The 69,761-nt window shown below is 46.6% G+C and overlaps 1 protein-coding gene and 2 long non-coding RNA genes across 3 annotated transcripts; 2 read left to right on the top strand and 1 right to left on the bottom strand.

Moving 5' to 3' along the window:
• Positions 1-10,335: 10,335 nt before the first annotated feature.
• On the bottom strand, positions 10,336-13,475 carry LOC129784702 (uncharacterized). The gene is made up of 2 exons (XR_008747719.1): positions 13,335-13,475; positions 10,336-12,533 (listed from the first exon to the last, which is right to left on the bottom strand). It is a non-coding gene; the product is annotated as an uncharacterized LOC129784702 (long non-coding RNA).
• Positions 13,476-18,765: 5,290 nt separating this feature from the next.
• Positions 18,766-46,771, top strand: XPNPEP1 (X-prolyl aminopeptidase 1). The gene is made up of 19 exons (XM_013300653.3): positions 18,766-18,896; positions 25,164-25,227; positions 26,960-27,064; positions 27,365-27,457; positions 28,377-28,520; positions 28,901-28,996; positions 31,224-31,305; positions 32,262-32,472; positions 35,240-35,329; positions 36,645-36,695; positions 37,832-37,890; positions 38,583-38,660; positions 39,161-39,232; positions 41,069-41,129; positions 41,969-42,038; positions 43,257-43,430; positions 44,307-44,383; positions 45,077-45,175; positions 46,223-46,771. The coding sequence occupies exons 1-19, from the start codon at positions 18,780-18,782 to the stop codon at positions 46,349-46,351; spliced, it is 1,872 nt and encodes a 623-aa protein (XP_013156107.1). The 5' UTR covers positions 18,766-18,779; the 3' UTR covers positions 46,352-46,771.
• A 431-nt stretch (positions 46,772-47,202) lies between these two features.
• LOC129785286 (uncharacterized) lies at positions 47,203-51,740 on the top strand. The gene is made up of 3 exons (XR_008749091.1): positions 47,203-48,311; positions 48,993-49,114; positions 51,544-51,740. It is a non-coding gene; the product is annotated as an uncharacterized LOC129785286 (long non-coding RNA).
• Positions 51,741-69,761: the final 18,021 nt, after the last annotated feature.

Here is a 69,761-nt window from a genome sequence, read left to right as displayed (position 1 = left end):
AACTAGTGTCCTGATTTGGATCCCAGTGTCAAAAATATAAATTGGGTGACAGCAAATGGCACTGAACAAGATGGCAATTTGTGCCACCACCCAGCAGAAGGCTGGGGGGACTTTTACAACCTCCAAGTATAGGTATAGGCTTGGATGGTGCTGGATGGGAAAATGGCATACAAATGTTCAGCTGGCATTAAAACAGATGAGAATGGCAGTGTTGGCGTTGGCCCTCTGTCAAGCCAAACTGCCACTATGAATCCAGCATCCTGCCTGGCTTTTGGGTAGGAAACCAGCTCCAGACCTTGGAGCTCTGCTCTGTTTTTCTACAACTGGGGGGCTTTTCAAAGCTGTTGAACCTACACATGAGAACCGGCTGTTTCACTTCCTTTCCCAACACCAGAGGTGTAAAGAGGCCAGCACACAGCCAAGAAAAGGGGCCGTGAATCAGCTGGGAGTTTCTGAGCATCTGACTGGTACCCTTATTTGAATTGAGTGCTCCAGTGCTGGTGCTGGGGGCAGCTACTGCTGCTGGGGACCAGCTCTCAGGTTCCTTTACAGTGTCCTCTGTGCTCAGCTCAGTGATATGAATGCTTTGGGAAGCTGGCATGGAGGGACCCATTTTGTGATCTACCCTCTGTCACTTGCACCACTGCTGTGCCCCCCCCTGCTCTGCAAAAGCTGCTCTTGATTTACAAAACGTGTAACTCAGACCTTGCCTCTCTGCCTTGTGAGTGGGTATTTGGGACGGTGACTTGCTGGGACTGTGGGAGTGGTTCTTCCCTGTCTCATGGATGAACAATACGGTCCCTTCACTTATGATGTTGTTATCAATGATTCAAGACGAGATAGCAAAAATACTTTCCACACTGTGTAACTAGCTTCCTCGCAGAGAGATCCAGCTGCAGATATGATACTCATGCTCTAGTGCTTTCAAGGATTATCAGTGTAATTTTGGATGCTAATGGAAAAATAACACTGAGTGTTAAAAAACTCCCTCAAACAACAGCTGTGATAAAATGGGATTGTAGTTCTGTCACTGCTGTGAACTTTGTGTATGAACATAGGCAGGTCTTCGGGAGAAAATATCAAGTTTTCATCCACACATATGAGAGTCCAAGTTTTCAGATGTCCTGATGGATGGTCTTTCAAATCCCGGTGCAGCAGGTGGTGTTGCCATAATTTATAACCTGTCCTCCACCTGGGTGTTCATTTTCGCAACCTTTGACTGAAGTGTCCTGAGCCACTGATTTCTCTAACTGGATCCCACACTTTGTGCTTCTGTTTTGAAGCCAGCTTTACTTCCAGAGTCCTTCTGGTTTGTGGGGAACTTTCATTCATCTCAAACAAAGTCAAACTGGTGATTCAAGACTAATGAACTGCTGTGAATACTCTGCTTTATCAGAGGAAATAGTTGGAGGCTGAAGTCTTGGTCCCTAACAAGTCTTTGCGAGGATATTAACATGTCTTGCCAAGACCTAGTAATTCCCTTGCAGCCAATGCAACATTCTTCAGAGGCCATAAGGCAAGACTGGAAAGGGGGATCATGTGCCTCAGCCCAAGCTGAATTAGCTACTTCAGAGAAACACCCCAAGCATATGACTTCTTTTCCAGACACAGATCTAAGGTAACAAAACACACCATATTTTGGTGAATCCATTCAAGATATCTACTGTGAAGAAGTCTCAAGTATGAAAGGGAGAAATAGATTTTCAAAAAGGAAATTAAAACTGCCCATACAATGCAATATTCTTAGGAAAACAAATAGCTCTGATGATCTGGGTTAAAAAAGGAATTGCAGAAGAGGATATTGCACAGCTATGACTAGATTTCGTTTGCCTGTTCTCCTCTGAGAAAGGTGTCAGGAGAAGAAAAACAGAAAAACGCTAAATGTATTCCCTGCAATGTAACTGATTATGCAAAATACTGTCATCCTGGGAGCTGCCTACAGTAGGTTAAACCTGGCTTTCAGGAGATGAACAGCGGGTTTTCAATTATGGCATTTGAGACCTCCGGAGGGGGGATTATGAGAAGCTAGTATAAGTCAGATGGCCCTTTTAAGACACACTTTTTATTCAGCAACAGGATGAGCCCTCAGACAGATACTCTTGCAAGCACTCAAGGCATGTACAGTAAAGGGCAGGACAAAGATCCCTTGAAAGAAGCTTCAGGAGCAGTGGTGCGTGGTTTGGACTCGGGGTGGGGGGAGCAGTGCCTTGGATCCCAGGGTGTTACCATCGTTGTGCCCCTGCTGAAATGCTGTGTGGGTAGTGTGGGAGTAGCCTTGGTGCCTGCTAGTCGGGTTACCTCTGTGCCACACATTGTTGCTGGGCTATTTCTCCAGCCTGAAGGGCAACGGGAATTTTACTGGCAGCTTCAGTGAAAACAGGCCAGCAGGCAGTGCTTTGCATCTCCTACACTAAGGATCTTTACTTGTTCACCATTCATTGTTCTGACAGTTGTCTCATTTATTCACTTTTTACATCAAAATTCATTCCTCTAAAGCTTATGTTCAGCCTTAAGCTTCAGCATGTGCTAATAGTATTAATCATTCTGGAAATAGCTCAGTCTGCTATCAGTAGCTATCTTGATGACACACTGTCCCAGCTCCACATTGCTTCCCTGCTCTCTGGGGGTGGCTCTTGAGCAACTAAATAGGCGCACAGCACGGGAGAGGGGTAGGAGGCAGAAGAAAGCAGAGAGGGATGCCCTTGGGTTGTGCCTTCATGCTTTGGAGTGTGTGCCAAGGTGCACTTAGTTGCAGCGTGACTCAGCCATGGTTTCTTCTAGGGGGGTCTGAGCTTCCCCTATGCATCCCATCTGTCCAAAAGGAGACATCACACAACATGTTTGGGGTGGTAAAGATGGTCTAGAAACCTTTCAAGAAGAGTCCTACTGTCACAGGTGTCAAGGGCAGATGGGACCAGCAGAGAGGAGAGCCAGGTCTTGGAAATAGTCTAGGATCCTGCAGATCAAGTTAAGTGTTGGTGCTGCTGTGTGACCTGCCCATATGGTTTGGCCTTTTTATTAGCCAGACTTCTGTGGATGTGTCTCTTCAGAAAAAGGAAGGATATGGTGGAGGACTTTGAAACCTCCTCCTGGATATATTAAGAAGTAACACCATGTGTGGAATCACCAGCAGAGAAATTCAACTGAAGTCTAAAAACAGAATTTCCTTTTGCTTTCTTATTCAAAAAAATGCTAATGCCCATTTCTAGGATTCTCACATTTCTTTATCTAATGGACAGTTTTCAAATAAAAGCATGCTCTAGGGTAATGTTATGTTCCCTTCACAATTGCCTCTGCAGGTTTTCTCTTCTTCGTGATCATATAAAATCTCACAGCTAGCTATGGCAACTGTGGAAAAATGCCAGTAACAGTAGCAAGGTTGCAAGTAACACATTGCTAGCTTCTTTGAACATAATTTAGCTGCTGAAAAACAAATGATGGTTACAAGCATATGACCAGTCACCTGCCTGCTTCCCGGCCCATGGCTTAAGAACTTCAAATTAGTACAAAAATATTTCACAGTTAATTAAAAGCCTTACTTTTATGAAGGTCAATAAGGATGGCTCTGCCCATGATTGCACACAAAAAATTTCCAGTACAATTGGAAAATCACTTTTGATGTCTTAGTTTCCCATTTTTAAATAGTACAAAGTACTCGCAGATGTGACTTTTCCACAATCCACAGCATGTGTCAGGAGAACATATAGGGCATTTGGTGGTCTCAGGCATACTACTGTACTCTGCTGCTGTAGTGCAAGATGCGCATGATGAAATAGTCCTTGAATAGAAAAACGTGAGGTCATTTTTATCTATGGATAGGCCATGAAAATGTAAAATGCATGGGATGTACATAGCAGTGGAACAGAATACTGCTATGGTAATTGTTTAAGAAATATTATACTTCACTCACAAATCAATAGACAAGTCAACAAGTTCATCTGAGATTGTTGTGTATCTATTTGAGGCACTTCAGTAGTACTTGAATTTCAGTATCCTAGTATCCCATAGCACATGTCAAAATATTGTATTGGTAGTTGAAATTAATTTAATTACCTCACTTCTTTGGCACTGATCATCTATTTTGACACTACCATCCTTCAGGTAATGCCCTTGCTTCAACTCGGAGCATACTGTCAACATTAACAGTGAATCATAGTTAGGAGAGAATAATCAACTTGCAACCTCATCTTTTTTCCAGCTAACATTTTGCCATGAAGTATGTTTAAAAAGGCTGGAAATGAACATAAAATTGAAAGTTAAATGAGCTACTTCATGGCTTTTACTATAGCAGCAACAATACCTGTGTCACTAAGCAAATCTACTGAGAAAACTATTTTGCTGTCAACAGTGTTGGAAAAAAGCCAGAGGTCCTGTTCAAGTTACAACAGAAATGCTGAAGTTAAACAAATGTAAAAAAATTATAATTTTGTGATTTTTTTTTTTACTCCCTCCAAAAATGTGGCATATGTCTTGCATTACAGGCTAAGGCATCCTATTCAGCCACATTGCTTTTTAATCAAATGCTTTCCTTGACTTGTTGCTTGACATTAACCCACTGCTCCCCCTCTGGATCCTTTCCTCTGTCTCCGTGCTCCCCTCTCCCTTCCGCTGCTGCTGTGCTGTTCAAGTTAACATCAGTTCCAAAAGTTCCCTTTTAATCAGACCGAGACTGCTGGCATGAGCTGTCAGCAGTATTCATTTCTCTAGGCTCTTGCCTTATGTTGCATTGCCTTGGCAACAAGATTTAGGAGCAAGGCAACAGCCTTGAACTTGTCAGAGTCTGTTGCAACGCGCTGAGCATGTATTACTCTCTGGCACCTCAGGTTGCTATAACAACTACTAACAATAAAACTCATCTCCCAGCTTTAAATACAGGAAATTTTACAGTCTGTTTCCTGGCAGGGCTGCAGCAATATTATGTGAATCCTGGCTATGTTTGTTTTGCCGCCTTCTTCCTTTTCGCACATGATAGCAGCCTCCAGGGGTGAGGTGATGATACATGAGAAGGAGTCTGGCAATGGGCAGCACAGCCCGTGGCAGCAAGCGTGGACGCTGCTGGTGCCGGGAGTGGGGCTGGGCGAACAAAAGGCCGAGTGACCGCAGGGACAATGCTGGGCACAGAGCCCCAGCAGCAAACCCCAAACACTCCAGACTGCAGGCTGTGCCCAGTGATGCTCAACACCTGCCCGCACCATGTTTTCAGCTGTGGCATTTTGATTTTTCCCCTGCTCCAGCAAAATACACCTTGCATGGGTGTCTGGGGTAGGAGCCTGCAGCCATCAGACAGGAAATTTGGGTCTCTGTCAGCACAAGTGTTTGCTCCCATTCTTGCAAATACGCAGTTGGCATTACTGATGGGAATAAAGGAGCAGTGCTAGTGTGGAGAGAGATGCAAGGGACCAATGACTCTTACAGAATCACAGAATATCTAAAGTTGGAAGGGACTCATAAGTCCAGCTCCCTGCTCCTCACAGAACTACCTAACACTAAATCATAGTCCTCCAGACATTCCTTGAACTCTGACGGGCTTGGTGCTGTGGGGATCCAGTGATCAACCACCCTTGGAGTGAAGAACCTTTTTCTAACCTCCAATCTGAACCCCCCCTGACGCAACTTCATTCCATTTCCTTGCATCCTATCGCTGGTCACCAGAGAGAGATCAGCACCTCTCCCTCCGCTGCCCACCTCCAGGAAGCTGTAGGATGCGATGAGGTCCCCTCTCAGCCCTCTCTTCTCCAAGCTGAACAAGACAAGTGACCTCAGCCACTCCTCCCAAGTCTTGCCCTTGAGGCCTTTCATAATCTTGGTTGCCTTCCTCTGCCCACACTCTAATAGTTGGATGTCCTTCTGTTGAGGCTCCCAAAATGGCACACATTGCTCGAGGAGGGGCCGCACCAGTGCAGTGCAGAGTGGGACAATCACGTCCCTCAACTGATTCTCTGTGTGCTTGATGCACCCAGGACACGGTTGGCCTTTTTGGCTGCCAGGGCAAATGTTGCCTTATGTTCAACTTGCCATCAACCCATGAGCCCAGATCTTTTTATGCAGGGATGCTCCCCAGCCTCTCCTTCCCCAGTCTGTATGTATAGCCAGGTTTACCCCACCCAGGTAGAGATGGGTGAACTCATGTACTCATCATATACATGTGCCCTGCTTGGCGCAGGTTGTCATGACACTAATGTCACAAATTAGGTCTGAGCCACTGGTGCTAGGTATTAAAAAACCCCAGCTCTTAGCAGAGACAAGGCTTTTAGTGCCAGAAGAGGCCTTTATGAGGAACATTTTCAGTCAATGGAAATGCAAGCTGAGGATGTAAATTGAGCCACTGCAGCATCAGGAATCATGGAAATTTCCCAGCAGCTCACCCACTGCCCTGTCACACCTTCTTCCTGTGGCTTCATTCATGAGGACAGTGCAAAGTACTCATCCTTTTCCTGTATGTCAACACCATGAGTATCTCGTGCAGACTTAACATCATTCTCACTTTTCCATAGCACCGGTCATATTTCTTCAAAGTGACAGAATTTATAACCCATGACTCAAACAATGGGAAGGCTTGTTTAAGAATAGCTCAGGATACAGCACATTGGAAGCATGGTGAGGAATGAAAACAGGAACAGAAAAGAAGCAGCATATTTTTCCTCCTTTATGACTGAAGCCCAGCTCCTGCAGCCAGGAAGCACTGGTGGTGATACAGCACTTGGTGAGATGCAGGAGGAGGCTGAACTCTGTCTGAGCAAAGGTCTGTTTGTTTAGACAGATTTTAAAATGTAGAAATGGTGCTTTTTTTTTTTTCCACAATTGCTGCCAGCTGAAGGACAGTGGTTGTGGGTGGCAGGAGTGGCTGGAAGTCTGGTCTTGTATGCTTTCCAGTGACTGCCACCCTGTAGGGTCAGAGGCTGCAATACCTCAGGGACCCCAAGCACAGAGCACCACCTGGACCCACAGGTCTTTTAGAAATGACCCTAAAGAAGACCCATGTGGGCAACGACTTACTGCTGATGATAACAGAACTAGTGCATGGCAGAAAAGTTGCAGGCAAGGACCGTCCCTGGGTATTCACCATCTTTCTACAGGGATCCTTTTAATTGCTTCATTTGCTTTTTCAGGCTCGTGCTTTCTCCTGCACAGAGTTTTGAGTAAACATTCCCCATACTGAGCTGCTAAGAGCCAAGCAGCTGACCTGACAGGGACACCCCAGCCCACAAACTTCTCTGGAGCTCCTCACATTCCATGTTTCATTTGGAGAAAAAAAAAAAAAAAAAAAAAAGCCCAGGTTTTTTGACTCCTAATCTAGAGTTTTGGTCTCACAGATAAGAACAAATAATGAAACATAACAAGCTTTTGTTTTAAGAAAAACAGCTCATCTGAAAAGCCCAGGGCTCAGTTCTGCAGTTAGATCTCAGGAGAGCTGTGTCCAAAGACCTGAAATAGCATGGACAGGGTCTCAGATGGTCCCAAACCTCTGACAGATACAGGCTCTTGTCTCTTGGGCGTGGGAGTTAAAAAATGTGGCCAGGCACCGAACTAAAGCACCCAAACAGTCTCAGAGTTCGGTGTAACGTGCAGGGCATATGCCAGTGCCCAGGTTTGTGCCTGAGTACTGATCACAGCCCGGGACTGCTGCACAGCAACTGCAGGGCTTGCTCTCACAAGGCCAGTTACAGAACCTGGGCTACATCGTTAAGGTTTATGGTTTCTATGTGGGACACGTAGAGTGTTTAATCCCAACTTTTCCACTTGTCCCGTTATCTGAGACAGACAGTAACCCAATACTTTGTGTCTGGACTCCTGAACCCACTGGAATAAACATCTGTTTCTTGTACTGTGATTCATTCAATATACTGCATGGCACGGGACACCAAATTATTTCAACACATTCAGGCTCAAGGGATTTTTCAGCAGGTGAGTGGGCCTCGCTCACAAAGGTGGCGACTTCGGGAGGGAGTTGGGCCTAGTAAAATGTGGCCCTTTACTATATATTTACAAATAAATTTCTACTATACTGAAAATGTTAATTAGAAACAAAATCCATGTCTGGTCCCTCACTGGCAACCCCAGATGCCAGGCACTTGAGTTAGCATTGCCCAGAGGAGATGTGCCACTAACCCAAGCGCTGCCAGGAGCTTGCAGGAGGACTCCTGTTTGCCCCCTGAGCAGAGAGCGAGAGAAGCGGGATCTAGCAGTGTTACAGAAGGCAAAGACACCTGGCCTCATTAGTTTTATTGCCAGAGCAAATAAGGAAACCTTCTGCAATAAAAATGCTTCCCAAGTGTCAGGCCAAAATACAGGCAGGTCACTGCACCCTGTTAACTGTGGTGCTGTTGAAGACTTTGAGGAAGAATGGCATCATATGAGCTAAGTAAAAGCCTCTGTTGTGCAATAGGCATGATTTTCATATTTAAATATGGAATATATCCATAATTATATCCAATTCATCAGGATATACCTCCTTAGCAGCATGGAGTTTTACGCAAGCTGAACAAATGATCTCCTAAAGTACTTAACAGGGCACCAGTGACCACTGTGGCCTCTTTTGCATGCAATTAGATCTAGCTTTTCCCATTGTTTTTTCCTGCTAGAACAGACAAGGGAAAACTAAGAAGTTCTGGAAATGGCTATGAGTCTCACATTTCACTTGCAAATAGGCGAGTTCAGGTGAGCAGGGATGTGTGCACACTGTTTGGTGTTGAAGCAGAGCCAGGCAGAAAATTCAGCAAACATTTCATTTTTATCCTTGTTGTTAAAGGTTTGCAAGTGAAGTCCTAACATCTGGTATTTAACTGAAAAGAGCAGACGTGGAAATACTCAGATATCTACCTGGCCTGCTGCTGCCTCCCTTTCCTTTCCAAATGCAGCTGCTGGGAACCACCCAATCATGATCAACTTCCAGTGCTGGCTGGATAAATTGTCCTCCCAAGAAAAACTAAGATAAAATCTCTAGATAGACTTGTTTCTTCTCTCCCTGCTATCTTTTCCTCCAAACACACCATTTGTTGTTGCAGTTTCTAGTTTCACTGTTTCCAAACATACAAAATTTATTTTAAACATGATCCAAAAGGACTCGTGCCACACGTTTGAAACCTCCATTTAACTCAGAGCTGAGAGCTTAAAATACAAGCAATTCTCTGCTGAACTGTTTTCAGGCCCTTCCTTGCCTTGGCACATTACAAAGCTTCTGTTATGTACTACCAAAACATTGCCATTAATTGTTAGGTAATTTTCTAGGGTGGGATTAGGAAGAAAACCGGGCTTAAAAGTACTTGCTGTCTCCTGTGTGGACCCAAGCATGCCTCTGGGCTGGGAGGATGTGACCTTGCTGAGCCGGCACAGAGGCATGAATGCAACCAAACTCACTGCGGGGCTTTTGTGAGTAAAACCACTTGCACGTGATGGTCTGCAGGACAGCCCCTGCGAAACACAAATACAACTGGGTTAGTTATTGTCCAGGCAATCCCAGTGCTGTCACACGGACAGGAGGGGCTGTTTGGCCATGTGTGCAACCTTGTAAAAAACACATTTTGACCCATGTTCATGGGGGTGGAAGTGACCTCCCCCCTCACCTCCAACCCTCTGTGGGTCTTGCTAAGATGTTTCCCAGCTTGGAAGTGGTGCTGAGGCTGCAGCACTGTGGGACGGTGGCAATGGGAGAGCCCAATGGTGTGGTGGCCCTGGCCCCTGCGCCAGGAAAGTGGGGCTTTCACCTGTCCAGTGTCCAGGAGATGTCCCAAGGCACTGGAAGGATGCCATGATCCAAAAGCCAGGCTTCGCATAAGCAGAGCTGTAGCATCCCCTGTCCTCAGTGAGAGCTGTGCAGATGCTCAGTCCCCTGCTACAAATCTCCATTTCCTATCGCTGCCTCCCACAGCATCCCGCACCTTGATTGCTGCTTTGAGGGAAAAGAGATATGTCCCAGTCACAGACTAGTCACTGGGTCGGCCTCCGGCATCACAGTCTCACTAATGTGCCAAACATCTTCTGCCATGAAAAAGCTGTGGGCTTACTCAAAGTGGGCAGGGGTCATTTTGGGAGATTAGGTTGCAAAGCAAGTCTAAATTTCACAGGTGCCCGACAAGAGAAGGTGAATAAAATTAAAGTTACAACCACAATAAAGGTATCATGAGTATAGAGGGGTTGATAAGATAAAGGGAGTTCTTTTATGTCTTATTTCCTGGTCTTGATCCCTTGATACAGATCAAGATTACAATGGAGTTAATGGCTCTGTCACTTGGTGAGGTTGGTCTCAGGCAATTTTCTTTGCAATGTGTCAGATCTTTCTCCCTCACCCCTCTCTTTTGTAATCCGATGCAAACACAGCATTATACGAACATAAAAGATAGCTCAATCAGGACAATTTAATTAAAAGCAAGTTACGTTGAAGCGTTTTCATAAACCACCTTTGCAACAGAATTTGCACCATTTTAGTCAGCATCAAACAGCCATTTAGAGAGGACAGTTTCATCTCTTCTAAACATTTCAGATTATATATCATAGACAGCACTGCCGGATAATCATTAAAATATTTTACATTATCTACATTGGCAAGTTCATTAGGGCCACTTCAAAGCTTCCCAGAGACCCAAAATGCCCAGGAAACAACCATCAGACATTTTTGGCTTAACCGGAAAGCTCATTCTGCTTTCTCTTATTTAACTTATTAGTCATGTATTATTCAAATGAAATAAATAGTGCTGCCTTGTGCACTCATCCGGCCAAAGCCTTTAGCAGCAATCAGCTGGCTCATTCAGCCCGGGCATCCATCAGCCTCCACATGGGCCACGTCTCAGCACCAGTCCCTCAAGGCACTCCAGAACTCCCAGGGCTCATCCATGGGCTTAACTCTGGTCCTGCTGGGTCAGGCCCCTGGTGGTACTGGGATGCTCGCAGTGTTTAGGCCTAGGTCTCTGCAGACAGGCAGGACACCAGCCCATATGACACGGTATGTCTCCACCTGTGCAATGGCTGTTTACTGCAGAGGGCTTGTCACAAGCATATCAGGAGATATCTGCAAAATGCTTTCTGGCCTGAACACATGTTTTCTTACAAGACCATTCCTCTTCTGGAATGAAGTTCCTATGCAGAATACCCATCAGTTTGTCATTATTATTTCTATGAGGAAGGGGAGGAAATTTGTCTAAATTTTAGTGCTCAGTGAGTCAGAATCAGTTGGAAGTCACCTGTGGGTGCAGAAGCCTTTACAACATGGCTCTGCAATACCAGGCACTCAATAGCAACTAAGAAACTCTTGCAGACATCAGTGTTTTCCCTTCTACTTTCTGCTTCCTTTAGCACATTTTTAGGAGATGGGAATGCAGATTTATTTTTTTTTTAACCTTTATTAAATCAAGATCTTGATCAGGAAGACAGAATGGGGACACATTTCGGTCACCAAACAACACAGTAAGGTGTTTCAAGTGGTAACTTAATTCCTTTTAAATTACACAGAGGCATCAGTATGACATTGATAGTTGGTCTGTCCAAAGTGGTGCTTGTTATTTCTGTCCTGAGCTGGGACAAAAGGAGAGAAAGTTAATAAAATTCAATCCTCCTGATTTGCTCCCCTTCCACTCTGGGGTTGTAGAGTAGCTAGAGGCAGGACAGATCTGCTCTGATGCTGTAGCTGCTCTGTGGACTCTTCGGACTAGCTGTGGGCAGGCAGGATGGCACCTCCAGACTTGGAGGAATTAATGAGGCAAGTTTAATGGAGATTCTGAGCTTTCCCCTGCTCTGTCCTTCCCTTGGTATGCTGGACTGTGTGATCAGCCTGGTTATTTCATGCTGTGGACAGTCCCCAATTCACACTCCCACATAAGGAGATATTTTTTCTATCCTCCCTGTATTTGATTGCCACTGCTCCCACAGTCTGTTAGCTAACCCAAACTAATTTAATAATGATTCACTGGCAAAAAATAATCAAACACTGGCACAGGCTATAAGATTACCTTGTGTTTAGCCACTGTCCTAAACTCAGCCAAACTGAAAGCTCTGCAGAGCAGGAAGGGAAGAGACTAGACACCCTTAGCTCTGTCCCTGGGAAGTGAGTGTGGAACATGTGGACCGTGCCAAGGGGGTGTTGGAGTCTCTTTCTCCCTTGGGTACACCGTGTACAAGCTGGGAAGCACAGGAGAGGAAAAGGCATCCCCACAGTGCAGCACTACTTGGTGAGCTGGAAAGGCACGTGACAAACATTTGAAATGTTTCCGACTGATCCATCCCCCTTCCCTGGGCCGGCACAGAGCTCCGGCAGGTGCAGCTCTCCACAACCCTCTATTAAAAGCCACAGCCAAATGCAAAATCTAACCCTGAATTATTATTATGAGTCAGAGGAGGCTGAAAGGACCTTTTCACAGCCCTGATTGGATTCAGCTGTAGAGTTTGCCATTGGCAAATGATCTCCATGATCATCATGCTAATGTTGCAGTGCTTTTAAAATGTCCTGACATGTGCTTTACTATGAGCATCACTGGATTCTGGCCAGTTTCCAGGAAACGAATCTTCTCAGCAAATATTCTGCAGGGTGAGCATAACGTGGTCTGTAACACAAATGCAAAACACGGCTGTAGTTTACCCTGAGGGGGACACTGATGTGCTGATCTAAATGGGCCCTTCCAGCCCAAACTGCCAGGATTGTATAAGATCCTTGTGGGGAGGGCTGGGAGATGGGATGAGAATAATTGGGAAACAGCAATTAGCTTCAGCCAAGGCAATTAATGAGGAAAGAAAATTCTTCCTGCTATAACAGCCATGATCACCAGCCTCCCCTCCCCTCTCTCCCATCCCTCTTCAAGGAGACCCTACAACCCTGGCCCCATCCAATAACCCTTCCCAATGCCGAGGTGCTGGTTGCAGGACGGACCTTTTATTCTCTTCTACTGCATTATGAGTTTTGCTGTGCTGTGTTATGCCCTAGATTTTACTCCAGAGATGTGTGAGATAGACCTCTGCAATGTGGAGGGAGCCGCAGAGGGCAGCAGTTGCTGGCTGGGGCTGGCTGCAGGATTTGGGGCTGCAGGAGGGCTGAATTGCTCAGCCTGGAGAATGGTCAGAAAGAAGAGGGAGCCAGATCCTTTCTAGATGTGCACAGCGAAAGGGCAAGGGGCAACTTGCAATGAGGAAATGGTGCTTGGATATCAGGAAAAAAACTTTTTGTTCCAGGGTGGTCAGCACTAGCATAGGCTGCCCAGAGAGGTTGTACTGCTCCTGTCTTGGAGATACTCAAAACCCAGCAGGACGGTCCCTAAGAAACCTGCCCTAGCTTTGAAGCTGGTCTTGCTTTTAGCAGGGGGTTGGACTAGAGACCTCCAAAAGCCTCTCTCTCCCTGAATTATCCTCACCTGATTTTGCTTCACGCTTCACCTGGAAATATGCAAATAGTCAGGGAGACCCAGGCGGTTTAGTAAAAGACTGACTTGTGCTGGCTTGCTAGACGCAGCAGCAAATGTTTGGCAGTTTGTGGGTAAAGCTCTGCGAGCTACAGCATTGGTGTGGACTGAAGACGGAAGGACGAAGGGCAGAGTAGCTGGAGGCTGCACTTTTTCTCCTCTGGAAAAATGCATGCAGACCGGGGCCCTGAGGCCAGTTTCATGAGTTGGTTGTGTACCCACACAGTTGTCCGGTACCCGTGGGATGCCAGGTGCAGTGCTCAGCCCGTGCATCTTCAAGGGCCCGCTTCCTGAGCGCCATGCAGCCAGCCGAGCATCTCCTCTCCTACTGAGTCCCCAGGATGTGTGGGAAACCCTGAACGAAGGTGGCTCCCACTGAGCACCACATTTTCCTCCTTTCTTCATCCTCTGTGGAGTGGCAGTTACACTGGGTGCAGTGACAAACCCCATGCAAGAAGAGCGGCTGCAGTGCTGTCACAGCATGGGCGCCAGAGGGTCCCCAGGGTCCCGGCTGCTGCAAGCAAACCCCTCTGGCCTGGATGCAGTTACAAAGCAGGTGATGGTTTTTTTTTTTTTGCTTTTGTTGCTTCTTGGTGGTGATCTTCTCATTTCTGCATTTCTGTAACAGCCTCCTGGGTTTGTCACTAGGCTTGACTTATGGCCCACCTGTAGAAAACTACCAGGGGCAGAGGAGCGCAGTGGAAGGTATTTTCATTAGCGCACGCATGGCAAACGGCCAGATTTCACACCAGTTCCACCCGCCGCTGTTACAGTAGGAGCCTCCTCCCTTCCAAGCAGAAAACTGCCGGGAATTCACCTTGAAAAGCAGCCGGGCAGGACCCTTTCTGCCGGGGGCTTCGAGCAAAGTAATGGGAAGCCAACGTTTCCCCGGAGCCGTGCTCAGCACTGCAAAGCCAAAGCTGCGGGGCGCCCGCAGCCCGCCCGTGCGGTGCTGGGGGAGCCGCCGTGCGCCCCCGCCGCGCCGGCCCCAGCCGGGGGCCTGGGCTCCCAGCCCCGCCCCGGGCCCTGCCCGGCAGCTGAAGAGTGAAGCGGCCCGCAGAGGCGAGCGCCGGACGAGGTCCCGGGGCCAGGGCCCGGCAGCGGTGCCAGACGATCCGTCCCGCCGTTTTTTTCGAGGGAGGCACGGGCAGCCGGCTGCAACGCGCTCGGCCTGCCCCGGGTTTCGCACCGGCTTCCCGGCCCGCCCCCCCCCGCAGGACGGGGCCCCCCCTCGGGCTCCCCCAGCGGGGACCGCACCGGGCCGCCGGGGCAGGCTGCCCCCGCCGGGCTCAGAGGACGGCGGAGGCTAGCGCGCGGCGCACGGTCCCGGCCCCGGCTCTCCCCGGGCTCCGCCTCCCGCCTCACACCGCCGGCTCCCCCGTGACGTCCGCCGTGACGTCAGCGGCGGGTGGGCGCGGCGGCCGACGTGGGCGCTGACGTCGCGGCGGCGGGCGGCGGGCGGGCCGGCGGCAGGTGAGGAGCGGCGGGGCGGGGGCAGGCCCGGGGGCGCCCGGGGGCAGCGGCGGGGAGCGCTCGGTGTGCGGGGTAGCTCGGCTGCGGGGACCCGCACCAGGCCTCCCCGGCAGCCGGGCCCCGTCGGGGTGTCCGGGCCCGAGCGGCCCTGTCAGCCCTGCGTGGGGCTGGGGGAGGCCCGGGTGCGGCCCGGGTGGGCTGCCGGTTTGTTTGGAGTGTCGGTGGGTGCCAGGGGGGCGAGTCGTGGGGTCTGTGCCTCGGTACGGGAGTGCTTGGGCTGCCCTGCCTGTGGCCAGCCCGGGCCAGAGAGGCCTGGTTTTGAGGTGGTGCTGCTGGTTCCTGATAATGCGAGCTTACGTGCTTGTTTTGAACAAGTTTATTCATAAAAGAGAAAACGAAAAGGCAATTAACAGGAGGACGAGCCTATCTGAAGCAAACAGGACGTAAACCCTCAGGATGGTCTAACACAGCAGCCACAGGCAACCCCGATGCAGCCTGACCGGCTGGCCCTGCCTGCCTCCCCGCCGCGGCCCTGCCGTGCCCCCGAGGCAGCAGGCCTGGTGTCCCCGACCGTTGCTGGCCTGGGGCTGCAGCAGCCCATCGCGCAGTGTGCATGAAGGAGGCAGGAGGAGGTGTCTGGCTCCCCGGCAACATTTTTGTGGTCGTCCTTTACCCTGCATGTCTGATGGAGATGCTATCCGTGTAGGATCTGGCCTGGGCTCTTGGAGAACTGACTCCCCGCAGTTTGGGTGAGGTGTAGGTAATGTAAGTCTAGACAATGCCAGATTTTGGGATCCACCTCTGACTGCCATCGTGCTGTATTGATACTTTGCAAGTTGCTGCTTCTCTGCCTTAGTTTCCCCATGTGTAAAATGGGGAGTGCCCTCTGACAGAAGGATTGCAAAATCAAATTGGCATAAAACAGCACATGCTTGCAAGATTTAATCGTAAGTCTTGACAAGCAAGTGCCTGGCCCTTGATGTTCCTTGTTCCCCCACGGTTCACCCTCAGTGCGTCTCTAATCTTGCCAGTGGAACATAGTATTAATGCATTCTCAGCTCTTTGCTGGGGAATAAGAATGTTTTATGGGGGGGGGCAAAGTTTGTTAGCTGTTTCAGTTTTGCCCTTTGCTTTCTCAGGCACAGTGAAGCTTATGAAGGCCAAGCAAAGAGCTGAATGGTATTGTGCATGAGCAGAGGCAAGAAGCGTCCAGACGTGGGGAGCTACAGAGGCAGGTAACATGGCAGTCTGATACCTTTGAAAAAGTTAGGTCAGAGAAGGGGACTGTGTCTTGCACTGCTAAATCCACTATCTTCATTTGAGCTGTGTTTGGAGTGATTAAATAATGATAGAGAAGGTGTTTTAACTTGGTAGAGGCTTATAGTTACGGCCAAGAAAGGAAAGGTCACCTGTTAAAAATTATAGGGGGACCAGAGTAAATGACTACCAAAGATATGGGAGAAAATAGCTTCTCTTTCTCTGGAAATTGAAGACAATTTTATTGGAAAGTTTGTGAAGGTTTTTTTTTAAAGTGATTTCTTATACTGTAGGGGTTGTCTAATTTAGATGTTCTTCTTAACATGGCTTTTGTTGCTAATCTAGCTTTGTTGCATTTTTAATATTTGCAAGCAAATCTTTCAACAGTGAGAGTACTTATAAATTAAATGAATTATTATTTTTTTTTTTAGCCTTGAGAGAATCTCTTGCTTGCTAAGAAAACTGTAGCTTGTCAGCAAGGAGCTTTATTACAAGGCAAAGCCTTGTCATTCCTTGCCTATTTAAATGAGACTTTCAGGCTTCTGGAGACAAAGTGCAGGTCGAGAAAGGAAGCTGTGTCCTTATGAGTTTGTAGAAAGGGATTTTTTTCTGCTGGCCTGTTGCTGTGTTGTTGCTCTCTCTCCTTTCTGTTTTTCCTCTGTCTGAACATAAATCAGCAGCAGTATTAGAGAGTGTTACAGCAACTTGTTACAACGGACAGACAAAAACAATCACAGTATAATAAAGTTCAGTGTAGCCTATGAATTTGTCCTGGAAATAAATCTGAGGTGTAATCTAATCCCAGAAAAGGCACTGGAGTCAAGATACCAGTTTGAGGATTTAGTGTATGGTGCCTTTTGTGCTTGTTTTGCTTCTTGTGGTCTGGGTTGTAAAACATAGTGCACCTGTGGGCAGACAGTCAGTCACAAGCCTGGTGTGCTCTAAACTTCCTGGGATGAGATGTGTGAATGGTGGTCTTGGGTTCAGATTTTTACACCTGAATGCATCAGACCTTGGTTCAGTTCCTGGCTTGGTCACAACGCTGCTGTGTGACCTTGGTCAAATCATGTCTTCCTGTGGCTTGTGAAATGGAGGCAGGTTTTCTGCCTTCTTGTGTAGATGGCAAACATCACAGGGCAGGGACTCTGCCTTATTGTGTTTTGGCATAAGACTGTAATGTCTCTTGGGCTTCTGGGTAGTTATAGCGGTATAAATAGAGTTAAGTGCTTAGATAAGCAAAAAATGTTTGAGTTTCATACTATTTGCTTCTCCCACCTATGATCTGTTTGTAGACATGGCTGTGAAGTGAGCTGTGGAGTGCACTGGTCGGAACAACATACTGCATAGCTGGTGTTCAGGCAGCACAGAGCCTACCAATCTTGCCCTGGAAAGCGACAGCATTAAAGTTGTAGGATCCCAGCATGTTCTTAAAAATTTGAAAGGAATGGATAGAGAAATGGGAAGGGGAATATCCCACTTTGGGCACCCTTTGGAGATGTGAGTGAAGAAAACACAGAGAGAACCTCTTCTGAAGTTCAGGTTACTTGGTTTCCATAGGCTTTCAGGCCAGGCCTCCCCCACAGCTTGAATATCCTCTGCAATCAGCTGGTGCCTTCCACTGCAGCCTTCATTCGCGCCAGCACAGCAGCATGACCTGATGCATCACTGTGCACGGTGCTCCCAGCGGGACCCAGCTATTGACGGTTTCTGGGTAGTAAATTGAGAGGCTGATATTCACTGCAATGCTAAAGATACATCTATTGCAAAACCACTGCAAGGGAGGATAATTGGCCTGTGCCCTTGTTTTGCCCTCTGATCTGCTGTCTTCATTTAGCCTGTGCCCCATCCCTGCCTGTCTGACACCAGCTGAGATCTGCAGAGCATTTGCCAAAGGTCTTCAGAGAAGCTTTCCTTAAGCATCCCTAGTTGTCCCCTGGCAGTCACTTGTGAGAGCTCAATGGGCTATTCTTCCTGCTAGGTGAACTAATGTGCAGCCCAGAGGTAAATATGGCCACTGAACACATCCCTGTGTATGTCCTTGGGAGTAATTTCTTTGCCCTGAGTTAGTCTGGTCACCAATCCACTATGAAAACCTGGGCTATAGTGAAACTTCTAAAAATCGCCACCTTAACTTGTCTGTTTCCGAGTCTTGATGTGCGTGGCTTGCTGTGGCGTATAAGCCACAGCATCTCTGCCCCCAGAGTGAAAAGACTGGACGCTGTTCTTTATGCATGTGATGGGTGGGGCTACTTCTGATCTGTGAGTATTTGGGACCATCGGTGTGACATCCCGAGACCTTTCCTGGCTGTCATAAGGCATGTCTGAGGTGCTCTGTTTCTTGGTGCTGCCCACGTGCAAGGAGGGTTGGCACATGTTAAGCTTGCGTGTCATTATTACTGGGCATGTCAGTGCTTGATGAGATGGGAAAGGTCCTTTACGGCATGGACCAGCTTTGTCTCTGTGGCCTCAACCTGATCCCTCATTCTCAAGGAACATAAGTGAAGTGATAGGACAGGAGAAATTCTTGGCTGGGAGGGATGATGTTGGCACACTTGTCCTCAAGGGGAGTTTTCAGTGGTGATGGCCTCCAGCCTGTGCGTGTGAGTGGCCTGGGATGGCTGGAGAAGCTCTGAAGTTTTGTACTTTATTTCAGTTGCAGGTAGGAAGATGAGTCCAAAAATTACAACAGAGCTGCTGAAGCAACTGCGGCAGGTGATGAAGAGTCCCAAGTATGTCCAGGAGCCTGTGCAAGCCTACATAGTGCCCTCTGGAGATGCTCACCAGGTATGGATGGATGGATTATGAGAATGATTGCACTTTCCTTCCCTACAAGAAATAAAAGCCAGGGATAACTAAAATCATCCTTCATTCACTTGCTTTAATGGTTCTAGCATAAAAGCTTGGGTAACCTGAGAAGCGTCATGTTGGAAAAAGTTTCTGGAGTCTGTTCAGGAGACTGGAGTTTTTATGTTCTTGTAACAAATCAGCATGGATGTTCCACCAGCAGCTTCTCATAAGATTGTCTCCAGGGAGCTCACGCTGTAAAAAAGGGAGCTTGCCAGAGCACTTGCTGTCCCCATCCTGGCTGTTGGGAAGAAAAGATTTACTAGGGGAGGAAGGGGCATTATCTGGGCTTTAGTTTCCCCATTAGCACTTCCTGATCAACGCATAACTCTTAAGCGAGGTGGCGAAGGACTGGTTGCAGAGCTTTCCCTTTGCTACATCCAGTTCTTGCTGGAATTGCTGTCTTATGCTAAAGCCCTCAGATTCCATGCAGAGGGAGGGGCCTTTGGAGAGCAGTGAGGTGATGTGTTGCAATGACACTTCTCTTTTGATGCTGCTCTGCATCAGCTTGTCTTGTGCACTAAAGACAGGAGGGAAGTCTGGGCCCAGGGTGGTAACCCGTGGCAGTAACTGCGTTGTGTGCAGTTTTCCACTGTTAAGATTTCTGTAGTCTGTAACATAAATTTTAAATTGCTGAACTGCCTTTTACCTTCCCCACCTGCTCATATGCTAGTTTCACTCTGCTGTTAGGAGACCCAAGAACTTCCAAGGGTTTTTCCCTCCTCAGCCATTTTCAGGAAACAAAAGACCTGAAGCTTTCCTGGCTCACACCCAAAGCTCCCTTTTACCCCAGGGTGCACGAGAGCAAAATAAAACTGAATCAGGACCTTTGCCCTTGACTTTGCACTGGGGTGAGCTGGGTCCAGACTTGCCTGCGCCTTGGGACCATATGTGCAGCATCATGTTTCCTCTTAGGGAGATCCAAACTTGGGCAGGTAGAGGGAAGGCAGTTTTCTGCAGCTGCTATTGTCTGCTGCATTCCTGCCTCAAGCTGCCTCTGTCCATATATAACTCTGGTTTCATTTCACTAGACGTTAAGTGCTGTCATGTGAGTTGAAGAATGTGACCCTCAGGACTTCTGGGTTTTTCTGTTGCTTTCTTTTCCTTGACAGAATGCAGTTAAGCAGAGAACCCCATGTTGCTATTTCCTGCCGGGCAAGTTGGTCAGGTTTCTCTGCAGAGCGAATCTATCTGAATGGAAACAATTACTAAAAGCTGATGATTCTGGCGCCTCTTGACTAGCTAGTGCAGGATTTTGTCTGTGAGGTTTGGGAATTGGTGCCATTTTAAGCATTGGTGGGAACCTGTTGATCCCGGAGCAGGCCTACTGATTCCAGGGAAACTGTCACGAGCTGAGGTTTGCAGCTTCCCCATCTTCCAGGAAAGCATTTGTTTATTGCATGCAAATAAAGAACTTTACAGCCCTGCAGTCAGATTTTGCTCTTAGGCAGCTTCCCTCCATGACTCAGAAGACTGTGGTTTAATGATACCCAAGCTTCTGGTGGCTTGAGCCATTTCCTCCCCACAACCCAAGCTACTTATTGCTGTCCTTTCCTCTCTCAGCTGTTCCTGAGGCTGTCCTGGGATCCACATCAGAGAACTTGTCAACAAAAAGGGCTTTCCCTCCTGTGGTGCTGACAAAGGGTTTAGATTGGGGGAAACTTTATTCCCTTCTTGGTTGCAAAGGAACCCCTGGATTGGTCCGATGCTGATACACTCTGATGCTGCAACTTGCTGACTAATTTCTCTTTGTAACACTGGGGATGTTTGGGGTTTGAGCTCTGAGCTCTGTGATGCTTTTCATATTGGTTTTCCAGCCAAGGCTAGAAGGCTTAGGTTGTAATACTGCGAGGAGGCTTGCCACCAGTTGTATCCTTTGCTTTCTACGCTTAGTTGTGTAAAGAGCTGAAAGACTTGCAGAGCTTCTCAAACACAGCTGGCTCTGACTCTGGCTTAACCAAGGCTCCTGTTACCTTGGACTTGTGGCTCTTGTAGCCATCCCTGAATGTTGGCTGCTTTGATTTTTGAAACTTTTGATGCTGGTGATAAGAAGTCAGAAGAAATGGACTGTTTGTTTGGGGACATGGGTGGTCCAAAGGCTGGTGAGAAAGGAGGGGAGTAACCAGCCAAAAGTAGGCTGAAGTCCATACAAAGAGCCCTGCTTCCTTACATGAGCGCTGGGTGGATCTTGTGGCTGGAGGTGTCAAAGGATCATGGAAGGGTGAAATGCCATGCTTTTGGAAATGAAGCACCTAAATCCTTTGTGGTTTGGTTAAAAATACCTGTCTGACCTTTTGGGGTGTTGCAGTGGTAAACACGGGATTCATTTTTGTGTTGAGTCACCTGGTTTACATTGAATTTGAAGTTTGCCCATATGGGAATATTCAGAGATTGGAGGAGCTTTCTTCTTAATGGGAGGGAATGATGTTTGGATTAGGGCTTGGGTTTGGAGCCAGTCACAGCTTAACTGGGGCTGGCTTCTACCCCCAGGGCCTTGACTTGGTGAAAACAAATTTGGTCAGATCTGGCTGGTCTTCTGTATCAAGGAAGCACCTGCCCAGCTCAGGGCCCCATGTTTGAATTGGCAGAGATGCTGTCTTCTGCTCAGAGCTGGCTCCTCTGACACACACTTGTTCTGAGCCGAGGAATCAGTAGAGTTATAAAGCAAGAGACTATTTGTGCACAGGTTGCACTGACCTGTTCCAGTTCTTACCAATGCAGTTAGGTTCTTGGCAGTGAATACTGACCTCCCTCCAAGTACACAGCAGTGTTTGTTCTTTAAGGCATCAGTGTCATAGCTCTAAAGGCAGCAAGCTGTACTTTTCCTTGCTGATCTTGGTTAACCTTAGGATAGAATAAGCTTTTACATGTTAATGGCCCAACTGTGCAGGTTCTGGTGATAAGCACCACTTTTTTTTTTTTTTTTTTTTTTTTTTTTGTGGTTCCTCCTGGCTTAGCTGAGGGTTTCTGTGATGCAGCCCCCAGTTTTGTCTGCATGTCAAGGACTGACAGGTGTGGTGGAAAGCAGACTTGAAAGGCCTGAGGAGAGCCAGGGTGAAGGTCATTGGAGCTTCAAGACAAGCCTCAGGGTAATACCTTGCTCTGACTGTGCTGCGGCCTGTACTTTGTGTGGCGTGTGCAGGTGTTCCCCTTGTAATTTTAGCTCGTGCAAAACATGGACTTATCTTTGCACAGTGGGGGTTGCTGCATGGAACAGAACAGGTGGGCGTGCAAGAATTCAGACTGACAGATGAATGAACCATCTTCCTTTCCAGATCCCTCATACTCCCTTCTAAAGCCCATCTGCCTCATTGTAAACTCTTAAAACATTCCCTGGATTTGCCTGTGAATGGGACAGCATGAGGCATTCCCCATGTAGTCAAGGTCTTTGATAGTTTTAAATCTAGTAAAAGCTGACCTAGACTAACAGACTTTTTTTTTTCTTTCTTTTAGATTAAAAATTGTTTTAATCTATTTCATTGTTCTATGCTGTTAATGCAGCTAGCTCAGTGTTAACCCTTCCCGTGAATGTGAGTTTGCTTGTCTGCACAAGCAGACTAGCCTGTAGCCTCTGCTGCATTGGTCAAGAGAAAGGGAAGAGAAATTGCTGGTCTGATTTGAGATGTTCTTAGTGATACAATCCACAGTGGGAAATTTCCAGCATCCCCTTTAGGCGTTGGACCCTGGGAGATGGTATCCCAGCTTTGAGCTGAGAAGTGTAGGAGGAGGGGAGCTGTAGCAGTCAAGAGGCTGAATTAGGAGATGCTGAAATGGGGAATATTCCTCAGGTCCAGCATCACACTGCCTTCACGTTCTGTCTTACTGCTGACAGGCAGCCAGGGGAATGGGCGCTTGATTCTGCTGCTTGAATGACTTTGTCCTCTGTCTGCTGATGCCTGTGTCATTATTTGAATGGGATTGGTGGTGATAGTGGTGCTGTGGTGGGCTGATGTGGATCCACCCCATCAGCTAGAGGTATGCAGAGGGCAGTCATCCCTTCCCAAGGTGGGTATCCTGACCCTTCTCCTCCCCACAGTTGTTGAGCATGTGTCACAGCCCTTTGGGGCTGGACAGGAAGAGACACAGGGAACTGGACTGGCTCAGAGATGAGGGCACCCGTGGTCTCAATACCCACCCCATTTCTGCCAACTTTCTTTAGTGGTTGGATAAAATAGAAGATTTCTTGGGACCATATCCCAGGAATCTTCAGTGGCAAACAAAAGCAAAAACTACTCAGCCAGATCCTCTTTTGGTCTGTGGGTTTTTCTGTCCCAAGGCTTAGATTCAAAGTGTGGTGAATGGTTGGTAGCTGCTGCCTAGGGCATCTCCAAGGAGGGGAGAGATGTAGCTGTTCTGGAGGGGTGACCATGGGGTGACTGAGAACAGAAATAGAGTTGGTCCCAGGTGCTGCGATTGTGCTTCTCATACACTCCTGTGCTTTGAACCCTCTGCTGCCTTTAGAACAGTGAAGAGTACCATATCTGAAGGGAGTATTTTCTAACAATCAGGTGATTTGAACATAGCCCTGGCCAGAGACAGGGAAATGCAGTATCTATGGCAGTAGGAACTAAACCCACCTGAAAACTGGGCTGTGACTTCTCAGCTGGGTCCCTAAAATGTTTCTTTTGCCGCAACACAGCTGGGTACAGAGGAACTTTGTGGGCAGAGTAACAGAGTTTGGTTTCAGACCATTTGTAAGGTACAAATCCAGGGGTTTTGCAGCTCAAACATTGGCACTGTCAGCCTGGATTAAGCTGATTTGCTGAGTTATGCTAGTTAATTAACAGGTCTGCTCAGCAATTCTGACCTCTGAACTTGCCAGAATGGAATCCCATAAAAATGGTGTGTGGGCCACTTCAAGATACAGTTGTTCTTTTAATTTTGGCAGCTCCTGTGGATGTTAGGTATCTGTGCGTTGTCAGACTCTTCTTTAATGCTGCCAACAGACGTGTCAACAAACACAGGCTGTGATGGGTCTGAGATGAGGATGGACTAGTAGTCTTTGATTCCTGTTTACCCACCAAACCATGATCTGGTGGTTGCTGGTGTAGTTGGGTTTTCAGTAGGCAAGGAAGAAGTGAGAGGAGCAGCATCTAATTATGGAAGGTCATAAGGGTTAAAGTTTTTACACTTTTATTATCTTGATGATTTTCTTTCAATGTCATTGATGTGGAAAACAAAGTTGTTTGTTGCAGTTTAACACCAGCTAGCAACTTGCACCATGCAGCTGCTTACTGCCTCCCCTCACAGTGGGATGGGAGAGAGAATCGGAAGGGTAAAAGTGGGAAAGCTTGTGGGTTTGGATAAAGACAATTTAATAGGTAAAGCAAAAGCAAAGGAATTAATTCATCACTTCCCATTGGCAGACTGGTGTTTCTGTTGTTTCCAGGAAAGCAGGGCTTTGTCGTGCGTAACAGTTATTTGGGAAGACCAATGCCATCACCCCGAACATCCCCCCCACTCCCTCTTTCTTCTCCCAGCTTTATATGCTAAGCATGACATCATGACCCCTTTGGTCAGTTGGGGTCAGTGGTCCCAGCTGTGTCCCCTCCCAGCTTCTTGTGCTTCCCCAGCCTACTCGCTGGTGGGGTGGTGTGAGGAGTAGAAAAGGCCTTGGCTCTGTGCAAGCCCTGCTCAGCAATAATGAAAAGGTCTCTGTATTATCAACACTGTTTTCAGCACAAATCCAAAACATAGCCCCATACCAGCTACTATGAAGAAAATTAACTCTCTCCCAGCCAAAACCTTAAATGTCAGTGAGGGGACTTCACTGGAGATAGTGAATTTTACAGATTTTATGTGCTGATTACTCTGGTCCCCAAGATCAAGGGGTGCTTCTGGTTTCTCTTCCTTTCACGTTGCAGCTTCAAAGGCAGCATTTGTTTGTTGCCTGAAGGGGAAGTTGAGTGTGAAATAAACATCTGCAGAGTACTTCAGTGTTTACAGATGTTTGTGGGAGAAAAGTGCTGCAGCTTAAAAAAAAAAAAAAAAAAAAAAAAAAAGACCCAGTTGGACGTAAATACAATATAATCACAGATGATTAAATGTTCCAGTGGAGTAGAGCCCAGAATTTTTAACTCCTTTCATTCTCTCTGTGGTGTCCTTTAGGAGAAAAAGCTTATCAAAATATTTTTCATCAGCTGATTTCCCCCCCCCCCCCCCCCTCCCCTGCTGCTATAAATAATTGCTGCCTCTTTTGTTTTCTAGAGCGAGTACATTGCACCCTGTGATTGCAGACGGGCGTTCATCTCTGGATTTGATGGCTCTGCAGGTACCTTTCCAGAACTTGGGTTTTTGCTAACATACATAATTCCCCTGTAAAGAAATAGTCTCATTCATGGCATAGAGGCGGTATGGAAAAGGAGACCTATCCAGCTTGTTTGGACTGTTTTCTTCTCATTTCAGCATCTGCAGAATTATGTCTTGGCTACCCACTGGAATTATGTAATATCAGTGCAATAACAAGTTTCCAGAAAATGTTTGACCCCTGCATGAACCTCTCATAAAGTAAAATCCTATTAACTCTTCAATGTAGTGCTTGTAACCTACAGTCATTTCTTTTGATGTGCAGCCAGTACGAATAGAATTTTGCATTGCCCATTTGGGCAGGATGAATAGTAAATGGACTTTAGCTAGCCTTTCTGTTTAAACAGAGCCAAGGCCAGTAACACTGCATTTGGAAACTGAACGCTGCGGAAAAGTTTGCTTATCTTGCCGAGACAGGATGTTTTCTTGGCTGTAGGGTAGGTCTGTGTTTCAAGAGATCTAGTTTTTAACTTAACTGTACCCTAAGCTCTGCAACTTACTCTGTTGTGTGATTGTTGGAAACTCACTTTAGTGTCTACTGAGGTCTTCCCCCTCCTGCCCCAACTGTAAATCAGTTTAATAAATACTGCTACCTATGTGTTTGGAGGGTCCATTCATCAGTTCCTGTGAACTACTCTGGGACCTCCTGTGGAAGGTGATAAAGCCAGGGCTGTGGGCTGCTGTTAATGGATAACATGAATCCTGTATTAATTTCACGCCTTCTGCATGGCCTCTTCATAACCTTCCTCTCTATTTTGAGCCCTTGTTATGTACTTGGAAGGTCTGTGTTCCCAGCCTAGTGCTCAGCATATCAGTGAGGCTTCACACAGGGGCTTATCTTGTGTTACTTGCTTCATCTTTTCAGGCTGAAGCAGTTTAAAATGAAGTTTGTGTTGGGGAGTTTGGTAGAAAACAGTGAATTCATATTTGAAACTCTGCTAATGTGGCCTCTGTCACCAGAGAGTATGGTCAAGATGCAGAGACTCAAAAGACTCGGATTCAGTTTCTGTTTGTCCTGTGGTGTTTTTGTGGGGTTTTTTTCTGAATCACTAGGGGCAAGGCAGCTAGAGTGCCTTGCTGAGATGTCACTGTCCCTCAGCTGTTTGCCTGCACCCCTCCATCTGGAGTCAGTGGAATGGGACAGGCACTGAAACCAGCAGAAGTTTATATTTGTATTTCCTGTCAGCCATCTCTGCTAGAGCTGTAACATTTGGGAAGGGGGTGCAGCTGACAGCTGGGAGTGATACCCATGTCTGCTAGCCTAGTAACAGCTGTTCCATGTGGATGGCCAGAGCCCAGGCTTCCTCCCCATGAGAAGATGGGATGGAGTTCCAGGGATGTCCAGTATGTGTTACTGTGACAACAGCCAAGTGGAGACCACAGTCTCTGTTACAGAAAGTCTGGAAGGTCCCATTTACCCAGTTCCACTGACTGGCTGAGATATGCTTAAGCTGAATTTATCTGAGGTGATTTGTTAAGCTGCATCCTTGTGCATACTGTCTCTGATAGGATTTGGAAGGTCATAGTGCAGGGTGAACAGTGAATATCTCCACTGAAATTGGACTAACTTTTGAACAGTGAGCAGAGCTGCCTTTTGGGGTGTTGGGTTGCATTTTAAACACTCGCCCTGCTGACTGTGGCTCTGCATGGTGACTGCCCACCTCTAAATGACTCCATCTTTCTGCCTTCCTGTCTAGGTACTGCCATAGTAACTGAACAGCATGCAGCCATGTGGACCGATGGACGCTACTTCCTGCAAGCTGCACATCAAATGGATAGCAACTGGACACTCATGAAAATGGGTACACAGCAGGCTGGGATACTGCTCCGCTGATAAACAATCACAGGCTATTTGGTCACTTTGCACATGTTACAACTTGTGCTGTAGAGATACCCTATCAAGCAGGGGCTTAGGGATATCTTGGGTACACTGCTGCTCCTGCTTTAGTGTCCTGTGACTCTTCTTACCCATGGGTCTAGACATTCATTAGTAGGTGTACCTGATGCATTAGCTTGGACTTTTTGGGTAGTGTGGGAATGCTTCAGTATGACTACTTCTTTGAACCTCTTTTTTTCTTTTTTTTTTTCTTAAATCCCTGAAGGTCTGAAAGATACACCAACTCAGGAGGACTGGCTAGTGAGTGTCCTCCCAGAAGGCTCAAAGGTGGGAGTGGACCCTTTCATTATTCCGGCAGGTTGGTTTTACTTTATTTTATCTCTGGGTTGGGCAACTAGATTTTGCTTCCTTGCTTCTCTGGCTAAGCTGTTGTATGATGTAGCTAACGATGTTTCAACTGGTTTAAACTGTCAGGCAAAACAGGTTGGATTTTGGTTTGAGGCATGTATTATGAGAGCTCGACATCAGTGCATTGGCTCCAAAACACAAGAACTACTCTCTGGGCTTGCAGTGACCTTAGTTGAAAAGCAGACTCCCGAACTTCCTTTTGCCTGTGCTGTGGCTCGTCATGGGCATTTCAGTACAAAGTTGCTGAATGCCTTGGCCAGCTTGTAAGCCAGAACACCCAGGCAAAACTGACGCTGATACTCCTGCTTGGTGGTTTTGGCATCCCTGCAGCTTTCCCTGCAGAAAGCACGTTCCTGGAGTGGTACCATTCATATCAGACGATGAATATCCATCTAGTCATGCTTCAGAACACGGAGCCCAATCCACAGGTCACTGGAGTCAAGGGGAGATATTTGCTTGATTTACATGGGCTAAGGATCAGTCTTGTGGCTATGTGGAAGCCCATCTCTTATCTTGTCTAGCTTAGGTCTAGTGTGGTTCTGCACTGGGGTAGAAGACACCCTTACAGCAGCCTCTGGGGTGGCTTCTTCCAGTAACTTCTGTCTCCCAGCTGGAGCGCTTGTTCAGCTCAAGCATGAGGCTCCAGGTCTGCAAGGTTCTGTATGTGCTACTGGCTGTAGCAGCTGTGTTTGTGGAACTGTAATTGTAATAGCTTTTGCTTTGTTTTTAACGAATGGGAAGGAGAGGCTGGATGGAAAGAAGGAGACTCAGATTCTTGAGTATGCCCCCTGTGAATGGGGCTGTTGTTGAACCAGTGTGTGTTCTTCAAAGCCGTCACTCTTAATTTTTTTTTTTTTTCCCTTTGGTAGATCAGTGGAAGAGGATGTCCAAAGCCTTGAGGAGTGCTGGTCACGACCTTGTGCCCGTCAAAGAAAACCTGATCGATACAATCTGGACAGATTGTCCTCAGCGACCCTGCAAGCCTCTCATCACGCTGGACCTAAGTTATACAGGTAAGAAGCTTAACTCTCAGTAGACAGGAACTGTTTCTACTGCCCTGTCCCCTTTGCTTTCCTCTTACAAAGTGGTGAGAAAAACACTACTGCAGCGCAATATGATCCACTATGAAAAGGTCATGAAGGTGATCGGACCTCAGCTAATGACCCCATTGTCCTCAAAACTTCAAATAGCCATTTACTAGATAACTTCAAAATAAATCTATGGATGTGTGGAGGGCAGCTCGTTTGAGAGTTCGTATCGGTTACTAGAAAGAAATGAGGAGCACAAGCACAGTATGTTTTGGGTACCTCCAAAACCCAGTGCATTGGTTTGTGCTTACATCATCATCCCCAGTAAGGCTGGTGACTGTAGCTTTTCATACTGTGTTTTGCAGGGGTCAGCTGGAGAGACAAAATTGTAGCCCTTCGTTCAAAAATGGCTGAGAGGAAAGTCCTGTGGTTTGTGGTAACAGCCTTGGATGAAGTAGCATGTAAGTCTTTGCATTGCCTTTCTCAGTTCTTCCTACAAAATAAATGTCCTTGGAAAGGAGGAACCTTGCCAGGGTGAGAGGCACTTACGACAGCTAATGTGTTCGTTAGAGGTCACTTGTATCAAGTGCAGTGGTGGTAATGGGTCGCAGTGACCCTGTATTTCTACCTAGTGCCTTAATACACCAGTGCAGCTCCCGAGTACTTTCTTGGCCCAGGAAACACAGCAAATCACCACCTTTGAAAAACAGCCCAGGCAAAGGGAAGGGAAGATTATATATAAAGCCTAAGGCAGTTTGAAAGGGGAAAAAAAGACCTGTGAGATTTTCTAGCTGTAAAATATCCTGATGCTGCCATACCCTATGGGAAGATGGAGACTTTTCTGCTGTGAAGTCTGGGCTATAAACAAAGCAATGCAACATGTGGCTTTGTATAGGTAAGGCGAGGGTGGGGTACATGGCGTTCACGGTAGTCTTCCTAATTGTCACTACCCTTTAAGTCAGTCTCTACCTTTCCAGCGTTTGGCAAATGCTTTGGTTAAAACAAGTAAGTCAGGGCTCAACTTGTATTTCCAGATCGTTTCAACCCAGGGTCACAGAGTCCCACTGGAGTCCCCTCGGTGTTTGGGGCCCCAGGATGACCAGGTCTCCATGCCCTGGCTCCCAGCCCAGTGTGTAGGAAGCGAGAATGGCCAGAAACAGCAGTGATTTCCCTGGGACTGTTGTTATTAGTGCTGTATATCCTTTGTGCAGAAATCACCAGTGTATAGACTGGTGCAGTGGGAACATAGTGCTGGCAGGGTGTGAGTGCTGCTAATGCCTGTGTCCTGTGTCTGATCTGAAACGATAGAAATTAAGGTGGTGTGTTCCTAACTCCAGCACTGCCAGTCAATTTCTCTGGTGCTGGGTGAAGCCAGCCTGCTGAGGTCTGCGGGCTCTCCTGGATCTGTGACACTGAGCAAAGAGCTTGTTTCATGAAAGAAGTACTTCTGAGAGTGGTGAATAGGACTCCTCCCTGGGGAGGCCTGTGTGAGTAGAGATTGTGTGTCTCACCTTTTCAGGTGCATCTCCAATTAAATTAATGATAAATTGGTGCCCTGAGGTGGTTTCATTTTCAGATGGAATGTCTACAGCAAAGCCAAGCTGGGTTATGAATCAAGGGTTTTAAGATGGACCAGAGGAGGTCATGAGAGAAGCTTATTGCTGGGTGCCTGGTTGATTTCCTGTCCAAAAGGGGGAGACGTTGCCTTTAATTTTATCTAATTCAATTCACTGTGTTAAACTCCAGACAAGTTTCTAGGGATATAGAGAGCCTCAGAGGAGGCTGTAGCCTCCTTACTGCATTGGGAGTCGGCTGAGAGAGGAAGTTTGTACCCATGCAGTAAAGAGTTCTTTGTGGCTCTTTCCTGCTTTCAAGTGACCTACTCCTTCCCTGGGGAGAATCAAACTCTATTTTTACTTTTGTGGCAGAATTTGCACAGTTCAATGAATACAGTGCTGGGTTGTGATTTAGGACATGTTGGTTCTTTTCCCAGCTGTCCTGCTGGCTGGCCTTACTGCTTTGAGTAACTCATTTCAGCTAATTGGATACCCTGGGGTTTTTATTTGACCCTAAAATCAGAGATTTGGAGATGCTGCACATCTACTTCCCCTCTTGACTTTGAAATTTTGTGGCATAAAACCTTTGTGAAAAACCTTAGTACTATGCAGTCTCAGCCTGAGACGTTGGAGGCACCTAAATGAAGGCTCTTTGGAGTATTTTAGTCTTGCCTAGGCTGTCTCCCTCTTCCTTCAAGTATCAAAAGGATTGGAATGAAATGGTAACTTGTAACATTGTCTCCTGGCTGTTGAGAAGTGAGCTTTTGCTGCATTACACAGACCAGAAAGGGCAAACACAATTTTTTTATTTTTTTTTTTTTAGCGTGTGTCCTTGTCTTTTTTTTTTTGCCTGTGTCTGGTTTCTTCCAAGCCAGCCCTCCTTTAGAAGTTAAACCCCATTTCTTTGCCCGATGGGAGAGTTTAAACTGCAGTTCTGGTGCCATCTCCTGGCAAAAACTTAGGATTGCGGGAAAAACAGCAGGACGTGGGACAGCTGGGTGGGAGCTGGACCCACGGCCTGTACCCGTGACGACTCATTGCTTGACTGTGTTTTGCTGAGATTATTTTTGGCTTTCTCTAATGTTACAAAAGATGAACCAGGACTGTGATTCTTGGCGTTCTTATTTTCCAGGGCTTTTCAACCTCCGAGGCTCTGATGTTGAGTACAATCCTGTGTTTTTTGCATACGCCGTCATAGGAATGAACACAATCAGGTGCTTGTATTCCCCTCTTCTGTCCCCCAAGATACATTTTTCTGTGGGAGAGCTGTTCTAGCAAAGCATTTGTCTTTTCAAAACACCTACACTTGGGCACTTTAATGTCCTTTCTGAGCACTTTGTTTGAACATTAATTACTCTCCTCCCCTGAGCAGAGCTACAGAGGCAGCGAAGAGCTCTGCTGCACTCCTCAGCACCTTTGCTGTCTTGCTGGGTGACTGTGGGTATGATGGCTGAGCCCTCTGTCACCCTGAAATAATGCGGAGGGCCCTTGGAGCCCTGGGTGAAGTGTGGGTAAGAGCCAACACTGGCCTGGACATTGGAAAACTTTTCTCTAATGTCATTGATGAGTCACTTCAAAACTGCAGGGATTGTGTAGGAAAGTTTCAGGGCTGGCTTATGACAGAAGGCTTCTTTCCTGTGACTGCCCCATATAATGAGCCTCAGCAAGCATAAGTCTTTAGAAGAAAAAGAGATGAATCTGCTAGCTATATGCATCTGAGGTAAAACCTGGCTGGGTGAGTACCAGTTGTATGTGAAGGTGGAGCTGAACTTTCCAATCCAGTAAAAGCAAGAACAATGTGGTACTTGGAACAGTAGCTTTTCAATTTCCAGATGTTGCCCTTAAAAATTAGAGAATGGGCACCATTTGCCTCTCTTTATTCTCTGCTGCATGAAGCGCAATGATGGGATGCAGCCATTTTGAATGTGTCATACAAACAAAAATGTTATCAGCTCCTTTCCTCTTAGCAGGGTGGTATGTCTAAATTTCAAAGCAGGATTTAAGTTGTGTGAAGGGCAGTGGTTAAAACAATATAGGCCAAAGTATAGTGCATAATTAACTAACTCCTTTCTCCCTGAAATGTCACCAGAATGGTTTCTCCTTCCCTTCTTTACTCCAGTCACTATCAGATGTGGTCCCACCTATCTGTTCTGTCCAATTTGTTTCTCAGGCTCTTCATTGATGGTGACCGGATGATGGACACAGCTGTGAGGGAGCACTTACAGCTCGACTGTACCCTGGAGCCTGAGTTTAAAATCCAGGTGATGCCCTATGGATCTATCGTGTCGGAACTACAGGCTGTTGGTGCAGGCCTCTCAGCCAAGGAGAAAGTGTGGCTCAGTGACAAAGCCAGCTATGCTCTGACTGAGGCTATTCCCAAGGTTAGTAGCCCATGCAAGGGAAAATACTTCTCTCTGCTCAGCGTGGTCAGGAACAGTGTTAGTAAGGGCAGCTGGCCTCAGCTTCCCCTCTGCAAAGCATGGTGCAGGCTGCAGCTTGTGCAGAAGGGATCCAGCTATGCTGAGGTATCGAGAGGTTGTTAATCCTGGGGTTGCTCTCGCTGGAGCTGCCCTTCCAGTTTGCTAAGCTGATTTATCCAAAGAATTGTCAGCTTAAGATAAGACAAGTATAGTGAGAGAGGGGAGGGGGGGAGGAAACAGGGTGAATTTGGGTCATTCTGTCCATGGATGGAGCATCAGCCTTATGTGGACCAGCAGTGAGAGCTGGAAACTTGCAGAAACTGAAGCAGGGATGTTGAGCAGGATTTTCAGGAGGGGGCATCTGGCTTGATCTGAGCGTCTGAAGATGGTTCCCCTTATATCTTCAAGCCACTAAAGCAAATCAGGCAATATGTGGCATCCAGTACCGAAGACAGGAGGGACAGGGTGATAGAGCTGTTGCAGCAGGGAACCTTGGCGAGGACACATACAATCTGCAGGCACTGGTTGCTCATGCAGTGAGTGTGTCTGCTGAGGGACAGTTGCAGCATCAGAATAATTTCTGTACAGCTTTATGTGCTATATCTTACCCTTGAACTTCGCTGTCTGGGAGTCATGCAGTCCACTTATTATTCCGGTAGTCATGAAAGGAGATACTCGGGGAAAGACACACCAGCAACTATGAGCAAATAAGCTGGTTTCCATGCATCTTGTGTACATCTCTTGTTTGCCAGAGTTCACGTTCCCTGGAATGCCATCCGGTTTACAAAGCTATTTAGTACCAAACACGTACTGTGAGTAAATATGGGTGGGAGTTAGAGACCAGTGAGTATTTTCCAGATGTTGCCTTGGAAGACCCACTGAACACAATCGGTGCTTGTGCTAGGTTACTAAACAGTCTGGGCTTCCTACCTGAGAATCGCAGGGCTCAGTTGAAGGAGTTGCTGAAGGAAGAACTGAATTGTAAAAAGTGTTTGGCTGTAGGTCTGCATTCACACACCACCAGGTTTCTGCTCCACCAGGCAAGCAGGTATCTCCTGCCTGTTTCATGTGCTGCGTGGTTGTTCTGCAGGTGTGTGTATGATACAGCCATACCTGTGACAACAGAGCTAACTCATGAGGCCTGAAGGCTTTTTCAGTGCACAGGAATTCTAAGAGTGGTCTCAGCTTTGTGTCTTCCCTGCCTCAAGGAACTGTGCATTAGAAAGCAGGAGAGGAAGGACTGAAATGTCTTGATTAAAAATCACTTAGTCACTGAAAGAGCCAAACGTTTCCCAGTTCCTCATGCTGGGCCTTTTTCTCCAGCTGTACACCACTTTACACCAGCTGAAAAACTAGCCTGGGGTGCTTTGAAGAACCCCAGTGTTAGAAGTCCATCTACTGTCCGTCTCCATGAAAGCCAAATATTGACGCTGGCAAAAATCCAGTCCATTATTAACACAGATCTGCAAACCCTTTATAGATCTGCCTACAGCTGCATGTAAATATGCTTTTCACAGAAGATTAATAGAACCTACCAGACTCCAAAAAGCCAAGCCAATCTAAGAATCTGACTATTCAGAAGTTTTGTCCTGACTTTGATAAAAGGACTTTCCTGACTTGTGGCTTCTTCAGTGCTTTAGTTTCTGCATAGTATAGTATAATTGTCTTGCTATTTTTAAGAGTTTGGAAACTGTAAGCCAGTAGGATTTGTGTGAAATTGGTCTTTGCTGAGGGTCTGCCAGGCCTTTCCCATGAATTTGAGTGGTATTTATCATATGCCGGTGCATTGAAAATAGGAAAACAGCATGCTGCTTGGGCTGTGCTTGTGTAGATGCTTATCCCATCTCCTGATATATAATGGGTAGAGCAGAGAACTGTGGGGCAAAAGACATCGTTCTTGTTCCTTCTTCTGATGCTAAGGGTAGCGAGGCTTGGGCAAGTCATCGTAGTTGGTGTATTTCTGAAGACATGCCCAGAACCGGCTAATCTAAGGACAGCTGATGTTTGGGGAAGTGCACAGTGGTAAGGTAAGTTCTTAATGCAGGGCTGCCCTGTCCAGGCACAGGAAAGCTTTGTCTCGAACTGCTGATGTAAGTTTCTTTCAAAAGTGGGTGGCATGTAAAGCTCATCTTTGCAAAGGCCTTTCATGTTTCTTGGGGCTTCAATGTGTTTGTCAGAGCTGCTGATCGTTAGAAGTGATGATGCTCAGTGCTGGAGAAGTCAGAGTCTTGAGGGGCCTGCCAGGTTCAATTCCAGTGCTTGGTACCCAGGCTGGGTACCTTTTGCTCCTTGCTGCTTGGGGGTGACGGGTAACAAATGAAGGTGACTTTTTAGGTCTCTTTGCACAGCCTAAACTCCACCTTAGTCCCTGGGATTGGTGTTTCTTACTGGCTTTCTCTTGGCCTTTAGTGTACATCAGCAACATGAAACCCATGGCTCAGACATTGATATGTATGGTATTTAAGATATCCAAATCTTCACCCTGCTTCGTGGCAAGCTGTTAACTCTTTAGTTCCTTGGATTTCTCTGTGACTGTTCTTTCTTCAGTCAGGGACTGTTTCTCTTTATTCCCCAGTACACTTTATCTGACTACTGGCAACCAGTATCTCACAGCACTGAAGGTTGAGAGAGACCGCCAAAGTACAAATTATGGCCAGGCTGAGATATTAAACCTCTAGGATTATGTAGTCTGACTAATCCACAAGTAATCCCTGTCCTTCTGCTGCAGGCTTACAGATACCTCACCCCATATACCCCCATCTGCATTGCAAAAGCTGTGAAGAATGCATCAGAAACGGAAGGCATGAGAAGAGCACATGTAAGTGAAGCCTTCAGAGCCTCCTTGCACATGACAACAGGTTTGCTTTATGTTTAGGGAAAGAGATTACATTCTCCTTTCAGTTTTAGTGTTTTGGATTAAAAAGCAGGTAAGAATTTGGATGGCAGGGTAAAAATGGTTATGTCAGACATCTGCCGTTGAAGCAGTTTTTTTGCTTGTTTAGCATTCCCTCGGGATGAAGAGCAACATTTGTTGCTGTGGGGTATTACCAACCATACTCTGTTGGAAGACTGTGCAGACTTGAGAAGTGTTGTTTAGATTATGGGTCCTCAAAGGGATGTTCTCTCCCCTTTGCCAGTTCTGTTGTCTTTCTCAGTGGAGCCTTCAAATTGTTATCACTTGAATAAACACAACCTAAAGAACGCAGAGAAATTCTTCGACGCATGGTGCAAAACACAGGCCAAGATGTTCAGAAACAGACAGTGTTCTCAAAGCACTTTGGTTTTGTGTCATCATCGTGACGCTCTGGAAATGATGCTGATTTCTCAGGAGGCTTCGTATTTTCAAGCAAAGAAGCTGCCTGTGAAACAGGTTCATGGTGGGGCTGAAGTTTGTCTTGCTTATTTCCTGTTAATTTTCAAGCGGCAATTTTTGCAACACAAGAAGTATGCTAGTTAAAACAGGGCTGGCAGTTCTGAACTTGTCCCATGTTTTCTGCTAGCTTCTTGGGAACTGCTACTTTCAGTGCTTTTCTTTTCCTGTTACTTAAGGGAAGTAAAAATACTTGTACTGAGCAGAGACACTTCATTACTTGCCACCTGAGGACAAAATTGTGCCTTGCTCTTGTACACTTGTCTCTTGCTTCTTGCCTCTGCATGCTGCAAACATGTAGAAAAAAGGAAGAAAAACAGGGGTTATCAGGCGAGAATGAAGCCAGGAGCTGTGACAGACTGTGGTGCCTGTGTGCCCAAAGGGCATGTTCCCCTGACACATCACCAGATGTGTTGTGTGGTTGCCTTCCACGATCTGAAATACAAGATCTTGTGTGTTAAAGCAAGAGAGACTTGAAAGTTGTGTGAGGTAAAGCCAATGTTTGCTAAGTACTTGGTAATTCTTCACAGTAAGATACTTCCCAGCAGTAAACCTTTATTAATGTTTATTTAGTTGTCCAGATACATTTCTAGTGCTTGTGTTAAATACAGGGTGCAGAACTTGGAAAGACCACTTAAATAATCTGTTAGTTTGTGTTTCTGAAACTTGCAGATTGAATTTTTTGCATCAAAACCTCTTTATACTGTGGCTTGATAAATCTTTATTCTTTCAATTCCCTTTTCTTGTGCTTATCTTAACATAGATTAAAGATGCTGTTGCCCTGTGTGAGCTCTTCAACTGGCTGGAGAAAGAGGTAGTGTATTTTTTTTAACTTGGAGATTTTATTGCCATGTAAAACTCTGCATTAGCATAAACTTTTTGGTAGTCTTTATAGTGCCTTTGCTAAAAGTGGGGAAACAGTTGGGGTTTTACCTGTGTTTTTTGGGGGATTTCAATCATGCTTTCATCCAAAGCTGAATGAATTGAAAACATACTCTCATTCATTTTACACAGACCAAAGCCAGAGCGTATGAGAAATGACCTGAACAGGCTTAATATAGTTTTAATACTATCTTGTGCTGGTTTGGTATTGTAAATCATGAAATAATATCCAATTTGATACAAAGAATTATTCTCATCAGTCAGTGTTGTCTGGCAGTATGGACAGATTTGGCGTTTATGAATGGAGAGGTGCAGTCATGCCCAGTGAAAATGCAATAAAGACAATTTACTCATGTTTTCTCTGGGTTACAAGTACACGGTGAAGGTGCAGAGTGCTAACTGTTACTCAGCAACTTAATAAGCTGTGCTCCTTCTGTGCCACTGCCTGTCTGAGTCTATTGACTTTACCTATGGAGATGGCTTGATGACTTCCAGAAGGTGCCTTTTTACATGTCTGAGTACCTCAACAAGTCTGCCTCAGGGATTATGAAACGTAACTCTTGCTCCCCTTTGCCTGCTGTCCAGTCCTGGGGAAGTTGTCTCACAGGTTTTAATTTATCAAATGCTGAAAGTAAAATTTCACATCCTTTTGTTTTTCCTGCAACTGCTTCAATTTCGGATTTTAAAGCATAAAAATTCTGCTAATACTATGGGCTGTTGGAGAGAACTGATTAAGCTTAGTGTAACCTGTCTGTGAAGAGATACCACCTTATGAGGTGTTACCTTTGTATATATCTCAGTGAAGTTAATACTGCAGTAACCACTAACTGCTCCCTAGTCAGGGTTCAGCAGTCCTACTTTGACCGTCTCTGCTTCCCACTTCTCACATGTGCTGCGAAGTATTGCTAGGTTTGTGTTTATCATTCCTGAGGAATGAGGACAGAAAACCTGGAAAGGCGCCACTTCGAGAATGGGTTTCATAATGCACAGACGAAGCCCAGTGCTTAAGCGTATAGCATTTTCTTTACTTGTTGGTGTACTAATTCAACCTACGTCTCTGCCCACTAGGTTCCAAAGGGAACGGTAACAGAAATAATTGCTGCAGACAAAGCAGAGGAGTTTCGCAGGTAAAAAGTAAATCCTCTGTGAGGGTGTTTTCTTGGTGGCTTTTTTATCCTTTTCTTTTTTTTTGTTTTAGTCTTTAGAAGTCTAGAACATGCATATATTTTACCTGAGGACAAACCATTACTACAGGATTTCATTGAACACTTAAAAGAGTTGTGGAAGAATTGGGTCTCTTGGGAGATACAAGCCCCAGCCCACTGGATCATACCTGCTTTCCTTTTGAGATAGCAATGAGAAGTGCTGCAGGTTAGGACACTTCAATACGAGATAGTTGCTTTCTTACTATGGAGGAATTGATGTAAGAGTTAGATTTTCTCCTCTTCTGATGGGAGAGTGAGCAGCATTTGTATTGAGAGATACTCCCATGTGTATGTCAATAGGACCTCTGAAAATGCCTTTGAGCAAATAAGTAACAAAGAAGAAATTGTTCAGGTCATCTCATCCCTGGGTGGTCTGTGGTGAATTTTTTGCTTGTAAGGAAAGGCTAGAGATGGAAGGCAGGTTTCCACATGGTTGGGATGACAGGGCTCCAATCTGTTCAGTTCTTCTACCTGAGTGCACTTGCCCACGTGGCTTTCAGGGCTAAGGGGAATGCTGAGGTGATGTGAAATTAAGGATGGGGCACTCCAGGTGCCACCGGTGCCTGGTGTACTCCTCTTGCTTGTGCTGTAGCGATGACAATCTTTTCTTTCAGCCAACAGAAAGACTTCGTTGAATTGAGTTTTGCTACCATATCAAGCACAGGTCCAAATGGAGCCATCATTCACTACAAGTAAGAGAAACGCAGCTTCTCCTTTCATCCTTCAGCAAACATAGTTGGAACGAGCTGTCTGGCTTCTTTGTGGAGTCACAACAGGGAGATGTAGTCGCTGTTGATTGCCATCTTGCTTTATTCCACCAGAGCTTCTGCACTTACTAAATAAAGATCTCTGCCTGCTGGCAGCATGCACGTACTATGATGCTGATCTGCTCAGGGGCCATAGAAAAGGGCTGTTTTGGGGGCAGAAGTCTGTGAAGGGTGAATATGAAGTCCAAACTGTTCTGAAATACATCCAGGAACAGATGTTGAGGGTTTTGCTGGAAGCACTATTTACTGTAGACAGATATATTCCTCGGTATGATACTTGGCTCAGCATGTGTGGGATTTCCATCATTGCCACAAGAAATCAGAGCTGACAATCTAAGCTGGCACTTAAGATGGTTTCTGGACTGCAGACGTGGGCTGGAGACCTTAAAACTGTGGAACAAACCCCTTTGTGTTTAACTAAACAGGCCAGTTCCTGAGACCAACAGAACACTGTCTGTGAACGAGATCTACCTGCTGGACTCAGGAGCACAGTACAAGTGAGTGGGATGAATGGTGCTGAACCTCTGCGTTTTCTGTTCCCAGTGACCACCTGCAGGGTCAACTCACAGCTGCAGGGGCAGGCATGGCAATGTTTAGTTTCGAGTGCAGTGCCATTTCACAGAGAGCCTGCTCACTGTATCCCCTCTGGAGGGCATTTGTGGGGTTCTGAATATAGCCAAGTGCATCAGTCAGTGGGTGACTGATCCATGACAGGAGGCCTGACCTAGGCTCAGGACAGCAGATGAGGGCTGCTGACAAGCCTTGTCTGGGGTAGGGGACGAGATCTAAAAGCACGGTTCCCGTCTGGGTCCCATTACCAGCATGATGGTAGCAGTGCTGTAGCTGGTGGTGCATGCTCCTGTCTGTTGCAGCTCTGCTCACCTGGCACATTGGTGTTAGAGCTGTAGGGAACAGGGAGCAGGCCTCACTGCCCTGGTTTAGCTGTGGGCTCCCTACACAGCAGCCTGCACAGCTGAGTGAGGCACCTACCCTGCCAGCATCTGCTCTGTGGGCAGATTTGACTGATGTTGAAGTCAGAACAAGGTGGGCAATGAAGCAGGACAGCACTGCCCTGTGGTGTTCTCTGCCTTTCCAGAGAGGCAAGGTTTCTCATCCCAGTGGCCACTTGGGTCTCAGGTGGTTTTGGAAAGGCATCACCTCGGTTGACTCATTCAGTGCTGTTTTGACAGTGCTATTCAGTGGCCTCTATCTCTGAAGCTGTTTACTGTGGAACTCTTGACTCCGTGGAAAATAAAAGAGGTGATGTTTTTAACCAGTGTAAATAGATGAGAAACGGCTTGTTCAGAAAGATGCAGGACAGGCCTGCCTGCTTCTTTGAGATGAGCTTTGTCTTTAGAGCTATGCCTTATTGTTATGTCAGTCAGTCAGTCAGAGCTTTGAAAGAGAACCATACAGACACTGTTTGGTAAGAATTTACAAGGAGATCAAGGAGATATTTTTTTTCTCTCTCTCCGCCCCCATCCCCCCCCCCCGCCCCCCGATGGCCTAATTAACAATTTCCTTAGTGGCATTATGAAAATCAGCCCTTTGAATACGATGTAAGCTGGACGTCAATGGCACTTAGTACAACATTATGACGGGGATGTTCTACTTGTCCCTGCTGAGAAGTTAAACCATGAGTTCTTTGTGGCCGTGGCCTGTGTGTGCTGGGGAAAAGCATAGTCACTGGAGTGAGTGTTTCAAAGAGAACTCGGTATTTCCAGAGCCTCTGTTTTTTGACAGCAGGCTCAAAATGATATTTGTAGAAGGAACTCGGAGCCAATTTCTGACACCTCAGACTAACCCCTATCCAAATGTTGGAAAACCTCTAGAAATCTTAGCACAAGACATCCTGAGGATGAAAGGGACATTATACCCCCTTATGCTTCCCTTTCCTGAGCTAGTAGATGTCATTTGTGCGTAAGTATGTATTTTTAAGCTGCTAATGAATCATCTTCCATACAAATAGACTAAATTTGATGTTCTGTTTTCAATGGGTAGGTATCAGTTGCTAAACCTTAAATTAGCAGCATTTTTATGAGCAGTTTAGATTCTAATTTGTGAAGACTTTGGGACGCTTATGGATGAAAGATAGCATTTTGAATTGTAAATCATTATTGCTACATCTGGGACGTGTGTTCAGGAATTTGTGAGATTAGGAACTGTTACATCATCAGTCTTGTGTGGCACAGAGCAGATGACTTTACCCAATTACAAGCTAGGTTGGTTTGCTGCAGTGTGACTGGGTTTTCTGTGCATTCTCATTTTGATCTCTTTTCTTCCAACTCTCGCTCCCACCCCTTTGCCTCTTGCATCTTCGTTTGCCTCTGAAGGGATGGTACAACAGATGTGACCAGGACAATGCATTTTGGCACACCATCAGCCTATGAAAAGGTAAGTTGGCATCTCAGTGTGGTTTGCAATCTGACTCTTACGATTAGAGATGATTAAACAAATTAGTAATGTGCCCTACTGCTATATAGACAAAGTGCTTTATGGAATATCATGTATTTAATGATATGTGACAGCATTTTGATAAAGACTGGAAAGGAGGCTGTCAGACTTCAGACTTCCAAAATACAAACTAAGTGATTTAGGGAATGGCACCTTTCTATCTTAAAATGCACACCTCTCATCTGAGAAGTGGCATGTCTGCTCTAAGAAACAATAAAATCAGTGGGCTAAAGATAAACATTACTGGCTTGCTGGGAGTTAGTGGGGTTTAACGTAGTGCAAAGCTCAGTGTCTGATGCAAAGCTGCAGTGGTGGCTTGTGTCTAGTGTACCATATTAAAAACCAGTCTCAGACTTACCTGAGAAGGTAAGTGTTGGAAGTTCAGCAATGTAATTTTGTTGATTTGAAATTGCTTCTTTAATTAAAACTAATGTCATCATTATAGTTTGCTCAGTGATGAAAATATCCTGTAGGGTATGCTCAGGAAGTAAAACTACAGCCACAAAGACAATCACTCATGTAGGTCAGGTGAACCCTACTGCTAAACCTGCACTCTTGAGTTTGTGACACGCTCCATAATTAGCAGAGAAAGATCTTGGGAGTCATTTAAAATCTTTCTGCTCATGGTTTGCTTTGGCATTGCCAGCCTTAGGAGAGCACGAGCAAGTCTTTCCAGATCCTCCACGATTTGCTACAAGATGCAGTCTTCCTCTCCATTGCTGGGGAAGGCAAAGTTTTTGCCTCTCCCTGTTTACTTATGGCACACATTTCTTTGACAGGAATGCTTCACCTATGTCCTGAAGGGACATATAGCTGTGAGTGCAGCCATCTTCCCAAATGGAACCAAAGGTGGGTTGGTGAGTTGGAGTGTTTTGACCCACAGCAGTGACCTCTGAAGAACCATTACGTGGTCTGAGAGCAACATTATGGTTGACAGGTCCAGATGTGTTAGGCACATGTTGATGTAACTATCTGTCTGTTTCCATCACAACATTTTGGATTCTGGATTACTGATGCCTTCTCCCTCATCATCAACCAGTGCTGAAAATTTTGAGGAGGGAAGTCTGAAGGGCGTTCAAAGTGCTCTGGTTCTAGGATGATGCTGATTTTCAACAGTCAGTGGCACTCCAACACACCTGTTGCCCTTCTGTGCTTGGAGGCTGTCTGTATGCTTTAATCATGGCCCCATCAAATCGAGAGGTCACACTCCAGCTTCAAAAGGACCAGCCAATTCTCTTCCAGTTAATGTGGAATCTCTTTTATTTGTGAGCAGCATGGGAAAATGACACACAAAGGAGCTGTTTTGATTTTATGCAGGAGAAGCTGTGACATACACTCAGTCCTGGTGAATTTGTTGCAGAGCTATTTTCTCCCTGATAAGACACCTTACGCGAAGGTGCTTCTTTTTAGAGTTTTCTGCAGTTTGCATTCTTGGAAAAAAAGTGAGGAAAAAGCAGCCGTGTAGTGGTACCAAAACCCCAACTGAAACTGGAGGGTGTCAGAACTTGGACACATGGGCTTGGTGCTCACATGCAGGCAATGCAAATTCTCTGCATTGTGGTTGAAACAATCTGCAATGGCTGGCAATCCAGGCAAGAAGTCTGGCTGATTAGTTCAGCAAATACTATTGGCAGATCTACTTTTTGTTCGCTTAGTGCAGCTACCTTTAAGAAAGGTGCTGAATTCTCTGTGGGACATTTAACCACTCAATGCTTTCCTGAAAACCCCAGTGGAGCAAGCAGCAGTGCAATGTTTCTTTTACAGACCATCTTCTGAGAGCTGGGTAACAGGAGAGAGAGAGAGTGAGGGGGCTCCTTAGCTGAGAAAGGGCTTGAATGTCAGGCTTGCCAAATCTGCCCTGTGACTTCTAACAATCCAATTAATTCCTTTCTTTGTTTTTTGGTAGGTTTTTTGAGGGGGTGCTGGTGGATTGTTTTGTTTATTTGGTTGGGGTTTTTTCCCCGTGTTTTCCAGGTATGAGCCTTCAGTGTGATTATCAGCATCTCAGAGGGAGCCTGACTTGTTCAAATTCTCTCTCCCTGTCTGTCTCTTTTCCTTGGCCTGCAGGTCATCTTCTAGATTCCTTTGCCCGCTCTGCCTTGTGGGACTGTGGTTTGGATTATCTGCATGGGACAGGACATGGAGTTGGCTCTTTCCTAAATGTACATGAGGGTCCTTGCGGCATTAGCTACAAAACCTTTGCAGACGAGCCTTTGGAGGCTGGCATGATCGTCTCTGATGGTATTTAGCATTGGTGATTCTCTCTGGTTGCTGGGGGAGGGACCAAGCTCTTCTAATGTGCAGGGGGAATAAATCTGACAATGGTATAATGGAAAGGTGGGATCATAAGCTCTGGTCCCGCCTCATGTTATTTTAATTGTCGTTTAAGTTCTATAGGTAAAGACCCTCATTTTGGCTCTTTCTCCTTCCATAAAACATCTTTGCAGTTGGGTGCTGCAGGCCTGCTTCCTGCTCTCTGCAGTGCAAACCTCAGCAGAGCTGTGATGCTGACCAGCCCAGCTCTGGCATGCTGCCTCCTGTTCTGCTGTGGAAGAGCTGGCTACAGTACAAGGTGGACACTAAGTTTTCAGGAGATAATCCTGTCTTTGCTATGGGCTTTTTGAGGCAGCTGTTAAATCTTTATGTGCCTTACTCTTCCAGTAGTCAATTAACAGCCTGCTGGGGTTTGCTGAGAGACTTATGTTCTTTCAGGGCTGCAAAGTCCTCTCAGGGAGTCAGGGGAATACTCTCTAAAATAAGTGTTTTGGGGAAGGGGTTACCCGCCTGCCTTTGATAAAGACATTAACATTTTCAGAGTTTCTGGTGTTTGGAACTCATGTACTCTCTGCTGTCTTTTGACTTGCAAGGAGACTCTCTGAGCTCGAGGGCTGTCTGTCTTGTTTCTCCTGTCTTTGAGAACTTTTGCTGTCACCTTGCTCGGGGCTTCTGTGCAGATTAAGTAGAGTCAGAAATTTGTTTGCTTCTGTGGATGCCTGATGTCAAGATTGCTTAGTGACTTCAGTGGACTAAAGCCATGGCGGGGAAGTTTGGCCATAGGGAATAAGTATTTGCACAGTGCAGCTGTGTGGCTTAGTTAATTGCTGTCTGTTTCTGCAGAGCCTGGGTATTATGAAGATGGGTCCTTTGGAGTCCGAATAGAGAATGTCGTGCTTGTGATCCCTGCTGAAACCAAGGTGAATGACCTGCTCAGGATACACCTTTCTTCATGACTCACTGCTTATAAAACTTAAAGTACTGGAACTTGAGATGGGACTATGCTTCAGACAGTTGAATCCTACTCAAGACTCCTAGTCTCCAAAACCCTGCTTTGGTGGAGAATGATTCTCTGATTCTAAGTCTCCTTTGCTAGTGGCAGCACAGAAGACAGTTCTGCTTCTCCAGAGTTTCCATAGGTTGAAATTTGTGTGTGAGAGTTGTTCTGAAATGTTTCCTGTCTGGATGTCAAAGACCAGAAGCATCTTTATTCAGCCCCTTGGAGTCATTGCTCTAGAGCTGGTTGATCTTCTCAAGCTGTGATTTTCTTCTCTTGATATGGTGGCAGCAGAACAAAAACTACAGACAGATTTCGACATTTTAATTGCCAGTCTGGCTGAGTTATGCTTTCAGAAATGCCAAACATGAAACTGAGTCCTGTACAATTGTGACCTGGGACATGGCCTTTAAAAAGTGACCACTGAAAGAAATAACTAAGGTTTATATTGCAATTCTTTGCTTGAACTGTAAGAAAAATGTTATTGTAAGTTGCTGCCCTTTTGTCTGAGCATTCCATGGGTTGTTCTGTAGTGATGACATGAACTGAGGAGTAAGTGTGATCTGGCTAGAGCTGTTTCTAAAAATCTACAACCCTATTTTTCTTTCTGCTGCAGTACAACTTCAAAAACAGAGGGAGCCTGACTTTTGAACCCTTAACCCTGGTTCCAATCCAGAGGAAAATGATTGATGTTAATTTGCTGACACAGAAAGAGGTAAGTGGAACAGCAGGTTTGCATTGCTTTCTTTGCACTAGAATGAGCTTGTTATGTTCTGTTTACAAGAACCACTGGTCTCTGTTCTGTTTCATACATCCAAAGAGCAATCCTGACCAATCTGACTTAATTTTAAACTTGATCCAGCTTTGAGTGGGACGGTAGACTAGATGAGCTCTCCAGAGGTCCTTCCAATCTAAATTATTCTGTGATGAAGGCAGCAAGGACCCCTCTGATGTTTTGGTGGTTCCCTTGATACGATATTTGCTGTTATCATCTCTTCTCTTCTCCTACTCCTGCATTAATTTGCTTCTGTCAGACCATCGTGCTGTGTCCCTGGAGACATGCTAATGTCTGTCCCATGTTCTTGTCTGTATCTACTTGTGACCAGTCCCGTTCAGCCACACCACATTCTGCAGTGCATATGGACTCCAAGCAGACATCACTGATGCCTGCTCAGCAGCATTTATCTCCCTAATAGCTTTATACTCTACACTTTCTATTTATGTCTCCCACTACCTTCACCATGGTGTGTTTCATTCTGTTTTTCTACCATACTCTTTATTTTGCCTCAATCCATCCTCCTTTTCTGAGTGATAATCCTGTTTGCATTTCCTTTTTCTGAAGAGGACTGTGAAGAGTACCCAGATCTGCCATAAGGTTACTTGTTCAGATCAACAGGGCAATTGTGTCTCAGGACTGCATTGTTCAGTTACAAATTTGCAAAGCTATTTACTAGACTATGCTAAAGTAGCTCTTCTGACTTGCTGGAGGCAGCAATTTGCAGAGACTTTGAATATGTGTCAGCTGAACTGAACCTTGGCTCCTCTGAAAACCCGGGACGAATTGCTCATCAAATTTACAAGTCACTTCAATAGATCAGAGGTTTGTCTTTTTAGGATAGGATCCCATCCCAGGCTAACAGCTTGGTCCTAAAGGGCACAGGGGCCTTTGGCTTTGTACTGTGTGACTTTGGCTGTACATAACTTGTAAGGGCACCAGTTCTTCTGTGGTTATGCTGAATGTCATACCCCTCCGTTTCTCTAGTGTAACTGGGTGAACGACTACCATCAGAAGTGCAGGGAAGTAATTGGAGCAGAACTGGAGAGGCAAGGCCGTCACGAAGCTCTTCAGTGGCTCATCCGGGAGACGGAGCCTGTCATCAGAGTTCAGTAGCAGCACAGTTGTCTGCGGTGCGTAGAACATCAGGACTGCTCGGTGTCACAGTAAGGTCTTCTTGGCCCTTGACACCACTGGGAGAATGTTCTTCAATAAACCTTTGGAAATCAAGAAGGGATTTCATGTGGTGTATCTCTCCCTGCAACATGTGTGGGTAGTTTGGGGTAAGGAGGGTTACTGTCTGAACAATTTTTTGTGGGGAGGGGTTGAGAATAGAAAGCAAACAAAATAAATAAGCGTGTTGCCTTTGAAACAGGCGTCTTACTGAAATAATGTTTCTAAGAGGCAATACTGGAATATTTTATACTGTCTGGTTTTTCACTGTGAAAACTCAGTATTTTTGCATACTTGGGTTTCAGTTGCTAAGATGCTGCCCACACAGCAGGACTGATTACTAAATAAAAGATTCCAACCCGCTGTTTGCTCCGTCTGCCTTCTCTTGCAGTCAGTGATGTCTTGGGTTTGATAGCTTGAGGAAGGGCAAGAACCAGATAATTCTACCTTTATATATGCATGCAGCTCAGACAGTGAAGAAATATGTATAGGGCTGCCCTGTGCTAGGCACTGGGCAGATGTATAGAGAGGCCTGCCAGGAGCAGCCAGTTCTGCCAGATTGTGGAAGGGATGTGAATGACACCAGAGGTTTATGTGTTCACACCACCCAGGCCAGTACTTCTGTCTATTGTTATGGCTTACTGAGTACTCTTACAATCCTTGGCAGCGCAGGATGTGAGGGCAGTATCATGGAATTAGAGGTTTTCCTGGATACAAAGCAATTATTAAGTGGTTTGTTTTGGTTTTTTGGTTTGTTTGGTTTTGTTTTGTTTTTTAAAAAAAGCCTGCAATGGACAAAAGAAGGCCCTTGCAACTTTGATTCAGAATCAGGCTGGCTTTGGTCACCAGGTGTGCTCTGGATGGCTGAGCAGCACACAAAGACATCTCGTGGTTAAGTGAGCTACTGCAAGTTAAACACTGGTAGGAGAGCTTCCCTGCCCCGGAGTTCTCTGCTCTGTGATCTGAAATTCACTGTGTGCAGGTGCATCAAAGCATTCTCCATGTTACAAGATGGGGAAAGAATACTTTTACTAAGTAGTCATTCTGTAACATTTACACTGAAAGTGTTCTGATCAAACCTCAAGTTCAATCTGAGATCTAAGAAGAGCAATTAGGTAACAGCAACTCAAATTCCTGAGGTTTTAAAGAAATGTTCTGTGCAAATGGATGTGTTGGTATACCTCATTTTCTTCCCCCCCAAGAAATTCTGAGAGAGAAATAATAATCTCTGTTCTATGGCATGAAATCAGTATTTCCTTTGAGAGTTCTGGAAATTGGAAGCAGTATTGTGTAGCCAGACAAAAGGCCTAGGAAGAGAAACACAAGTTGCCTGGCCTTCTAGCTATGTTATCCAAGAAGGTGATAAAACAAAAGTGCAGTAAGTGCTTTAAAAAGGTCATTTTCACACCCCAGCCCCTGCAGATAGGTATGTGTACTTAAATCTCCAAGTTGTTTCCCACCGCTGCCTGGAAGTACTAGCTTTCACCTCGGCTGTGTCTGTGGGAACCCAGCTCACACGTCACCCAGTCTCGTGAGGATGTGCTATCAGATCGAAGAAAGCGTTTCTACAAAAGGTGCATCTTGCCTCTGTAGGTCCTGACTGTGCCACAGGATCAAAGGATGAGCGAGGGATCTCCGAACAGCTTGTGCTGAGACGGGTCGGGACTTTCCCAGCAAAATCGATGTGCGTGCAGCGAGGCTGAACCATCATGGAGGTGTCAGCTGAATGCTGCAGCCTCCCCCCGCCGGCGGGAGACCTCTGAGGCTGGCAGGCAGCTGCTCTCCGAGGTGGTGGTGGACGTTCAGGCAGATAACTGCTGGTTGGTGTAGACCCGTGGGGGGGCTGCACTGCAGATGTTCCCAAGAACGGCGTCCGGGATGTCCTGGCAAAGACCCAGCCTGGGTAGGTCTCTCCTCAAACTCAAGGGCAAGTGTTTCCCACGGGAAGGCAGGAGAGGAGAATTTCTACCAAATGGTGAAACATGACAGCCAGGGGACCTTTTTTCCTCTTGACACAAAGCCGCTGTGGTTGGCTCAGGCACTTCAGCGGGGAGACACGACACTGAAAGTGATTTTCTGGGTTTGAATGGTCTTACTAGACCTTTTCCCCACCTTGATTCCTTCTTTGCAGTCAGACGCCAAGCTGGGGTCATTCCCATCCAGATCCCAGAAATTCATGGCTCCTTCCTGTCCCAAGGTCCCTTCCAGCGCACAGGGCCAGAGCTGGGGCAACCCAAACTTGTCTTCTCCCTTAGGCACCAGCTCAAAGAGCCTCAGCAGATACCTCCTGCCCATCACTCCCTAGCCCATCCCTCCAAGCCCTGCGGGCTTTTGTTGCAGGGAGTCTGCCACTGTATCCTGGTCACAGCTTGGAGATCTTTACCCCTTTCTCAGATTTAGCACCTCAGCAGAGGGAGACAGGGTGCTCTGCAGGGCTGGCTGACACGCATTCCTGGCTCGAAGGCATTTGTGTCTCTCCAATTCACTCCTAGAAAACACAACTACATGTTACATCCTTTCTGTCTGAGCTTCAGGTTTCCAATGGGAACTAAACTTGGCTGCTTCTTTTTTCACCTTCTTCCAGGCGTTATTCCATTAGTGCCTGTTTTTCCTGGGTGGTCTCTACCTTCCTCTCTCCTGTGGAAGGAAAAAGTTAAGGAAGAGAGGAGCAAGGAAAAGAATGAATGGAAAGCAAGTCCCTCTCAGGTTTGGGTTTTATTTTTTTATGAGTGTCATCCGCAGAAATGACCATAAAATTATGATGTTCAAGGGAAAAGTGTAATTTGGTTTGATTTTTTCCCCCCCGTAGAGGCTTTCCTTGTTACTGTTGTGGGAAGGAAGGGGCATTTTCAGTAACAACATGCTTAATGTCTATTTTCAAGCCATTCCGTTCTGCAGTACTTTTAACCCAGTGGGCGTCTCACAGTTTTAGATCATGCTGCAAAGCACGTTTCTGCTCCTTGTACAGCCTCTCTTACAGGGGTGCTTACTGGGATAAGCCGGTCTGGTCCCATCACTTCATCCAACCCAGGAGCTCAGTGGGCAGTTGTACCTCACCACCACCTGATCCTGTTTCTACCCATGGGACAGGACTTCAGCAAATGCAAACCAAACTCAAGTTCCATGTAGCCAATCTGATTTACGTCACCAGAGTGCTTTCCTCACTGTCCCCTGCCCAGCTGTTTGTCAATGTTTGTGCTAGAAGTCTCCAGCTATGCTATTACCGTCTTTGGGGGCTCTGAAATTCTTTGTTTCCCTTGGAATAAAAATGTTACAGAAGGAAACAGACCCTATTTTTCAGAGAGGAAAATCCATATTGGCTTTACTGTTCAATCCCCTATCATGATGTGTGCATTGGCGGCGTGCCTGTTGGTGTACAAGGCTTTAAAGGCAAACAGACCAGTTCTCCTTGAGCAGAGGCGTTCATATTCATTCACCACTAGAAACAAATGCACCTTCCCTCCATGAGCCAGGGGACTGCTTGGCTTCTCCACAGTCACCCCTCCTTCCTCAGTCTGTGGGTATTACCTTAAGTGTGCCTGGCAGCTGTAAAATCCAGTTGGGTTTTTTAACTTAAATGGCTCATAACTCACCTGTAATGGAAACCTCACTATTGTTTGCATGACTATTAAACCCATCATTTTCCATGACAGCTATTGAGGCATGTTTTGATTTACCCCAGCCCAGCCCTAGAAAGAAAAATAAAACTTCTGAGAGTGTCGTTGCTGAGGAGTTCCTCAGCAAACCCATCAAACCAGCCTGACATTCCGACTGCACGCGTGAATTAGTTGCCCAGTAATGATGAGGGGCCAGGGTGTGCTGTGGGGCACGAATCCTTATTCCTGTGGTTCCTTCTGCTGATGGTGAAAGGGAGAGCCAGGTGGATGAAGTAGCCAGATATTAAAGCTGTCCTGAGGATCAGCTACCTCTTCTCTGTTGCATGGTGCTCTGTGGGGTCTCCTCTGGGTGGTGTGTGGCTGAGGACAGCATGGAGCACACCTGCATTTGAGTGATGCTTGTGAGAGGCTGAATGAGACTCCTCAGTCATGCAGGCAACTGCCTGACCAACACCTGCTTGTTGGCACCTCATGCCTGGAAAGGACCTGTCTTTGCCCAATGCTGTCTCCTTTTTGCACTCAGTGGGGGTGAGCTGGCTGCTGGTGCTAAGGACTGTTGGCATTTATTTTTGTTGGCTTGTAGCAATTCACACCTTATTCCTGGAGTCCTTTATTTTTTTGGGGAAGTAACTGCAGGCCCAGGCATCTGGCAGAGGTGTCTAGATCAGGAGTTAAATAAGTTGCTTGGTGTCAGCGCCCTCAGCTTGTTTTACATGATTAGGACAAAACTCCCCATGGCTTTAGATGTAGTAAAAAAAAAAAAAAATGAAACAAGAGCCTCTGGAGGGTAGAAATATGAACCGGGTTAGTGCTTAATTAAGTTGCCTATTAACAGTTCTGTAGCAGCCTGGAAGAATTTTAATGTACCAATTAAAGCAAGGAGCTATCTCCTCAGCTTTCCACCACCTCTGGGGACGCTGTCAAGAATGGGGAGCTTGCAGATCAAGTCCTGTTTATTTTGCTCCTTCCAGCTTGTTAAAATCGTTCTAAATTTGGGATGTGGCTGATGCCTATGGACATGTTTGCTTCCGTGAGGCCATAGAGTGATGTCTGTCTGATGAAGATTAGCATGGGAAGGAAATGGGCCCATAATGCTGTCTGACCCCATAAACCCCCTCCTGTTTCTTATGGTTTCTCTGTGTTGCTGCATGAGGAGGTGGGGGTTGGTGGCTGTAGGGTGGCTCCATGCCGACAGTGGGGATGTTGGTTTGGCATATACAGCCCAGACAGCTGGTGTGGGCTCACAGCGTCTGATTGGAAGGGTTGTGCCAAGTTATCCTGCCTGTTTTCTGGCTGTCCTGTCACCATGTTGCAACACCCTTCAGGAGCTTGTCTGGCTCCATCATAAGGTGCAGAGATGGGAGGTCCCCCTCCAAATGCACCTTGTGCGAGGTGATCAGAGAGCACGGCTGCTCTGATGACTAGGAACCTTCTGTTTTACAGCCAGAAGGTACTTAAGGCCATTTTAGCCCTGTTTGCTCAAATTGCTCTTTCTTCCTGCTTGTTTCCCTCCTGAAGACACTGCTGAGCAGCGCCTGTACCTCCTGCCTCTGACCAGTACGAACAGGCTGTCCTTGTGCCATCACTGCGCCCCAGCCCACGCCCATCCTTGCTCCAGGAGGAACTCTTGAGAGGGCTTACTAGCAAAATCATAAGGGCTTTAATCTTCACATTCCTTGAAAGCTGGATTTTTGGAAGAAGAGGAAGAAATTTAATCCCAGGGTTGGTGTGTCATGTTATGTTCTCAGGCATTTGTAATGTATCTTGAATTTGGACAGGCCAAGCTCGGCCACAGTGCCCTAAAAAGAAAAGACTGAGCAGAAAGGGTAGATGAAACCTCACTCTCTGGTGGAGAAGGGGCTCAGGAGAACAAGAGCCATTGGTCTCCTCTTGTCCGTACATTACACAGTCTGGACCTCTCCACGGTGTCTCTCAGAGGGGGGGAAGTCTGTGGGGGGAAGCAGCTCAGGTGCTTGGCCAGGAGGAGAGGAAGGACAACCAGATCACTTCAGCCCTCGGCAAGACAGCAGGGTGGCAGAGCCTCTGTGGGCACCCTGGAACTTTGGATGGGAAGCAAACAGCTTTCCAGCCACAGCCCTTTGCGGTGGGCTTGGCCAGGGACACAGGGACACAGGCAGAAGGGTCTGAAGGAGATTCACGTTGAACAACCCTGCTTATGGACAAGGCAGTCTGCGGCATCATCTCTCTTCTGCTGGCTGCTCAGGCAGGGGCTGCAGGCAGGGGTTAGGAGAGGCAGCAGCAAGGCTTAGAAACTGGGGTCAGAAAAATGTGCAGACAGAGTCTGAACTCCTTTAACAGGCTGTCAGCCTGATGGAGAGGGGATCCCGCATCTCCCCACTCCCAGCCCAGGGCTTGATCCGGGGGAGAATGTAGTGCATGTAACGCTGACAGTGATCCTGACCACAAACACACGGGAGCACACAGAGCCAGCAGAGAGCAGGCTAAGTCACATCAACAGACAGAGAGAAGCCCCCTTTTTTTTTTTTTTTTTCTTCATTTAAATTGCTTACATTTTACTGGCCTGAGGGTTGGTGAAGGCTGCAGGGGAGTTTGGTTCCTCGAGGCTGCCCATCACCAGCTCTCTTGGGAGCACGGGCTCCTGGCATGTTGTTGCCCTGCTCCAGTGATGCACTGGCTGCAGAGCAATTTCCATGCTCAGATGGCATTTGAAGAAAAAAATTCCAATCCTATCTATTTTTCATGTACCTGCCAGTGGCTTGCTCTGGCCCCTGGCGTCATGGGAGCCTTTTGCCTGTAGAGCCTGAAGGCGAGTCACCTCCCGTGTGAATGCTCAGCTGTGACCCCTTTCTTGCAGCAGTCTGGGGCAGTTTATATGGGCTGGCAAACGGGTGAACACAGCGCCTGGTCCCTGCGACTGCCACCCATAGAGCTGCACTGGACGGATCCTGCTTTAAAACCCTGTTGTAAACATCCCCCAAAACAGTGCATTAACCAACTGGAGAGGGTCTACCATGAGCCTTCAGTATCCTCCCCATCACTGAGCATCGTATCAAGCAGCCCTGGCTGGGCGTCTCCAGAGCTGGAGCAAGCCCCTGCTCACTGTGCCCCATCCCTCTGTGCATCCTCTCTCCCACACAGATGTTGCTCCCCGCTCTGTGGTGTCAGGGGACTCGGCGAGCATCCTTTGTTTCCATTTGCATTTGAAGCACATCTTCCTATAAACAGCACCACATTCCTCTTGAGATTTTAATACAAAACGAGCTGGGGAATTTCAGATGAAGGTAGCGTTAGTTTAGAGTGCCACAGTCTTCTAGGAGGGGGTTTAAGGAGCTTGGAGTGGTTGTGAGAATATCTCTGCTCAAATCCAAACAGGCGGTTTGGTAAGTGCAAAGTTGAGGAAAGTGTCCTCTTCCTCTTGTATCCCATTAATATTTAGGGCTGGGCTTCAATTATGCATTTCTTCAGGGTGTGCTTTTATCATCTCAGTGCTACAGGATTAGCTTGTGCACCTTCTCTGGGTGCTCAGAAAAGACCTTTTCATAATATTTGTGAAATTACATATCTGAAAGGCTTTTTGCAAGCAAAATATATGCCATGCCATTAGTTGGGAAAAGCAAACCTTCCCCATCCCCACCTGGAACTTCTTTAAGACTGTACAGAGCTGACCCTTACTAGATACACAGGATCTGGCCTTGGCTGGAGATGGCCTAATCCAGCATGACTTGGTTAGAGGTTGCGTCCATGATGTCTTTTTTTATACAAGAATGAGGAGAAATGTGATAATATATAGATAGAACCAGACCAGCTTCCATACACATCCCTGACCCTTGACACAGCCAGCTCGTTTGTCTGACCTGTGGACAAATCCAAGTATGCTGTGATTAAATACTCCAAATTATTGACATCTGTGCTATAAATACCTGACTTGTTAATAGCGCATCTTCCTGCTGCCTCACAAAACCTGACAGTCAGTTTGCTAAAATGAGGATAATCTGAGCACAGCTTGATCAGGGCAGGGTCTAGGGAGAATTCTATTTTTTTTGCCCAAATATTCTTTTTATTTAATTAAGTAAAGCCAACCATGGAATTAGCATTCCCTTTCTCCCTTCAGGAGCCCGAGTGCCTGTGGGAGCTCAACACCACAGAAATCACTGCAATTTCAGTTGGTTGAAATAAGGACACCAGGAAATATTTTTCTCCCTTTTGAAAATATTTTGTAGGGTTATTCTGTTCTAGGGTGAGATGATAAGGTCAGGATAAGGCCATGAAAAGTTTTGATAACCAAAAACCTGGAAAAACTACTGAGCTGAAAGAGTGATATCCATCAAACCATTTAGTTTTCATTGGTTTAGAAGAAGTTTTGTAAATACTGGCAATCCTAACGGGATTAATTTTTAAAGCAAAAAAAAGAACCAAAAAAACAAAGTAGAAGTTGGGAATTTTCCATTTAGAACTTGTTGGAACAAGGCAGTCTGGTGATTTTTGGAACTGTGTTAAAATATTTTCTGACATAAACCTGATGAAACCTGGCCCTAATCCCCCGTGCAGATTGAATTTTGATGAACTTGAATCTTTCAGATAAGAAACACAAACCCATAAAAAAACCCTTGAAGTCAAACATTCTGCTGAAAAATTCCTGCTGCAGTGATTGAACTGCTCCTGAGAAACAGGAGTAGCAGCTAAGATGCATCCAAGTGTGTGTTCGTGCTATCAAACAGAGCTAATACCTTGTGTTTGCTTTCTGTAGTCAGTGCAGAGAGACAGGTAACCCCAGATACTTGTGAGCTGGAGCATCCTTTTGGGGTTACAGACTTCTCCATTGACTTGACAAGCAGACAAGGCTTCGCTCGTGGTTACAGTTAGGTAGAATAAATAAACCTGTGTTCAAGCAACCAGACTCAGAGTGACATGCAAACCTCTCCTTTGCTTCAGGCAATGCTTCCCACTCAGGACCTTCACTGACCCCTCTCTGGGCACAATGCTGTGTTATCACTTCTGAAGTGCTCGCGTAATTTACAAAGTTCCCAACTATTTGGATTTAAAAAAAATGTTTAAAATCCAGATCAACAGCACTGGGCAGCTGTGAATCAATCAGGGTCTGCACACAGCTGGGTGAGAAATGCTGAGCCAAGTGAGCAGCTTGATGGACCACGCTCGTGGCCGGTGGCTGACTGGGCATCGTTGCTGATGCTGAGACCTACTGTGGCATCCATTGCCAGGCAGTACATGGGCATGCCAGTACAGGGTAGTGAGCAAACCACGTCCCACCTCTGCTACCCACATCGGAGCAGTGATAACGTGCTTTTTCCAACTCTTGTCTGGATTATGGCAAGGCAGTTTAAAAGGGCTCACCACCCAGGGCAAAGGCGTCAGGTGCTGTTACCATTTTTCACAGGTTTTTCACAGGAGAATGAGAACAAGCATTTCCACTTGGCAAAGCAAATAACCCTGGGCATTGATGCTTTTGCATTTTCTTTGCTGAAGGCCATGGGTGATGGTGCCTGTGCACCTTGCAGTGCAGAGGATGTGATAGAGATGCCTCATGGACTGCTCGCTAGTCAGATGGCATTGCCTTGCTTCTGCTGCAGAGCAGAGGTGACAGGAGGCAGGTGCCTGGGCCATTGCTTAAAAAATAGCCCCTCTTCACAGGTGCACTGTTTAAAAATGCTTTTTATTATTACCACAGGAGCAAAGTTGGCTGCTTCCATATCACTGTAAGGCAAACATCATGTACTTACCCCACAGCAAGCCGCAAGTCAGCAACACAAGCTCCTTCCTGGGCAGGAAGCAACAGGTAAGACTGTCGCTATTTTGGGATAATCAGCCCCTTAGGAAGCCAAGCTGAAATGTAACATCTCCTGCAAAAAGCTCCCCTGAAAGCATTGCTGGTTGTGGTAGTGTGAGCAGCCTGATGGAGAGATACACAGCTCCCTTGCCCTTCCTCATAGGGTCTTTCCACCAAAAGCTGCAAACCCTTTTTATATTAAAGGCTTAGCATAGCTACAGGGAGGCTCAATAGGACTCATTTTTTAATTGTGAAATATTGATAGAGACAGCTTTTTTGCATGCTGTCTCTTGCTCCTGCAGCGCTGGTTATAATTTCTTATCAACCCTGGACTCTGCAAGCAACCCCAGCTGAGCACCAGGGAGGTGCCAGCATTAAAGAGGGGCACCGTGGGCCCTGAGATGGGGGTGGAGAGCAGGAATGGCAACTGGCAGTAAAAGCAGACAACCAGAAACTAATGCTGCTTTTAACTATGAACTCTCAGTAAAAATAAACCTTGAATCCTACCAGGCCCAGCTGTAAAATCACACAGATTTTGGTTTAATCATCAGCTGAGCACACTGCACTCTCTGCTGCTGTCTTGAGGAGGACACTGTAATGCCTGCCTGGCTCATTAAATGTGCTGTGGGCTGAAAGATGGAGACTGTGTAAATCCAACACCCTAGCAAGGGGTGTTGACACTGTCAAACTGTGGGCTGTTCGGGAGCAGCCTTGCTCAGGAGCTCATATCAACATGGCCTGCTATGTCCTGCCACTCCTGCCCTGGGATGGAGGATGGGATCCAGGGCAGGGCTCACCCATCTTCCTCTGCCCGTAAGCCTTCCTCCTGAGCCGTGTGAGCTGTCTGAAGAAGAGTTGGGATATCGGTCTTTTCCTGAGCCTGAAGATATGAAGTTATCTTGCAACATGTGTGATCACAGGCTGTTGTATGTGATCTGGATAAAAGGGAAAGCTCCTGAAAAGCTGGGAAGCTTTTCTGCAGGGGCAGAAAAGTTGTAATAATAATACAGAGGAGGATCTCTAGAAGAAGGCATTCTGGCTCCTTTTATTGCGTTCTCTGTGTACAGAGGGACATCGCTCACTTGATCACAGGTCAGATAGATAATCTTTGTAGGCTGAAATATCTGGGGCACCATTAGACCTACAGCACGAAAAAAGGGTGAACTCTCGACGCAGAGTGGAAGAATTGTATAAATCTAGAGAAGATGCAGCTGCTGAATCAAGAGATGTGCAATGGCACCAGGAAAGCAGCAGAGTCACAACTAACAAGGTAGTGATGCTGCAGTAGAGCAAGTTCCCATTATCTTTAAAGAACAAAGCAAGTGAGCTTTTTGCTGCTATGGTCAAGTGTTTAAAAGTGCATTTCATATACATAGAATTTTTAATACAAGCTACCCCACCACTAATAGCAGTCTACATAGCATTAAAAATTGTACCTCAGTTGCATGATTTTGCCAGTTTTGAAGCATCAGCAAGTTTAATTTTAATCTGCTGTAGAGCTAGAAATAGTCACTGTAAGGATGATACTGTTTTGCATTCAGTACATTTATTGATATGAGAAAACTAGCAAGCATTAATTTAAAGTGATTAATTCAGGAACATGCAAATGTGAAGGCTGTATGGAAACACATAAACCATGTGTTGCAGACCTGGGGTTCGGTTCCTTGGTTTCCCTGGGTTCACTACCTCACAGCAAGCCTTCTGGGCCCAGGTAGAGAGAACAGTCTGAAGCAAAAGTGCTGATACCAATGAAGGATCCAGGATGGCTTTTGGGTTGGTGCTCAGCAACCTGGGTGACAGAAACCCAGCAAGGAGGGGGACCTACAGGTGGTGGTAGGCAGTGAGTTGGACATGAGAGCCTGGCCAGGTAGGTCCATGTGGTCTGGAGACTTCACATGCAAGACACCTGAAACAAATCATACCCAAAGAGTGTGCTGGGGAGCTCCTTGGATGAGGAAGGCAGCATGACCTATCCCGGCTTTATACATTGCATATGGAATAAGATTTTCAGCTATCCATGACATTTTTCACAGCACTGTGAAAGTGCTTTTGAAAGTGAGGAAACAGCAGAGGGAGCGTAGCCCTTCGGCAGCAATCCTTGTTTGCTGGAGAATGGTCAAGGTGCCTACACCATCTCTGCTCTAGTGAATGGGGCAGAAGCAGATTCCAACCCAGCACAAATTGCTCCCAACTAGTGCCTGTCCCCAGGCTCAGATAACTTCTGGGAAGACGACAGCTGTAAGGCTCCTCTGTCTCACTGGGGAGCCCCACAACGCTGCAATAAGGAAGCCACTGTAGTGATTTGCCCTCCTCTTTTGAGAACCAAACATTGGCTTGGTCTGTAACACACACATCCCGGCTGGCAAAACCGAACTAGATCATTAAGGCAATAGAAACAGTCAGTGTACAGAGGGACATGAAAAAATGACTCTGAGATGCATTAACATTTTATGCATTTACTGGGATAAAACCTCATGTCTATAATATTAAAGCAGAATGTCAAAGAGATAGCTTATGCTAATTTAATTAAAGGTAGCATGCTGGTGCACGTGGGTAAGGAGCTGAGTTAATATTGAGTACCACCCACAGATTTTGCCTGCCATGGATGTGTTTAGTCTGGGTCATCCTGATGTGCTCACGGCTCTATTTGTTTTTCTGGACAGGATGAGTATTCCCCTCATCACTCTACCAAAATTAGACAGAGTCAAATTTTGCACTTTTTGGTCACAAAGGTGGCAAACTGTGGTATAAATGCCATCTCTGGGCACCTGGGCACCAGTTTATCCATCTGTGCTAGAGAGGTGGGAGACCTTCTCTGCCTTTGCTTCCCATGGGGGGAGAAAGAGAGAGGTTTCTCAAGAAAGCCTGAAGTGCTGTGAACAATCCCCAGCCTTTTGCAAAGTATGAAACAAGATTGAACTCTTCTGGAAAAAAACCCAATTTGTTAATGGAATTTGAGGCGTCATAAAGGTACCATAGGCCTTCAGCCTCACCCTTTATACGTCTATATCCTGATTTTTTTTTTGAACATTTTCTTTTCCTTCATGTGTGGGAAAATCATCCTCCATGAGCTCTAGTATGGTATGATTTTGAAAACCTTGACCTTTATGCAGAGGCCACAAAGGAGCTTCGCTAGGCAGAGACAGGAGGTGGTGAGATCTGTCTGCTGTTTGGGTGGAGAGATGCATCCTCCCTTCCCGGCATGTCCTCCCACTTCCAGCAGTTAGAAATGAGAGGGGTGGATGTTCCTGTTATTTATATAACAGGAACATCTTCAGTCCTCAAAGCATAAACAAATACCTCGCCTCCTTATGTGCTGGACCTTGGTAAATAGATGACTCTTTGGGAAATTGTCTCTGGGCCCAACTCAGACACCACCAAGCTAATGTAGAGTTTTGGTGGATTTCAAAGGGTTATAGATCAAATGTTTTGCTTGTCCCAGAGCTGGATGCAGAAAAAAGCTTATGGCATCGTTGTGATGGGCTGAACATAGAGAACGTGTTGAAGTCCTTCAAAGTTAGCTGGTAGCACCAAAGCTGCCAGACATCTTCTGAAATGCTAGATCCTCTCTGCTTCATCTCTGGCATAGCCGCGCTTGTGAAACGAACTTCATTTCTTCTTTCCCAGCTTGGGCCGGGAAAAGGGAGAACAGGGAGTTAAAACACTTTTGGGCAAAACATGGTATCAGTCCATAACATTGATTTCACACGTAGATCTTCAAATCTTCTTACAAGGAGCTGTTTGAACGCTTTTGCCCTCTGCAAATCAGTCAAGGAGCCTAGGCCCATTGCAGATGGAGCTACACAGTTTGGGGGTGAACCTGTAGCCTAACTTGAGTCCATCAGAATCAAAGGCAGTCTGTCTGCTTCACTGGGGCATCGGCTCTCTGCTCCAAAGAGCTTGGTGGTTAATAAGGGTGCCAATAAAGTGGAGAGTTTCATTGCTAACTGTGAGAATTGTGGGGAGAAATGCATCTCTGAGGGTATAAGGATTGCCTTGCTGGGGAATAAGATGGTCGTTATAAGCAGGACTGGATGCAGTTTTAATGTGAAGAAAGTAAAATAGGAATAAATTGCAGCATAAAGTTTCTTAGTGCTCTTTTTCCAGGCAGAGAAAGTGCTAAGCACAAGCAGACTGAATGGGCAACAGACCTCCAAGACTGCAGCAATACCTTCTGCTGATAAGTAATAAGAAGAGCAAACCATTCGCTGGATGGCACCTGTAAAATGGCATATGGAGTGTGTGAATGCCTTTGCAAAGAAAACTGCTTGTGTGCTGAGGTGTCTGTTCTGCAGCAGACTGAGACACTTGGTCATGAGTTTAGCTCTGTCCATGAGCTATGAACGTGCTGAAAATTGTTATAATGGAGTGAAAGTATCCAGTCCCACACATGAGCTCTTAGAGGGTCCATGTGTCAGTGAGAAAGAGGGAACTTTGCCACCCTCGGGGATATTCAGACAGGACCCTTCTAGAGCATGTCAGTGCCGAAACACGAGCAGCTCCATTTGTGTGGTCAGTATAGCTGATATTTCAACAGAGATTGCTGAGCTACCATCCTCACTGGTTTATAAAACACCTTGCTGCTGCCTCATAGCACTGGCAGAAAGCTGGCACACTGCCGTCCACAAGGGTGCAGCTGCAAACATCTGTATTCTGCAAACAGAAGGACTAAGAGACGGACTTTTCTTCTTCCATTAAAGCTGAGCTTCTCGACGATAAACACCTACTTATGAGAGCTGGAAAAAACTAAGATGCCAAACTAGGCATGAAATCTGCAATAGTTAGGACTTGGATTTACGCTTCATTCTGCTTCCTGCTAAAGGGCATGAATGAAGCAAGTTAATAACTTACTTGCCTGAGGAGCTGGAAGGACTGCTCTCATCCCTTGAAATTTCCCACTGGCTACCAGGCATTCTTTTATCATCACACCTCAAAGTGAAGGCACTCTACATTTTTGTTGATGATTGTATTGCAGAACATGACTTGGGAATAACCTAACAGGAAGGTCTGACATTGCTTTTTTCAAAGGCTCTTTAGGGGAAAAAGCAGACATGACCCTCTGCTAAATTACACCTACGTTAAAGTTAATGCATTGCCACCACTATTGACAGCATCACACCTGGCTAAATGAGCGTGAAAGGAGGACTGGGACCAGCATGACATTATTTTCCACTTAGCAGAGCTGCTAGGGTCTCCCCTGAAGCCAGGGGGCCTAGAAATACCTCCTTGGATCTGACCTCCTTCCCCCAGGTTTGACAGGTCCTTAGAGATAGTGAATCAGCCATAGTGATTTGGGGGATTTGGAATGTAAATAATGACTGGATTTCAATTTCTAAAGAAGATTTCATTATTTTGGACTACATCAGTGGGAATGTGCTGTAAGTGATTTGTGAGAAAGGTATTTGAAGACAATTCATTGGGTATGAGCTGCTGCACTGCAGTGATCAGAAAATCACTTTTGGTCCATCCTCTGCCCACTGCACTAAGATCATCCATCCTTTCCTCGTTCTGCCTTTTCTTCCCAAAATGCTGCGTGTGCAGGAGTTTGGGCGATGTGACTGTGTCCCTGCTTGCTGTGTTGAGGGTGAGGACTATTGATTCATTTCCATGAGCCCAGGGAGGAACAGTATTTCTTGTTCATGAAAGTTCTTACTCTGTTCAAAGGCAGGTTGTCTGGCAGCCTGAAAAATCTGAGCACAGGCACTCAGAGGCAGTGCCACATTTTGCCTTTGAGATGTGACCTGCTGCCCCCCTCCCTGCTCCGAGGTGGAAAGGGAAGGATGCTGTGGGGCTTGCACCACAGCCGGCACTGTTACAGGGACAAGTAATCCTGTGTCCCTTGACGTGACCCCAATAGGCTGTGCACCACCATGGGATCAGATCCAACACAGCCACCAATGTGCAGCCCATCTTGGAATCGCAGGATCATTTAGGTTAGAACATCAAGTCCAACCGTTCACCCAGGACTGCCAAGTCCATCACTAAACTGTGTCCCTAAGCACTGTATCTGTGCATTTTTTAACCACCTCCCTGGGCAGCCTGTTCCAATGCTCGATGACTCTCTCAGTGAAGAAGTTATTCCTAATATCCAATCTAAATCTCTTCTCGTGTACCTTAAGGCTGTTTCCTTTTGCCCTATCACTTGTTATCTGGGAGAAGAGACCGACCCCCACCTGCCTGCAACCCCCTGTCAGGGAGCTGTAGAGAGCAACAAGGTCCCCCCTGAGCCTCCTCCTGGCCAGGCTGAACAGCCCCAGTTCCCTCAGCCGCTCCTCATCAGCCTTGTGCTCCAGCCCCTTCCCCAGCTCCGTTGCCCGTCTCTGGACACGCTCCAGCACCTCTGCGTCCCCCTGGAAGTGAGGGGCCCAAAGCTGAACACGGTGTTCCAGGTGCGGCCTCACCAGTGCCCAGTACAGGGGGACGGGCACTGCCCTGGTCCTGCTGGCCACACTGTCTCTGATACAGGCCAGGATGCTGTCGGCCTTCTTGGCCACCTGGGCACTGCTGGCTCACCTTCAGCCGGCCATCAGCCAGCACCCCCAGGGCCTTTCCTGCCCGGCAGCTTCCCAGCCGCTCTGCCCCAGCCTGTAGCGCCGTGTGGGGTTGCTGTGACCCGGGTGCAGGACCCGGCACTGCTCCTGGCTGAACCCCATGAACTGGCCTCGGCCCACCGGCCCGGCCTGGCCGGCCCCCCCGCGGAGCCCCTGCCCCCCCGCAGGTAACGCCCCAGCCTGGGGCTCGCAGCGCGGCGCACGGCGGTGGGTGCGGCGGGGCAGGGCGCCCCGGACCCGGCCTGCGCGGGGGCCGCCGGCCGCGCTCGGTCGGGCCGAGCCGGAGCCGCCCCCCCGGCCGCGCCGCCTCCCCCCGGCAGAGGGACCCCTCGGCCCGGCCGTGGGCCCGGCGCGGCGGCGGCAGGCGGGGCCCGGCGCGGCGGCTCGGCGGTGCTGCCCCAGCCCCGGGACAGCGACACAGGGGATGCCCGAGCGGGCGCGGGGGTGCCGGGCGAGCTGGAGGCGCCTCCGTCCCCGGCCCCGCGGCGGCGGGTGTCCCTTAGGGAAACCTGCTGGGGGTCCCGCGGCCATGCGGCCTGTCCCGGAGCTCTGCGGCGCTGCCGTGGCGAGCGTGGGAAAGGCCTGCGGCTGAAGGGAAAAGAGAGACGGGGGAAAGGGGAGAAGAGAATAATTAAGTTCTTCCGGTCACCTTCGGTTTGCTTGATGCTTTTTTGCTGCTGCTGAGTATTTGGAATTATGAAGGTAGCGGAGTCTGGATAAAACAGACCCCTGTTGCTACCATACATGTTACGCAATAGTCTTGTCCGTGATTTTGGTGGCACTAAGACACAAACGGGGTGGTTATGTGTGGCTTTAGGTGAGAGCAGAAGTCTGGTCTCTTTTCGCGGGGAACACCAGATGCCTCTGCATACGCTGGTGGCTCAGTGTTGGGTCAATGTTAGCCCCCCTCCATCCGCCCCCTCCAAAAGGAAAGGAATGCCCCACAGATTTTTCTTGACAGAGTCACGAGGGTAATAAATTAGCAATAGGAAAAAAGCAGAGGAACCGAAGGGCATCTGCTACATCCTAAGAAACTGCTGGGCTCCATTATGCTAAAAGCTGTAATCGTTAATGTAACAGACAATGAGGTTGATTTGAAACCTTAGTGAAGCCAGCTGTAGCATTTTTTCACCCTTATCGGGGCTAGAATTTGGGTTAGGGCCTTGCAGAGAATGTTTTTCCTCAAAGCAAGCGCAGCCACTGGGTCTGAAGGAGCACACGAGCTGCCCGGCCCCAGCGCACTGGAAGGGAACGTCCCTTTGCAGAGGACTTTGCTGGGCACCGGCGGTGCAGCGCGATGGCTGCGTGCCTGGGCTGTGCCAAGGGCTCCCCGGGTACCCCTGCCAGTTCTGCCACTGAAAATGCTTCAGAAAGTTCTTGCCTTTCTGCTGTCCTTCAGAAGCTGCCAGCTAGAGGGGGAAGACTTTTGAGTGTATCGGTAAAGATTTTTTTTGGGAAATCGAACACTGTGTTGTGTTCATCACTCTTTGCAAAGGATTTCTTACTTTCATAATTGCCAAATGCAGTGCTGCGGGAGCGTCTAGGAGATGCCAAATGCGGGTAGACAGACCTTAGGCCGGAAGCTTTATATCCAGCTGAAGTGGAAGGATGGGTCCCTGCCCCGGCTGCTTCAGTCATCTGTATTCATCTTTGCTACAATAATCATTCCTGCAAAGCCAGCCATGTGCCTTCGGTACAGATGCGTGACTAATCCTTAAGTAATCGTTTATTTGGGGAATGTCACCTCTGGGTGTGCTATTTGTTGGTCCATAACGGTACATTTTGAAGGGAGCAGGCTGAAATAATCCAATCAGCATTTCCTGAAGGGGGATATGACCCCTTCCCCTTTTCTCTCTGTCCTCAGCAGAGTACAAGAAGCGCATGGTGTGCATGTGAAGAGATGGGAATGCAAGTCTCAAGGAGATGAGGGGTGTCTGAAGGCCGATTGCAGTGTGAAGGGTAGACTGGGGAGGAAACACAGGGTGAAACAAGGTGGGAAAAGCTGCTTTGCCTGGCTGTTGGAGCTGTCAGCTGTAGGGCAGTTAAGTTGCAGAGTCCTTGTTGAAGACATAGTGGGAACCATAACACTGTACCTCATGGTGGGGTGCTCTGTGGCTGGAGAACATCTGGGCTTCCATGTCTGAAGCCACGTCATGGCCACACTGTGCTGTATGAGTTACACACAGCACAAGCATTTCTAGTACTCCTGACATGTCTAGGTCGTGATTCTCTGGGGTGCAGAGTTCTCTAGTGCTAGTCCCTCATAAGGTTTGGTGGGCTGGAGGAGTGTAGCTGAGGCCAGACGTGTCCCTCCTGTTGCAAGCAGGTACATTGTGAAGGTCACAGCACAACCAGCTAGTCTTTATGGGTGCTGGCAAGCCTGACAGCTAAGAAGGTCTTGTTTGGAGTCAGATCCCATCCCAGCAACCCCCATGGAGTAGAGAACCTGCCTTCTCAATGGTTGTCTCCTCAACATAATGTTTCCACTTCCATGTACTGCTTAACTCCAGTGGGAAGAACATTTTCAGAACCAATCCCTCCTGGTTTTTTACTTTGCGTCTTTTTATTTTTCACATATAAATCAGCTTAGGAACTCAGCAGCTTGAAGAGGAGGAGGAGGGTGCCGAAAGTTCCTGGGGAAGGTTCCTTGCTCTGGCCTGCATCCCAAGACATGGTCTGAGTTGTTGGCGTAACTCAGGGAAAATTCAGCCCATTGCAGGACTGGTTGCTATGACACTTTGTAGATCACCGTGTTGGGAGCTGCTGGTGCAAGAGTAACCTACATTCTGCCTTGTGTCTGATTAAAGCCTTTTTGACAGGAACTCTATGTGTTTGGCATGAATATGGATGATTGGGGCTTTGCGAACCAGAAGCATCTCTATTCATCCAGTGGTGATGAAGGATAACTCCTGTGGGACAGCTCTGGGGTCATTATGCCTTTTAAGGAATAAGTTAAAAATAAAGCTATTTTTTATTCATCTATTGCTTCCTTTGGTGATAATACTCACCGCTTGCATGTTAGTATAGTGATGAAGAATTTCTAGGTGACAATTTGATTTGGAAAGTCAGAGTAAATGCTTCTAGAGGAACTGATTCCTACAAGATGAAGAGTGGGCTGGCTTTTTCCTCTGGTATAAGATAAAGAGGTCAAAACCAGGCATTTCCAGACAAGGCTGAGGGTATGCTCCTGCCCTGCTCACTAAAAACTAGAGGTAGTCAATGGGCCATTGATCAGTTGGCCCTGGGACATTAGATACAAGACAACTTTGCTAGCTTTTAGTCAACCTCCTTAACACTGCTGCAGGGAAAGAAAACAAAGCTGGTTCAAATGAGGACCAGGATCTGGATGTCTGGTTACAGGAGCATTTTTAGGGCAATGCAAATATTTCTTAAGGCTATTTTTTTGCATTCTAGTTGAAATTGCTGTCTAATCCTGTCTAGCATCTGGTGCTAGCTGGAGAAAGGAAAGGAAGAATGAAATGAAACCTCCCTGTAGACCCAGAAATTCATGTAAACCAGTTTTTCTCATCTTAAACAAGATTAGCAATCATTAAAAAGACAACTCACATAAGAACAGCGCTGGGTTATGGTCATTTCCATGAAGTTATCAATATGTCCTTAGGCATGAAGTCTTCATTTTCAATGCCTTCTATTAAACACCAGCTCAACAGGGTCATCACAGTGTCACTGGCATTACGTGAATTGGTTACCTTTCCTAGCTGATGCTCATATTTATTTTTGGCTTTGCCCTTTGGCTTGCCTTTGGCACTTGAATTGTATTAACTACTAGCAATATGAATCAGTGCACAGGACTGACAGTCTTACAGCCACTCAGGCAAGCTGGAGATGTGCCGGATAAATAATCAAAAGTACTAATGAGGCTGCATAATGCTGGGGGCTTGCAGGGAACTTTCTTGCAATGTGGTCGTGAGTGTGACAGTTGTTTGAGAAGAAGAGGGAAAACGTTTGTTACAGCAGAGAGGAAATATGACTAGAGTATTTTAAGTTGAGTGAGTAGCACCTGTGGTGTTGTTTAGATTTTCTTGCCACACAGTTGAGTGTGTTCATTATTTATGACAGCATTGTTGGAGCTGTAGTGGTATGAGCAGAAGGGCAAAATGATTTTTTAAAGAAGTTACAGCTCTTAGTTGTAACAAAAGCTATTACCATTATCTAAAAAACCTTATTTCATTGTTGCCATGTAGGTGTCCACATCTGGGAAGTGATTGTGCAAATTGTGGGAGATCATCGGCTTTTGAGGCTAGAGGAATTGTTCACTAGAGCATTGTGTTAAGCCATTGATTATTGGCTGGGATTTATGGCAACCTACTGACCTGGTAGGTCCACTAAGGAAACTGCTGCTTCTGTGGTTCGGGTTTACCAGGAGAGAGGAAAGAAAGGAGATGCAGAGCTCACATGCAACGTTGGGAACAAACTGTAGCAATCCTCAGTAACCTTTGCCACTGGAACCATCTTTCCAGATGTGACAGCACACTTTATGTAGGGCAAACAGCTTGCTATTACAAACTACCCCTGAGCACATCTTTCCTCATCTGGCCAGCCAGTTAATCTCTGTCTGTCCTTGGTTTTGTGCAGTCTTGCTGTAGGTCATGGCCAGGGAAGGAGGAGTGAGTGGGAAGCTTGTTCATTGCTGGCCTGTGCTGCAACAGACATCTTTAGCCTCTTCTAATCTGCTTCAATAAACTGGAACAGTTTGTCAGGTAAAAACCCGTGAGATGTAAGAGAGAGCAGGAGCACTTCACCAGTTCTCTGTAGGAACTTCTCATCACATTTTGAGTATTTCTGAGAATCCTTTCCTCCTCCCCCACCTTTCTAAATGCTGAATTTGCAATTATTAGCCTCCCCTCACAAAAACCCAAAGGTGTGCGATATTGTCCCTTCTCTCAATCTCTTCCATTCTGCAAGTTTTTCCTTCAATCACAAGGGCTGTCATCCCTTGCCCACCTCGCTGGGAGCCCACTGCAGTGCTGTGACTGCTAAATCCACCTTGGTGTCTCCATGTATTGGGAAGGAGCAAAGGACGTGACACGTGGGACAGCATCCTTGGTCCCTCACAGTCCCAGCTGCAGAAGACCTGAATACCATTATGCCTGGCTGACCCAGGACACGTTGCCTTTGGGAGCACCTTGTGTAGCCCACACTAGTGAGGCAGAGCTACTGATCATTGGAATCCTCAGGCATCTTTTGCAGAACTCAATTCATTATGCTCCAGTCTCCAAAATCGTTAGTCAGCAGTGGCCATTTTTTTCAATTACGGGGTTTAAGGGATTATTGTGAGTCATTACTCCGAGGTATTTGTATCTGCATTGCTCCTGAAATGGTTCAGGTAAGGAGGTGGCACAGCAGCTGCACCCAGGATGGCTGGGTGCTGGGAGCACGACTCTTTCTTTTAGTCTCCAGGGCAGAACCGAAAGGAAAATGTGCCCTTGTGTTAAAAATTCAGCTAATTCCACAAGCTTTTCACTTTGTCTCTTGAGGGGTCAATTAAAGCTTCACGGTCTTTCCTGCCACACTGGCAAAAAACACCCAAAGAGCTTCATCTCTCCTTCCTTTGATTAACTGTGTTGTTATAAACAGGTGACGCTGCACAAGCAAGGGAGCTAATATGCTTTCCCTCCTAGCTGAGGTCCTGGTAAATGCATCAATTAGTTTAAATCAGTGCACCCCTGTAGCTGAAAAGGTGCAAAGCTGGCACACAGCTAAAATCCTGCAAGTCTCAGTGCTGTGAGGGGGCAAGTGGCCTCAGATATGGGAAGCCACCCCTGTGCACAGACTGCACACATGTGCTTGGGCATGGGCTTGCTGAAGCTGTTTACTGCTGCAGATCCCTCCCTAAGTTTAAGAGAGATTCTTGGCCTTTTAGTTCCATGAAAAAGATGCTTGTAGCAGGCATTTAAATTTTTATGAAGTGCTTGCTTTATTATCTTAATAAATCCTTGTTTGGTTTGCAGAATGCATCCCCATTGAAGTTAAGAGTTTATATGAAAATTAAAACGGCACTATATCTTCTTAATTAGACAAATGTATAGATAAAAAGAAACAAATGTCAGCTGGCAGTGGAATTTAGCTGTGCTGGGAGGGCTCTTTTTTATTTCTCTCTCAAGATGCTTGCAGAGGTTAATGCTGGTGCTGCAGGCATTCAAAGGGGCAGCAAAACTATCCCTTATCAGCAGGCAAAACACGGGCATAGCCCATTCTTCTGTGTTACGCATCTCATTCTTGCTGAATTATTTACTTCCAAAAATAAGTTACATAATTATTATCACACAAAAATTAAGCAGGATTTATTTTTTACAGGTGAACTGCCAAGGCTGAGCCCATGAAGCCTTTGCTCTTGCATATTTTTTAAGGTACACTAACTTACAGGCTTAATTGGCAAAAAATGGTGGGAGAATATTGATCACTGAATTTTTTATTCAGATTGTTTTGGCTTTCAGAAGCAGAACATTTCAGAAGCAGGTCATTATTATTTCTTCCATCTCCTAAAGACTGTAGCTGTAAATCAAGGGGAGTCATCCGATGTTCTCTACAAGACATATTTTTTAATTTTTTTTTTTTTAAGGACAAAAAGGAAATTTTAGCTGAATTGTGGGAATAGTTTTGTTCTAGCTCAGAGCTGGCTGCAGGGTGGACCTCAGGCTGCGTTTGCTGTCTTAGCTATGTATGGCAGAAGAATTTCTGGTTCTGAATGAAATTTAGTGGTAGAAACTACTGTGTTTTGAAGTAAACTCTTGCAGATGCTGGCTCTGATGTCCAGAGTTTCGGTAATTGGTTTTGTTCCATGTAATAGGTTGGGATAACTGCTGCTCTGCAGCACATCTAGTGCAACAGAGATGGCCCTCGCTGTAGGGCTCCTCATCTTCTTTCTTGTGTTGAGGTGGATGGAGACTTGACAGGAGGCATCAGCCTGGAGATCTCCTACCAAAGTTTTTCAAGACACCCCAATTCTTTCCCGGCTGTAGCATTGCTGGCTGCAGCAGCTATCTCCTCTCCCCTTTTTTCTTAAGCAGGCCAGTACACCTAAGAAAGCAGCGGCTTTGGCTTTGCAAGGAGCGCACTGGTTTCATAACCCTGCCCTGCAGCTGAGTCCTGGCAAAGCTGTCACTGCAGTGGCTGGAATAGGGATAGAAAGCAGAGGAACAAAACCATAATACAGAGTTTAAAACACTGCTGCCAATGACCTCTGCTTAAAAGGTTTTTCATCTTGATTTCTCCTGCTTCTTTTAAAACTTTTTGAATTAGGGAATTTTTTCTGCTTTTAAAGGGAACATGACAGACTCAAGAAGTCTTTCACACTTATCGAACAAAACCAAGACCATCAAAACAAACCCCTTGGTCAGGGCAGTCTCTTTGTCTATGGGAAATCACAGATGGGAAGTTGAAAGCAGTGCTGATAT

This window comes from Falco peregrinus, chromosome 1 (genome assembly GCF_023634155.1).
Source record: "Falco peregrinus isolate bFalPer1 chromosome 1, bFalPer1.pri, whole genome shotgun sequence".
NCBI lineage: Eukaryota > Metazoa > Chordata > Aves > Falconiformes > Falconidae > Falco > Falco peregrinus.
This window is presented reverse-complemented; position numbering and strand designations above follow the sequence as displayed.

Coding starts and splice junctions, on each gene's coding strand:
- XPNPEP1 (XM_013300653.3), top strand. CDS start 18,780: ATGAGTCCAAAAATTACAACAGAGCTGCTGAAGCAACTGCGGCAGGTG. Junction 18,897..25,163: donor CCTCTGGAGATGCTCACCAG/GTATGGATGGAT, acceptor TTTGTTTTCTAG/AGCGAGTACATTGCACCCTG. Junction 44,384..45,076: donor TGATCCCTGCTGAAACCAAG/GTGAATGACCTG, acceptor TTTCTGCTGCAG/TACAACTTCAAAAACAGAGG.